The sequence below is a fragment of the Macrobrachium nipponense genome, chromosome 24 (genome assembly GCF_015104395.2).
Source record: "Macrobrachium nipponense isolate FS-2020 chromosome 24, ASM1510439v2, whole genome shotgun sequence".
In the NCBI taxonomy this organism is placed as follows: Eukaryota; Metazoa; Arthropoda; class Malacostraca; order Decapoda; family Palaemonidae; genus Macrobrachium; species Macrobrachium nipponense.
The window spans coordinates 12,855,493-12,927,581 of NC_061091.1; the positions used below are offsets into that span (position 1 = coordinate 12,855,493).

General features: G+C 40.8%; 1 protein-coding gene across 2 annotated transcripts; it reads right to left on the reverse strand.

Moving 5' to 3' along the window:
* Positions 1–26,038: 26,038 nt before the first annotated feature.
* On the reverse strand, positions 26,039–46,403 carry LOC135203753 (uncharacterized). 2 transcript variants are annotated; one of them, XM_064233700.1, is made up of 4 exons: positions 45,369–46,403; positions 33,563–33,713; positions 33,215–33,380; positions 26,039–26,213 (listed from the first exon to the last, which is right to left on the reverse strand). In XM_064233700.1, exons 1-4 carry the CDS (start codon positions 45,684–45,686, stop codon positions 26,072–26,074), a joined length of 777 nt encoding a protein of 258 aa, XP_064089770.1. In that variant the 5' UTR covers positions 45,687–46,403; the 3' UTR covers positions 26,039–26,071. The 2 variants fall into 2 exon arrangements, with proteins under 2 accessions (XP_064089770.1, XP_064089779.1); XM_064233709.1 differs by lacking the exon at positions 26,039–26,213 and adding an exon at positions 26,277–26,439.
* Positions 46,404–72,089: the final 25,686 nt, after the last annotated feature.

The window sequence follows — 72,089 nt, forward strand, 5'->3', positions numbered from 1 at the left end:
TTTAATATGCAAATATTCCAAAAATGAGAAAAGCTACAACCTTTAAATGTTATTGTTTGTATTCTTCATCAATTTGCGCACATTTTCATATATGAAACTATAAAACGCCTAATATGAAAAGGAGCAAATATTAGGAGAATGCAACGTACGCATTTCGGAGATTTGCGGCCACGAATCGGGGCGCAGAGGGAAAGCAAGTTTTTTTTTTAAATTCACCATAAATCTAAATATTGTGCTAGACACTTCGAATTTGTTTCAAAATGAAGATAAATGACTATATATTACTAGATTGTAAGAGTTTTAGCTTACAATTGTGTTTTTCGACTATTTCGGTAGAGTCAAAGTTGACCGAACGTGGTTTTTTTTCTATTTATCTTGATTTATATGCAAATATTTCGAAAGAGAAAAGCTACAACCTTCAATCATTTTTCGTTGTATTCTAAATGAAATTGCGCACATTTTCATATATAAAACTTTATGTAACGGCTAATTTTAAATGGTGCAAACATTTCGACAATCGCACAAAAAAATTTCTTGATTTTTTTCGGAAGAGTTTCCGCGCGGACGTAAGGAAATTTTTTTTTTTTTCATAAATTCACCATAAATCGAAGTATTGTGCTAGAGACTTCTAATTTGTTGCCAAATTAAGGTAAATGATTGAATATTACTGGAATATAAGAGCTTTAGCTTACAATTGCGTTTTTCGACCATTTCGGTAGAATCAAAGTTGACCGAAGGTTGAAATTTTTGCACTTATCGTAATTTATATGAAAATATTTCAAAACTGATAAAAGCTACAACCATGGATTGTTTTTAGTTGTATTGTGCATGAAATTGCGCACATTTCCATATATAAAACTTTATGTAACAACAAATTTAAAATGGTGCAAACATTAGGACAATCGCACAAAAAAATTTATCGGAAGAGTTACCGTGCGGACGTTAGGAAAGTTTTTTCATAAATTCACCATAAATCGAATTGTGCTAGAGACGTCCAATTTGTTGCAAAATGAAGGCAAATGATTGAATATTACTAGAATATAAGAGTTTTAGCTTACAATTGCGTTTTTTGACCATTTCGGTAGAGTCAAAGTTGACCGAAGGTTGAAATTTTGGCACTTATCGTTATTTATATATAAAAATATTTCAAAACTGATAAAAGCTACAATCATGAGTATTTTTTTTGTTGTATTTTACATGAAATTGCGCACATTTTCATATATAATACTCCATGTAACGGATAATTTAAAACGGTGCAAAAATGATGTCAAAGTGAGGAAATAATTTTTGAGATGTGTCACTGATACTTTTTAGTGCGATAAGAAATTAAATTCGTTGCTTGCGCGCCAGCGTAACGATTGTAAACACAACAACGTCTTGATCCGTGAACTCCCCAGCATCCCCCAAGGCGCGTGATTCAAAAGTTTTTTGGCTGGTAGGCCTATAAGTATTTTTCCGCGAATTTTAAAAAAACTTTTTTGAGCCGACGTATAATATGCCCAATCGGCATACGGGAGACATTTTGACTCTACGTTTAATACGTCCAATCGGCGTAAGAGGGTTAATAAATCATGAAATTATGTATTTCATAATCCTTTTTGGGTATTAATAAACCAAAACTATGTTATTTATCATAAATTAAGATCCCTTTGCTCAAAGATCGTAGCCTGGGGGACAGTTTGACGTGGGCTTCAGGCAAGACGGGGGCGTTTACTTACTACGCAACCCTCCTTCTCTCTCTCTTCACTAACTACGCTAATATCGCATAAATATGATATTCTTGTAACTCATATTAGAGCTAATTTCTTCGTCTTTATGTTAGCAAGATGTTTCCTTGTCTTTTCTTCATTGGCATGATGAAATTCTTGCCGAAACATAGATAAACATATGTAAAAAAGCAAGCGAATGTCAGAGGTGAAACTCGAATGTGTAGACTACTTGAAGTCTGTGCTCGCACTGATCATGGTTGAACTTGATACTCCCCTCTGTGACCCACCGAATCTCTACAGATGCCATTTCTCACAATTTCTATGACTATAATTATAAAAATTTACGATAACAAGAAATATTGCACTTTCTTGTACGGATGAATGTTTTAGGCTTATTGAGCTATGTTTACTAATTACCCTATAACTACAAAAGTAAGAGGAATTTTGACGAAATATTTCGTATATGTATTCTCAATTGCCATATGAATCTCCATGAATTTTTTCATGACTGCATTTTTCACTCTATACCATATATAAGGGTTTCCAGCCGGCCCCCTTAACCCTTATTAGACAGGTAAATATATCAATATGCCGCTAATCAAGCTGGGTAAACTTTGAGGTGGGCCAGTTTACAAAACAATGCATCAATGGAAAGAGGGAAGATATGCAGAATAATGGATAACTACTACTAGGGAGTAGCATTGAAGTCTCCATGAATATAGATAACTACTTACTGGAGAGAAGCATTGAAGTCTCGAGGAATATAGATCACTGCATATAGGAGAGAACCATTGAAGTCTTCAGGAATATGGATAACTACTTACAGGAGGCAGCATTGAAGTCTCCATGAATATGGATAACTACTTACTGGAGAGAAGCATTGAAGTCTCAATGAACGTAGATAACTACTTACAGGAAAGAGGCAGTAAAGTCTCCAGGAATATGGATAACTACTTACTGGAGAGAAGCATTGAAGTCTCCAGGAATATGGATATCTGCTTACTGGAGGTAGCATTGAAGTCTCCAGGTATATGGATAACTACTTACTGGAGAGAAGCATTGAAGTCTCCAGGAGTATGGATAACTACTTATTGGAGGGCGGCATTGAGGTCTCCATTAATGTAGATAGCTACTTACAAAAGAGAAACATTGAAGTCTCCAGGAATATGGATAACTACTTACAGGAGAGAAGCATTGAAGTCTCCATTAATGTAAATAACTACTTAGAGGAGAGAAGCATTGAACTCTCCAGGAATATGGATAACTACTTACCAGAGAGAAGCATTGAAGTCTCCAAGGATATGAATAACTATTTACCAGAGGCAGCATTGAAGGCTCCATGAATATGAATAACTACTCACAGGAAGAGAAGCATTGAAGTCTCCATGAAATGTAGATTGTGTACTTGACTGAGAGAAGCATTGAAGTCTCCGCCGGAATATGGATAATCTACCTACTGGAGACAGCATTGAAGTTCCTCCAGAGATATAGATAACTACTTACTGGAGGCAGCATTGAAGTCTCCAGGACACAGATAACTACTTACTGGAGGCAGCATTGGAGTCTTCAGGGATGTAGATAACTACTTACTGGAGGCAGCATTGAAGTCTCCAGGTCACAGATCACTACTTACTGGAGGCAGCATTGAAGTCTCCAGGACACAGATAACTACTTACTGGAGGCAGCATAGGAGTCTTCAGGGATGTAGATAACTACTTACTGGAGGCAGCATTCAAGTTTCTAGGTCACAGATCACTGCTTACTGGAGGCAGCATTGGAGTCCCCAGGGATGTAGATAACTACTTACAGGAGGCAGCATTAAAGTCTCCAGGTCACAGATCACTACTCACTGCAGGGATCATTGGAGTCCCCAGGGATGTAGATAACTACTTACTGGAGGCAGCATTGGAGTATCCAGGGATGTAGATAACTACTTACTGGAGGCAGCATTGGAGTCTCCAGGGATGTAGATAACTACTTACTGGAGGCAGCATTGGAGTCTGCAGGTCACAGATCACTACTCACTGCAGGCAGCATTGGAGTCCCCAGGGATGTAGATAACTACTTACTGGAGGCAGCATTGAAGTCTACAGGTCACAGATCACTACTTACTAGAGGCAGCATTGAAGTCTACAGGTCACAAATCACTACTTACTGAAGGCAGCATTGAAGTCCCCAGGGATGTAGATAACTACTTACTGGAGGCAGCATTGAAGTCTACAGGTCACAGATCACTACTTACTGGAGGCAGCAAAGGAGTCCCTAGGGATGTAGATAACTATTTACTGGAGGCAGCATTGGAGCCTCCAGGGATGTAGATAACTACTTACTGGAGGCAGCATTGGAGTCTCCAGAGATGTAGATAACTACTTACTGGAGGCATCATTGGAGTCTCCAGGGATGTAGATAACTACTTACTGGAGGCAGCATTGAAGTCTACAGGTCACAGATCACTACTTACTGGAGGCAGCAATGGAGTCCCTAGGGATGTAGATAACTATTTACTGGAGGCAGCATTGGAGTCTCCAGGGATGTAGATAACTACTTACTGGAGGCAGCATTGGAGTCTTCAGAGATGTAAATAACTACTTACTGGAGGCATCATTGGAGTCTCCAGGGATGTAGATAACTACTTACTGGAGGCAACATTGGAGTCTCCAGGCATGTAGATAACTACTTACTGGAGGCAGCATTGGAGTCCCTAGGGATGTAGATAACTATTTACTGAGGCAGCATTGGAGTCTCCAGGGATGTAGATAACTACTTACTGGAGGCAGCATTGGAGTCTCCAGGGATGTAGATAACTACTTACTGGAGGCAGCATTGGAGTCTCCAGGGATGTAGATAACTACTTACTGGAGGCAGCATTGGAGTCTCCAGGGATGTAGATAACTACTTACTGGAGGTAGCATTGGAGTCTCCAGGGATGTAGATAACTTCTTACTGGAGGCAGCATTGGAGTCCCCAGGGATGTGGATAACTACTTACTGGAGGCAGCATTAGAGTCTCCAGAGATGTAGATAACTACTTACTGGAGGCAGCATTGGAGTCTCCAGGGATGTAGATAACTACTTACTGGAGGCAGCATTGGAGTCTCCAGGGATGTAGATAACTTCTTACTGGAGGCAGCATTGGAGTCTCCAGGGATGTGGATAACTACTTACTGGAGGCAGCATTAGAGTCTCCAGAGATGTAGATAACTACTTACTGGAGGCAGCATTGAAGTCTATAGGTCACAGATCACTACTTACTGGTGGCAGCATTGGAGTCTCCAGGGATGTGGATAACTACTTACTGGAGGCAGCATTGAAGTCTATAGGTCACAGATCACTACTTACTGGAGGCAGCATTTGAGTCCCCAGGGATGTAGATAACTTCTTACTGGAGGCAGCATTGAAGTTTCCAGGTCACAGATCACTACTTACTGGAGGCAGCATTGGAGTCTCCAGGGATGTAGATAACTACTTACTGGAGGCAGTATTGAAGTCTCCAGGTCACAGATCACTACTTACTGGAGGCAGCATTGGAGTCCCCAGGGATGTAGATAACTTCTTACTGGAGGCAACATTGAAGTTTCCAGGTCACAGATCACTACTTACTGGAGGCAGCATTGGAGTCTCCAGGGATGTAGATCAACTACTTACTGGAGGCAGTATTGAAGTTTGTCAGGTCACAGATCACTACTTACTGGAGGCAGCATTGGACGTCCCCAGGATGTTAGATAACTACTTACTGGAGGCAGCATTGAAGTCTCCAGGTCACAGATCGCTACTTACTATAAGCAGCATTGAAGTCTCCAGGTCACAGATCACTACTTACTGGAGGCAGCATTGGAGTCCCCAGGGATGTAGATAACTACTTACTGGAGGCAGCATTGAAGTCTCCAGGTCACAGATCACTACTTACTGGAGGCAGCATTGGAGTCCCAGGGATTTGTAGATAACTTCTTACTGGAGGCAGTATTGAAGTCTCAGGTCACAGATCACTACTTACTGGAGGCAGCATTGGAGTCCCCCAGGGATGTAGAAACTTCTTACTGGAGGCAGCATTGAAGGTTTCCAGGTCACAGATCACTACTTTAATGGAGGCTGCATTGGAGTCCCCAGGGATGTAGATAACTTCTTACTGGAGGCAGCATTGGAGCTCCAGGGATGTAGATAACTAACTTACTGGGAGGCAGTATTGAAGTCCCTCCACGGTCACAGATCACTAATTACTGGAGGCAGCATTGGAGTCCCCAGAGGATGTAGATAAACTTCTTACTGGAGGCAGCATTGAAGTTTCCAGGTCACAGATCACTACTTAATGGAGGCTGCATTGGGAGTCCCCAGGGATGTAGATAACTTCTTACTGGAGGCAGTATTGAAGTCTCCAGGGATGTAGATAACTTCTTACTGGAGGCAGCATTGAAGTTTCCAGGTCACAGATCACTACTTAATGGAGGCTGCATTGGAGTCCCCAGGGATGTAGATAACTTCTTACTGGAGGCAGCATTGGAGTCTCCAGGGATGTGGATAAACTACTTACTGGAGGCAGTATTGAAGTTTCCAGGTCACAGATCACTACTTACTGGAGGCTGCATGGAGTCCCCAGGGATGTAGAATAACTATTACTGGAGGCAGCATGGAGTCTCCAGGTCACAGATCACTACTTACTGGAGGCAGTATTGAAGTCTCCAGGTCACAGATAAACTACTTACTGGAGGCAGCATTGAGTCTCCAGGTCACAGATAACCTACTACTGGAGGCAGCATTGAAGTCTCCCAGGTCACAGATAACTACTTACTGGAGGCAGCATTGAAGTCTCCAGGTCACAGATCACTACTTCTGGAGTGAAGCATCAAAGTCACCCATTGAGATTCCAATGCTGCCTCCAGTAAGTAGTGATCTACATTAATGGAGGCTTCAATGCGCTCTAGTAAGTATTATTTACATTCTGGTAGTCTTTAATTTTTTCTCTAGTTTTTCAAGAATGGAAAATTTGACAAAAGGCTAATACAAAATTATGATTGTGAAAAACACTGAACATGGCAATTGTGTATTACTCCATAGTTTTTAGATAGGTGCTATAAGTTCATTTATGAAATCAGCTATTTTAATAAAGAAAACTCATAATTGTTTGTTTTACTTTTTAGCAATGATTAAGATCAAGGACCAGCTCAAATGAGGGGAGAAATTTAGCCTTTAATTTAAGTTAAATGTAAAGAAATAAAATCAAAACTTGACGAATACTGAAGCAAAAGCAATTCAACCAAGTTCTTATTTTTATTTATCTACCCATTAAGGTGCATCTGGTTGCAAGGTCAAAAAATTGCTAATTGTATATATATATCATTAGTATTAAAAGTGAAATACCTTACAAAGCACTTAATTACATTACACAGGGTAATTCCATTGTAAAGTGGGTCTTTGACAACCGATGAATTCTCGAACTACCACCATAGTTGTCATGATCTCATATGAACCTCACTATTCTGCGAATGATCATCGTGGAGTTTACTTTCATAAAAATGAAAATACAATTGATGATAATTTCTTGATGTTTTGTTAGGTCACATGTGGAGGGAAATTTTAAATATTGAACGTGATATTTGTAACAGTTAGTTTGACTTCAATAACTTTCTTCACGCCCTCACTAATAAATATTGCAGACGCTATGTCGCCCTCCACGAAGAGACAGCAATATTTGTGAGGGTGTGAAATTGACACTAAATAATGATCTACCATGGACAAAAGTATGATCCCAGCAAATGCCTGCAGCAGCCACACCTGAATGGAACAAAGGTTGACGATTATGGTTAGTAAGCACTGAATATGATTTCAACCATTGCTATTTTCTATTCTGTTATTATACGATTTTTCTATATATTTAACAACTTAATTCAACTGGTAATGTAAACTATTATAAAATTATATCATTAATATCCTTAACACATTGTCTACAGTAGTGATTAGAAAATATGAGCATTGGCATCAATATCTCGACCATTCACATCCGTCGTTACAAGACAAACAGGCTTCACTGCTGCGTTACCAGACCATTTTCATGAAACATAAGGGGATGGGGTAAAGGAACACTTTAAGGCAACTGTATGTGGTACATACGCTCACAATGGTCCAGTTAGAGAGCTAATAAAGAGGAATGAAGTGATCTTGCAGCTTATAAAACTTTCTGAAAAAACCATATCAAATGTTATTATAGGTATGCAACGAATGAAAGTTAAACTTGCCGTGCAACTGCTGTCCAAAAGTACTTAAAAATCTTTTGATCACTTCGACAACCAAGGATATTTGAAGAGAAGGGCTGGAAAATTACAAGCCATTTCATTGGCTCTTGTTGATAGATAGTTTGATCCATTTTATTCCCGACTGCTAACAGGTAGAAAATCATAAAGAAATGCTTACATGACTAAACCTGTAAATTGCAAGACAAAATCTTTCAAATACATGAATAAAACCGCTAGAGAAATGAAAGTGAAAAGAAAATACAATGCTCAATCCTTGATCTAACTTGCTGAAAATAGCAAAATAAAAACTTGGCATGAAGTATGCTCTAAATTGCAGACTAAATCAGGCTGGGTCGGGGCACTTTTTTTTTTCGTTGCACAAGCCAAATGGGAGCGTACGATCAGCACCCATGACCAGTTGCATTTAAACATCTCAGAGCCCACCTTTTAGGAAAGACAGCACACTTGTAAGCTCAGAGCAACGTTTAAAACTACAACAGTGAAAAATGTAAACACGCCTCATTTTTTCCCACGTCACGGACGAGCAAGAAGCATCATCGAAGACGATGGAAATTCCCTTGAGAAAGAACCCAGTATATCAGCAATTTTATTTTGCTTACCCAATATTTAATAAGGATGATTAAAGTGATGACTTCAAAAGACCAGGAAGTTGAAGAACAACATGGGAAGATGCCGTATGTTGGCGGGTTCATTGCTCGCAAGTTTCCACAACTGGAACATTTAGGAACAAAATTTTAAAAACAACAAAGGAATATGACACAAAGATTGGTGCCGTAGCTTTAGTGAAGGGAAACTAATGAAACCTAGTGTTTCTTGATCATTTGAAATGTATGGATAGGATGTTTGATTCTCACCATGGGAGGAAAATGTTTTAACAGCCTTGAAAGGAGCGATAATTAAATTAGCGGATACAATAGCAGTCACATCCAAATAACTTCAGAAGTCGAAATATTTTGTTCCATGCCATACAGTTTTTAGAATTCGAAATTTGAATAGACACATTAGTAGTTCCAGAAAAGCGGTGCATAGATTGAAAAAGTTAGAGACATAGCTATATATGTGCAAAATGTGATTTTATGATCTTAAATGTGTAATTTAGACATTTATATTATTGTTTAGAATGTTCTTTAGAACTCGCTCAAGATTATTTAATATATTAAGATATAGTTTTCATTCTGACTATTATTTTCCTTCGGAAACATAATAGCATTTAATAACGGATAAAAAGAAGAAAGCAAAGGTAGGTTTTCTATAATTTCAATGATATTTGGTGAAAATGTTCTAATGATCTCTCTTTTGATTATTCTTCTTAACAGTAGAATGGAGAACCTACATCTGGCTATTAATTTATTATCGAATAGCTTAGAGTATTTAGAAAAAAAAAAGAGAAAGTAAAGGCAGGATTGCTATAGGTTAAGGGTCCTGACTGCGGTTTTTGTGACGTCACGCACCTAGCCGTTTAATCCTGTGCCCCAGTTTAAGCTGCGCATGACAAGATCTTATATTCTCTAGACATTGGTTCAACTAGACCGTCTCAAGCTGGCCTCACACTAGGCATTTTTTTCTCGAGCAGCGAGCCGTTGCTGCCGAGAATGAAAAACCGGGAGCTTTTAGCTCGAGATTCTTGCTTCCGAACAGGACGGAAAGCAGCCAGCACGAGCCGCGAGCCACAGCATAGTGTAAACAAACAAGATGGCTGCTGCTGATAGGACGTACTCTCCTGAGCCACTCTTGAACCCACAAACGGTTTTTTTGTTACTCTTGCATTCACGTAAGTTTCGAGAAATAAACCACTGCAGTGCATCTTGCAACAGTCCGACAATTTCTGGGCGCCATGATGATATCAGATGATCAGTTTTGTTTACTTTTTCCTACGGCTCCTCGATTGTTTCATATTTTATCATTACGTTCAATTTATTGTGAAATAACATTTTATTTTGTATGTGAATTGGTACTGCTTTTACATACATATAGTAAAGATTTTACTGCCTCTTCTTCTCTCCTCAACAATACCACGACGCATGATAACTTAAAATCATTCATTCATTATTCCTAAAAAATATAAACGCTACCTCAAGTTAGCTGTGTATCACCGCAATGACGAATGATTTTGTTAATCATTTGTGCTAAATTTTACTGTGAAAAGCTTTCATTTACTATTCTCTTTATATTGCTCAACTAGACCGTCTCACTCGGCGCACTGGAAACTGGCTCAATTAAGTTTTTTTTTTTTTTTTTTTAACGGGACCAACGGCTTTACGTGACTTCCGAACCACGTCGAGAGTGAACTTCTATCACCAGAAATACACATCTCTCACTCCTCAATGGGATGGCCGAGAATCGAACCCGCGACCACCGAGGTGGGACGGCTTAATAACATACCAACCACGACGCTGAGGCGCTTTTCGTTTATTGTATTTGATTGTTTTCATACTTTATCATTACGTTAAATTTATTGAGAAATTCCCTTTTTATGGGAATTGTTATTGCTTTTACATACATCCAGTAATGTTTTAATTCACTTTTTCTCTCCCCAACAAATATCACCGCTCCCTCGTTCAATCTCAAGTCAGCTGGCGTGACGTCACCGCGGTACGTACGATTTTATACTTCTTTTATGCTAAATGTTATATTGAAAGCTAAATTTTATATTAAATGCTTTATACTTCAATGTATTTTGTCGAATATTGTTATCATTAAACTATATATTGTAAATGAAAAAATAAATTTATACAGTTTAACTTGTACGACCCAGTAGGCCGTCGAATACAAGTATAAATAGATCACAATCGGTCAGTTCGAAATACGAGCATTTGTTCGACAAACGATACAAAACATACGAAAATTTTGTTCGAAAAACGGAAAGTTCGACACATGGAAACGTTCGACAAACGAGGGTACCATGTATATCATTACTATACAGTAGTTTAAACAAGACTTGCAAGGCAACTAAATGAATTTTCATAACTACAAATTGGAGAAGTTGGACAGTTAAATTAATCTAGGGAAACAATTAGAAAGTTAATTCATATTAATGAAATAGAGTCCAAAGGAACACTGCAAAGAACCTCGAGTATTTCTGATACTTCACTTGGCATACTGAAGTGGCACCCTTAAGAAGTCATGGTGTAGATGGGAGGACAAGATGAATGCAGGGATTTTCATTGTTGACCCTTTTTCTTCATTCATACTTCTTCTGTTGCTTTTATTTTTATGGATGACCATCAGAAAATATCACAAAGGGTTAATCAGCATCATATAGGATTTACTTATTGAAAGTTGACAAATGCAAAGTTCTCTGTCTGCTAAAGAGAATTCTATATTGGTGATGTCTAATGTGTAGAGAAGTACAGGTTTAGTACACGTCTTTTTTTTTTTTTTTTTTTTTTTTTTTTTTGCTAACGATACAGTACCCAGTGGTCCAGTTATTACATAATAATATTGATAGTGAACTACATGCTCATGTATACCATTATTCAAGCAGATTCATTCCATCCATCCAGATGTTATTTTTCTTACTGTCTTTTCAGTATTAGCTTGACCATGTAGTAAGTCGTAAAGGTAACAAAAATGTATTGTTGCCATCAATGTCTGTCTGCCCTTCCAATGTAAGGGGGTCTTACCCCCTTTCTTTGGCCTTTGGAAATTCTTTTGAAATAGGCAACATTATTCGGAGGAAATTTTACCAACTCCAGCTTAAAACTCAAAGAATATTTTCATGCAATAAAAGCTAAAACTGAATCAAACCCACTAAAGTTTGATATGACAGAGATATACATTGCTATAGGAAATTTATAATGGAAGAATTGGGTTATTTCTTTGCAAATTGTAACAAACATGCTCATTGGAGAGATGAATTTTTTTAGCTGATCAAGCACCTACTGCTTTGAGCTAAATTACATATTTTAGTTTTATAGTAATTTTTGGCTCGGAAAATAGTTTCCTTAAGAATGAGTAAAGCCATAATTAGTGCTCCTATCTCCAAACCAGAGAAAGAATCATGTAATATAAACAGTCACATAGGAATTTCCCTAAAGTTGCTAATGCAAATTGTTATAGAAAACAGTAAGTATGCAACTTATATGGCGTACACATTGAAAGAATATACTGACGCCTACCTAGTTTTGGATCGAACAATAGATACATTTTAGATTCACTATCCCATATGAAGATCACATCTGTATAGGATTTGAAAGGAGACAAATAACAATAGCTATTAAAATAAGAAAGTTTATGATACCATGTAAAGATACTCAATATTTAAAAACATTTTACAAAAATAATAATAACACATACATGGTCACTTAACCAATTTTATTTTCGTCAACTTCTAACCAGACTACCACATTCTAACAGACTATCTTTGCAAGTGCAATTTATGATCTATATTCAAGGACTTTCCCCACTTGAAATCAGTTCTGCACAGGTTGTTCTAACCAGTTGGTATAAAGAAATAAAATGTATATAAACAAATTATTTTTCTATATGCTACACATTGTACAGCTTTAAAAAGTTTAGATCCAGTTCCAAATTAGAGACCTGGAATATGCACTGGAGTTTTTAAAATTATCTCCAAACTTTTTATTTCCAAATCAGAAGTCGTAATAATGCATAGAGCCAATATACTGTTTGAGTCAACACATCAATACAAAGATTTTGCCTAGTATTAAAAAACTACTTCTCCTGGAACATGCAAGAGTTAGTCTTGCATGTACTTAGAAATATCTAAAACATGCATATACCCCAGAACATCATTACATGCAGTAGAATTTATAAGACATGAAGGTTCTTTATCAGGTGTGGGATTTGCAATCATGTCACCAACGAAATTCATGCATCTATGTTTCACTCGCAAAATATATCGGTGCAGACTTTCATGATTTGTACTTAAAGTAAAAATATGTGTTGAAAAGTTGATTACTATGGTGAAAGTATCACTGTTCGTGAGCAATCTTGAGCTCAGAAATTCTGAGATGTTTGGTTAAATAAAGTTTGTTGTAAATATATGTACTGTACCTGAAATTCAGAATAGCCAGTTAAACTATTGCAAATCATTGTTACTCTCATCTATTAAAATTTCCTTTTCTGAATTTTTGTAAGTTGATGAGGCCATGCTTCAAGAAGAGTAATTGCACTTGCATGTGTACTTCAGAATAAGAAGTCATTGTTAATGGAGTGTATAAAAAAAGTTCCACAACAAAATAAGAAGTCATGTTAACGGACGGTGTATAAGAAAAGTTCCACATGCCATTTTTAAAGCAACTGCACCAACTCTTTGTCTCATGGTTAAAAAAGAACAATGCCTAAGCCTACCTCCATTACACCCCATGAGTTTGAAACTTCATTTAATCCATTAAATACCAATAGAATTTGGCAATTCACTTAGACTAAAATGTCCAGTCCACTACAGCCACATGGGTCCTATCTGTCGGTACAGTATGTATGACATTTATTTAATGCAGTACTGTATATAATATAGTAGTGTAGTGTTACACATATTTTTAATTTTAAGATATACTCATATTGTGCACATCTGTGTCCTCCATCCCTCTCTCTCTTTGCTCCAGTATTTTTATTGACATTAACGCAGTACAGTATGGAAAAAGAAACCCATAAAATTACTGTGTACAACTTGTTTACTTGTAAATGTTTACAATTAAACATGTTATACACAGTATGATCATTTTCTGGGTTTCTTTTTCTATCTTCAGAAGAAAACAACGAAGTTTTTGTTTGGTTCAACAGTACAGTAATATAGTATTTCTTACAGTAATATCTGAGAGAGACAGAGAAAGGCAAGCGATGTATCAGTAAGTGCTTAGTATACCTTAAAGCGGTCCATGCTTGTATGCATATACAGTACCTGTAAATATACACAGACTGAAAAATATATATGTAAATATATTGTACTGAGTTGCATTCGAGATGCATGACAACAAAAATACTACATGGGGAGAGGGTAAGTAATAGTGTAGCGTATTGTAAATTCAAAGCAGAAAATATAAAAAAAAAACTAGGTAGAACAACTGCAGTTGCAGTCGGCTATATTTTTGTTAGCCATACTGTACAATAATTGAATTGTATTTGGAAGCAATTTATTTTGCGGATATAGCTGAAATTAAGTCGTAAGTGAACTGTTAGTTTAAACTAAATGATAAATACTTATTTGAGTAAGATATTAATTACTTTATATGAAAATGGCTCCCAGGTATGTATTGTGTAAAACTATTGTAAATCTTTGTTATTACTATTTTGTCACGTGTCTGGAGATTGAACAACTGCCAACTGCCATGAAGGTCTTTTTACCATTCACTTTGCACCTTTTAATTCTGCATCCTAGGTATTTATTATAGTGTAAGGCCACCCTAGGTCTTTTATTACAGTAAAAGATCATCACTTGCTCAATGTCTTAAGTACCCTCTGTCCTTGCCATGCCAGTCATATTGTTTTGTTATTCTTAATTTGTTAAAGGCTAAAATTCCTTGGTACATTTATGTAGTTGTCTTATTCTAAAAGTGGTCTGTATGGTCAATTTTCTTGTGACAAAGCCAAATTGACAATTATAGATAAATTTATTGAGACCTTTTCATCAGCACATCTTCCCATCGTAACGATTTTATGCTTTCAGCAATGTTATTTAAGGCTTTTCACAATGAAGCGCATAAATTTCTTTGTTATTATTAGATTTTCTTCTGGTTCCATCACTTCCTTTATTACATTGTTATATATTTTGGTTGGTCATCTGTGTTGACTGATTTTAGAGAATCATTGTGTGTATATGGAAGGAAGTTTTTTGCTTCTGCAGATGTCACTTATTGGTCCTCCTTTAGTATATCCTCAAATTCATATTCATTTTGTAAATTTTAAAATGTTTACATCATTCCATATTTCTTTTCTGTTTTTAAAGTCCTTTCTCATTCTATATGGTACAAGATGTTCAGTCTTGCCTGTAAGACAGAAACAGCAGCAAGTAATCTAATTACATGCACAACCCTTGGGTCTTCAACTCTTGTACTAGACAGTAGCAAGACTTTGTTCATTTATTGCTGTCAATATCTCTGCCCTTGCATTTTAATACATTTCACCTATTAATTTTTTCTTTTTTAATAAGTGGGATCTCTTTATGTATTTCCCTTTACCTCTTACTTCATCCTGATGAACACCATATTCTTTGAAAGCTTGAATTTCAAGTCACTGGCCCCTGTGGGCTTATTCAGTATGAATAGGTTTCATCCTTTGAATAATAATGATAACATCGTGAGTTCCCATTACCATGAAGAAGAGGACTCATAAAGATTATACGTGAAAATTAAACCTGATCGGCGACACCAAGAAAACAGACTTAATTATATACTACTACCAAAATCGGAGGATGCAAACATAATTATGAAGAATAACCCCTTCATGGCAGTTATGAGACACCCTGAAGCAGATGTATGTGGTATACCAGTACACATGTCCAGTCCACGGTTGCAGCGGTGTGTATGTCGGTATGAGCAGCATGTACCTGTCGAAGATGATCTGCCACGCCCAGGAGGGGCTATAAAAAACCACGCCTACACTGGACACCAAGAAAATATCTCTCAGGATATTATCATCCAGAAAACTAAGATCATCAGGAAGGGCTCTGACAGCCGCTGATTGTACCTGCTGGAGGCCCTTCTCATCCAGCAAATAAAACCAACGCTGAAAACGACACAGGAAGTATTTCTCCTCCCCACGAGTATGAGAAGACCTGCACCCAATAATGACACTGCCAGTTGTGACAACTCCACAGATGACAACGACCCCGAACAAGATACTCCCAAGCAATCAATGAAAATCCTGACTTGCCGCCATCAACCAATAAGAGATCGGCATGGGTCAGAACCCCCTGCTGATGACCCCGAATATAAGAAGGGACACCACGCCAGAAGCAGTCCACCCTCAGCTTCCTAGCCTAAAGGATGTTTGGCAGCTCGATACAAAAGCTCGCTAAAAGAAAAAGAGAGGGGGAGAGAGAGAGAGGAGAGAGAGAGAGAGAGTAGCGAGAGGGGGGGGGGGGGGGGAGAGAGAGAAGAGAGCGAGAGAGAGAGAGAGAGAGAGAGAGAGAGAGAGAGAGAGAGAGAGAGAGAGAGAGAATCATTATTGACTTTGATAACCATGATATCATAGTTTACACGTAAGAAAATTCTAATAGAAATATATACACCAATCTTGGCCCTGCATTTGAGAAGGACCTCCATAGGCACTCAACTAGCCTGTTTAAGTAGCATGGGAAATAGAGAAGAATCTCTATAAGCTATGCTGCTTTAGTAGCCAATACTTTTAATAAAATAATACTAATAATAATATCTCGCAGCTTTTGTAAGCACAGCTTGAAGTAATTGCACAAACCAGCAGCCAAGATTAGGATAATTTTTGGTGTTTTCTTGATATTTTTTTATTTACTTATGTAACATTTATGTTGCTGTGTTTTGTATAAGTTTAATTTTAATCCCAAAAATGATATTGTTATGATACAATAGTTTCATACATACTTACCTGGCAGATATATACATAGCTAAGACTCCGTCGTCCCCGACAGAAATTCAAATTTCGCGGCACACGCTGCAGGTAGGTCAGGTGATCTACCGTCCTGCCCTGGGTGGCAGGATTAGGAACCATTCCTGTTTTCTATCATATTTTTCTCTTCCACCTGTCTCCTTGCGGGAGGCTGGGTGGGGCCCACTAACGTATATATCTGGCAGGTAAGTATGTATGAAACTTTATTGTATCATAACAATATCATTTTCATACAATCAACTTACCTGTCAGATATATACATAGCTGATTGGCACCCTCGGTGGAGGGTAAGAGACAGCTACTATATGGAATAGACAGGTAAACAACATATGTTGTAGGTATAATTAAAACCTTGGTTCCTACCTGATAGGTGGTAGACTTCGTGGGTGTTTGCCCAGTAGTCTGCATCACCTCAAGAAACTTTAGCGAGATATGTGATCTATGGCCAAGAGTTCTTGTGGGTCTGCCGAAGGGGTCTTATCCACTACTCGGCAGAGCCTGAAAGGACTTTGTCAATGGGTACTGATCCACTTATATGACAATACACCTTATGAAGGAGCGCAACACCGATCCCGATCACCTGGATCCTAAAACGAGGGGTTCGCGCTCAAATTGGAAAGAGTTATCCCCACACTCCTTTCAAAAACCCCAATAATTTCACTAAGTTAAAAAACTTTAACTCAAAGTTAAGGATCAGTGTCGGCTCCTTATCCCAGTAACGTATCCGCAGAAACGTATAAACAAAAGAGAAGGATCTCCGTAGGTTAACTTGACATCCTTTGTGTAATGAGAAGTCAACACAGAGTTGCTCTACCGTACAACACAGCTAAATAGGTCTTATATGACATATTGTTATGTAAAGAACAAGAATTTGCAAAAGCGCGCACTTCCTGCGCTTTTAATTCTCAGCTGTTTGAAGGAATCGAGTCACTAATGAAGGTGCTTAGGAGATTCTCCATGTTTCAAAGAAGACCAGGGCTTTCTTGAAATGGATCTCACCCAACTGAAGCCTGAAGCCTGGCAGGAACCTCGCGCATGGCTGGTGCTTCGCTCTTGGTTGGCGCCTAGCGCTTGTCTGGTAACCTTTCGCTTGACTGGCGCCTCGCATCTGGATGACTCTCGCGTCTTAGCTGGAGATTCGCGCCTAGAGCCTGGCTGGCTGCTCGCGCCTGGCTGGCGCTTTGTGCCTGCCTGGCGCCTCGCGCCTGCCTGGAAGCTCGCGCCTGACTGGCGTCTAGCTCCTGGTTGGAGTGGCGCCTTGCGCCTGCCTGGAGCTTCGCGGCTGGCTGGCACCTCGCGCCTGGCTGGCGTCTCGCACCAGGTTGGCGCTTTGTGCCTGCCTGGCGCCTCGTGCCTGGCTGGTGTCTCGCGCCAGGTTGGCGCTTTGTGCCTGCCTGGCGCCTTGCGCCTGCCTGGAGCTTCGCGCCTGGCTGGCGTCTCGCGCCCGTTGGAGTGGCGCCTTGCGCCTGCCTGGAGCTTCGCCGTTGGCTGGTACCTCGCTCCTGCCTGGCGCCTCGCGCCTGGGTGGTCCTCCTCCACTTGCCGGAGCTTCGAGCTTGGTAGAGTCTCGAGGATGTCTGGCAATGTCCACATCGGACACTGATCTGTCCTATATGTTCGCATCTAGCGCATCTGTGTCAGGTTGTAGGCCCGGTCTTTCTCCTCATCAGACAACGACAGTGTTCTTGGGGCTGTCTGCAGGTTTCTTCTTCCTTACTGACTGTGTCAGAAGGTCTTGAGTCGCCTTCTCAGTTAATGAACGAGAAATGTCCTTCACTACTGAGAGGGAACAAAAAGTCAGACAAAGGCGAGTACAGAAGCGCTGCCCTCTGAGCGTGGGAGACCGCTTTGGTTAAAAAGACACTATATACTGTCCTCTAATTTTTTTAAGAAGACCTGTCCAAACAAAGAGGAGATCTCAACCGAGCCATCCTGAACCGCTTTGTCTATACAAGACAAAATACACAGAAGGACTTCTGGTTCGAGTCCTTCAGAATCATGGGCTTTCTTGGACATCACCCCAAGGACCAATCTAAGAAGTTGAAAACTTCCAAATACATGAAAGAGTCCCTTGAGGAGATGGTCCAGTTCTGAAATGCCCCAGTTATACGGGCAGAGTTCAAACCTGTCTACGTGAAGCGTCAACTAAGGTCGAAAAGTCCGCTTCTGACGTAGACGGAAGAGAAATACCCATATTCTCTCCCGTCTGATATCAAATGCCTCTTTTACCAGCTAGTCTCGCTGGAGGCATGCAGAAGACCGTTCTAACTAACTCCTTCTTCAACTTCATCCAAGAGTCTAAAGACTGAAGAGCCCTCTTCATCGAAATGGCGGGCTTCATTCTAAGAAAAAACGAAGATTTCTTCGTCTTTGCACTCGAGAAAAGAGAGCGCGGAGAAGGAGGAGAGGCAGGAGTCAAGTCGTCTCCATACTCCTATAGAAGCAAGGCTGTCAAAACATTATAGTCGACAGTCCTTCTCTTCCTTGACTCCTCCTCCTCCTCCGAGTTTACTTCTAACTCGGGGTCTAGATGAGTCTCCGCTGCTAATTCAGTACGTCTTTCCTCTGGAGGAGACAAACTCCTAATAGGAGAGGGGCTAAGGGAATGATATTCCTTCCTCTTCCCCGCTTTAATAGTCCTGGAAGGCGCCAACAGCCCAGGCTTCTCTCCATAAATGGATGACGCTTCCCGCTTGGATGACGCTTCTAGTCAGCCAAGCGTCCTGGCTGACGCCTCCGTTTGTGTGGCTGCTGACGTCTGGATGACGCCTCGCGCATGGAAGACGCTTCGCTCTCAAAAGGCGTCCTAACTGGCGCCAAAATTTTGGTTGGAGCCTCGCGTCTAAAAGAAAGCAGCTTTAAATGACTATTCATGTCTTGACGACGTCTCACGTCTCTCTGGCGTTACGTGACTTCCGTAAGATTCTCCCGATCTCGCTCTCGAAACCGAAGCCTCTGCGATATGTTTGGAAGCTTCACGTCTGCATGACGCCTCTCGCTTCGCAGGGGAGAGAGGACGAGACTTCTTGATTGGAAGCGCAACGTCCTCCTACGAGGCGCTAACACTCCCCCCACCAAAGAGGCCAATTGCTCTTGTACTGGCAAGATAATCTTCCTTGAAGCTTTTCCCACGTCATCTTCAATCGGGGGAGAAAAGTAGGAAAAGGAAGCAGGTCTATAGGAAGCCTGTTCGTCTTCTACAACTCTTTCCAATAAATGTTAAACATGTAACAGTTATTATCGTCGATCGAGAAGGATCTCTTTGTTAACGCGAATAGGAGCGAAAAAAAAAGAGATTCTCGATGCTCTATGCGATATGAGAGTGTCGTGGAAATGGCCTAAGTGATTAAATGGGTAACGAAATCAGGAACGAATCTTGCCGTTACCGAGCTTGGTGTCCGAGAGTCTACTGGAACTCTAGGTTAATAACTCGCTAAAACGAGAAAATCTTGGATGGTGCTCTTGGCTCACTGCGCCAGGCTGGCGCTTCTGGCGCAAATTTTGCGCCAGGCTGGCGCTTCTGAGCATTGCGCCAGGGTTGGTACTTCTGGCGCGTTGCGCCAGACTGGCGCTTTCTTCTAATTCTTTTTATGTTATGTGCCAGAACACCTGTGCCTTTATGGTACCCGACATCCTTTCACATGTTAATTCCGTTCTTAGTAGGAAAAAACTTTATATACGTAGTATAGTCCATTCAGGGAAACAAGTTCTGCCCCAAAGAGAATGTTTCCCATCCGACTCATCCATCTTCTTCTGAGCAGGTACTCTAATAAGCTATGCTTTCGTAAGCCTGAGAGCATTACATAATATAATGTTCTGCTGCGATAGAATCCTTTAATAATGTTACCTACGGTAAACCGCATTGAAAGGTTGTATATCTCTCTTATTGAAAGCTTCTTAGCAAAAGGCATACAATATTTATTTATGTTAGCTTAACTATCCCTCAATCCGAGGTTAAGACCGCGATTGTAGGGGAGAGATACGGAAAGTTATTCCATCCCGCAGGAGAGAGAGATTCGCCCGACCGCTCATGACTGACACCTACATGGTACTGACAGTAAGTCAGTAACTGGCATAGGCGTACTGCGTTGGTCTCAGGCTCTCAGCGAAAGCAGTCCCCGCTTACTCGGTCCAGAGTTGCCAGCTAACTCCAATTAATAAAGGAATTTAATAAAATTATTATCGAACTTCAGGAAGTTCTTATTAAGCATATTTAAAGCGAAACAAGACTTCGATAAATCTAGAAGCTAAGTAGGTGTAGTCTTAACAATCCCTTTAAGCGTAGTCCTTCCTAGGAAAGACGTAGAAGGATACTTGTAATTGAGTTGCACAGAAAAGAAGTAACTACGGTATGTGTTTATGAATTAACCGTATCGTATTCTCATACATCAGAAACTCTACTACCTTCTACTATCTTCGTTCTTTTCGTTAATAGAACGATAGAAAGAGTATATATATATATATCCTTAAGGAACGAAGTTAATCAAGGAACTCTTTATATCTTCGTGATTTCTTCATAAATCGCGGAAGAGACAGAATTCCTGTTCATCACTAGGGTTTACGGAAGGAAGTAGATATTTTCTATCCGCCATCATACCCAAACATCGATGAGATCTTATTAAGAAAAACTCCCAAAGCTCTTGCCTCTCAAAACGAGGGAAGAGCATGGATGAAGGAGAGAGTCCGCATTGAGAGGAACTGCCTAACAAAGAAGTCTTCTGAATAATGAAAAGGGGCTTCTCTTAGTATCAGAATCCCTCTGACAAAAGCAACGGCCGCCTGTGCGACATCTTGCACATTTGCCAGGGGAAAGTTGTTCAAGTTAAAAATTCAAAGAGGAGTCTCGCGACTGACCTCTCTCTCTAATGAAGATTTTTGAAATCTTCTGACGCCTGGCGTCTGGATCCTTGCGCCTAGCGTCTGGATAGTTCGCGCCTGGAATGTTCCGCACGCTAGAAAGGAGACTCGCTCCTGGAACGTTCCGCTTGCGTGGAAGGTCCCGTGCGCCCTAATAGATCCGAGCGCCTCTAGTCTTGTTATACGAGCCTCTTGCCAGAAAACGTTCAATGGAAGCATCCTTCTGATTGCCATTCTACTATAAGGCTCCTTAGTTAAGCCGTCTGTTTTCTCTTTGAAGGCGCCTTGCGCCAAGAAAAAGTTCTGGAACGCGGCTCGCGTTTATCTGTATGAACGAGGCTCGCGCTAGTCTGTTGGAACGCGGCTCGCGCTAGTCTGTTGGAACGCGGCTCGCTGCTGGCTGTTGGAACCGTGGGCTCGCGCTAGTTGCTGGCTGGCTCTCAGCCTCTCGCTTAGTGAGTCAGTGTTCTCTTATTCAGAGAACGAGCCAGATCGTCCGAACTTCTAACATGTACATTCTTCGTCTTTTCGGATGTAAGATGAAGAAACAGGAAGAACAGACGCACTTTTTTTAAAGGCTGCCTTTGCAATGGCTATCCCTGGCAGTCTGGGACGTTTTACAGATCCTGCCGAGGGAACGCCCGATCGGTGGGGATTCTCCATAACCTCCGTAAGGCTTTCGACTTTCCTTCTCCTCTGGGCTTGTGAGTTTGGAAGAGGTCTAGGCCTGAGAGCGAGACAGAGCCGAATCGAACGTACCCTCTACTAATTAGGACGCCTTTCCAATGGCGAAACTTGGCAGTCTGGGACGTTCTACAGATCCTGCCGAGGGGACGCCTGATCGGTGGGGATTCTCCATAACCTCCGTAAGGCTTTCGACTTTCCTTCTCCTCTGGGTATGTGAGCTTGGAAGAGGTCTAGGCCTGGGAGCGAAACAGAGCCGAACAGAACGCACCCTCCACTGCACTAACAGTAAAATCACTTCTTACCTTTCAATAGCTCGTATTTTGAGCTACATTCCTTTGTCTTCAAATTGCAATATGAATTTGAAGATTCTGTGAAGTAAGAAGGAGATGAGGATACCACACTACTAGTAATGTTAATGCTCTAACTGCTCGTTAGTACGAGAGCTATATAAACTTCTAAAGGAAGCGTAACTATTCTTTCCTTACATCGTCAAGAAGGAAGTTAGCTCAATCAATTCTAACATTTATTACACGTTAATATGAATAAATATTAAAATTTTCCTTCTTGCAAACTATGTGATTGTCTACCGAAAAAGTTCGGTAGTTACACGTAAACAATTCTTCGAAATTTTCGAAGCCAAAGTTATCAAAACAAATTAATATGCGTATGCCGAACCAAAGATCCAGTACTCCCTGCAAAAGATAGCCAGAAGATCGATGGCGATGAAATCCAAAAATCAAGTCAGGAGAACTGCAACGTTGTTTACATTCCAAGCGACAGAAAAAATATGATAGAAAAACAGGAATGGTTCCTAATCCTGCCACCCAGGGCAGGACGGTAGATCACCTGACCTACCTGCAGCGTGGTTTGTGACCGCGAAATTTGAATTTCTTGTCGGGGACCGACGGAGTCTTAGCTATGTATATATCGACAGGTAAGTTGATTGTATGAAATTACATAATTAACCTGATAAGCTTCACTTATGGGAGATGTCGCCGCTCTGGTATGGTCACATTTTCTCGCTAACAGAGCATTCATTTGGTCTCTGCTAATTTTTATGCCATTTTATATTCTTTTTTACACTGACATGTGTAAAACATTAGAAATATCAAATAAGGTAGAATAAGAAAATTAATATTTTTTCAATTTTATATCCCAAAGATTACAATCATGAAATGTAAAAAAGAAAAAAATTGTTTTGTCTGCCATTCCCTGAAACATACAGCCAGTAGTGATAAATGGTTTAATTTCATTTACATTTGTATTATACCATTTTAGTGCACATGATATTGTAGGCAAACTTTCTGTATATGCTATTGATCTAGAAACTTTGGCAAATCTGTTAGTGTGCTCCATGGCTTCATCATCAAAAAACCTCCATGGGGTTTCCCTCATCCTGAACAGTAAATTTCACACATTAGAGTGAACAATTAGTAAAGGATGCCTCTCTTTATGCTTACTGCTCAGTCACTTGGTAATGTGATGCTAGAATGTAAATCATGGTTTTCTTTCTAGAATCAGATAAATCTTCAGTCTGTTAGAGTCGTCATGAGCTTGCTACTCAGTCTCGTAGTAATCGTCAGGCAAAGATTTTTCCTAGGCAAAAGATTTTTCCTTTGCTTGAGAATGATCATTATGGGGAATAAATTAGATCAAAACAAAAAACAATTATCAATGAAAGCCTAAAGCATACTGGGAAAAGAGGTGGATGTCCTCTGTCAGACTGTCTGTTACAAAAACGATTTGTCATTTATCCCAAAATCAGCTCGATAGTGTTACCAATTTGTATGAATGTAAAGTGCATTTCTAAGCTAGATTAGTACAGTACCATCCTTGAAAGATGGAAAATGTTACTCAATCAAAAGGCGGCGTGATAAGGGTGGGTGGCGACTGAGACATACTGTTAGTGATGCTTAACAGGTTGGGGGTGGTGGCGGGGGGGGGGAATGAACTCTTGACTAACATTATTTACAGCACCTCGGTGGCATGGTCAGTTTGGTCTTGGCCTGGCAGCGAGGGGTCAGGGATGTGTATTTCTGGTTATAGAAGTTCACTCTCGACGTGGTTTGGAAGTCACGTAAAGCCATAGATCCCATTGCTGAATAACCACTGGTTCCATGCAACGTAAAAACACCATACAAACACACACACAATCATTTATTTACGGAAAAACAATAATGCTACTTTGTCATTCATTTTTTTCATATTTCCTTCGTATAGTAATTACAATTTTTGCATTTAAATAATTGGGTAACATATCTGGATATGTTCTAGAACAAAAATGAAGACTATGCAAGTAATTTGTTTACTCATATCTTTGGACAATAAATGAATCCTCTCGGAGATAAAAAAAAATTATGATCTGTGTTATATATTTCTTATACACTGCAAATCATTACAAACAAAATTTAACTTTTAAAGTTCTATTCAGACATTTATAATAATCAAGAAGCAGAAATTTTCAAATACATGTAGACCAAAATAAAGTTTATTTAGTTCTTTGTTTTTATATAGATACAAACTTGAAGGTCTTTACATAAGGATAGTTACTTGCAGCATGAGCTGGGAACAGTGGTTTAACTTTTAAACAAGTTAGCTATCGCTGGTAGGGTTAGGAGCCCCACTCACCCGTCGGTACGCACTCACTTTACTTTTGGCTGCCATCGAGTGTAGATGTCTTCTCTGCCCGACTAACCATTTGACCTTTCCATACTTTTGTTTGGTTGTGATATTGATATATAGGTGTCATGAGAGTGTCTAAATACCTTTGTAAATTCTCTGCAGCTGTGTACCAGGGGAAATGAGCTGTCTTCTTTGGTTGGTGTCATTAATGGGGTACCTACCGTTGAAGCTATCTTCAGCAGGTAGTGGACTTTTTTTCTCTTTCTTTGTCATGAGAAGAAGCTCTCTGTCTTAGCTATTAAGGGCTACAGCTCTGCCTTGTGCCAAGCCTTCAACTGAAAGGCATTGATCTCTCTTTCTTATGGGAGATCTCTATGCTGTTGAGAAGCTTCGAGCAGTCTTGCCCTACCAAGGAACTCGGGGGCCCCCTTAGTGGGACGTGACTCCGTGCACTCCAAGAGCCTTCATGAGAGTCGTCGGACAGGGGTCTTGACCCCTCAAGACTGTGTTCTTGCTTGCCTACCTCAGCCACCCCTCATTCTGATACCTGGGCCAAAAGGCAAGTGAGTGCATACTGATGGGTGGGCGGGCAGGGCTCCCATCCCTACCAGTAGTAGTTAACTACTTGTTTAAAAGTGAATGGCAGTTTCTAGCTCACGCTTCAAATAATACCCTTATGTAAAGACCTTCAGGTTTGTATGTTAGGAAAAATACAAATTACTTTAAAAATTGTACTTTTCCCATTCTCAAAACTTAATTTCATATACAGGCAGTCCCAAGGTTACAGAGGGGTTCCGTTCCCAGTAGGGCACTGAAGCCGAAAGTTGCCATAACCCGAATCATCATAACTATAATGGTAATAAATAGCACTTAACCATGCTGTTACAGCGCCTTAAAGCAGGTTACAGTGCCGTAAAACCTCTTACAGCTCTGAAAACTTGTGGTTAGCAGCGCCAAAGTTCCGGAATGACCTTAACCCGAGCCTGATGGAACCAGGGGACTGCCGTGTACCTATATCATTGATTACAAGATATAGAAACTGACTGATAATACTTCGTTTTGTATACTGGTTACAATTCAAAAGCGTTTTTAAATCCAATATGTAAAATTCACAATGTTTACTGCATCAGTTCACTACTAATATTACCATGAGAATTCAGACATTGTAATACAATCTGTCAAAACTGCACGTCTGCAAAAATGTCAAAACTGTGTAAGTTCTCAATATGGCTACAGCTGTTTGGTTTACATATCTTGTAGCTAAAATACAAATATTCAAAAACCACAGTACAAAGTCTTAAATACACATCATTGTATAAAAGCCTGCTTTATACAATATTTACCCCCAAAAAAAATCTAAAATATTCTGTATATACAATAAAGATTTTTCTTTCAACAAGCTTTGTCAACTAGAAGGAATGGTGATGGGGGATAATGTGTACAATCTTACTTCTCCCACTGTCACAACAGCACAAACAACAGGTGCCTCATCTGGAAACCTTTTGGTAACTTCCTGAATCTGTTTTAATGAGGGAACTGCACCATTTCTGAAATGAAAATGTCCAAATTTCTGTAAAAATTTAATTCACAAAAAAAAACTTGTAAACACAGTGTTTATAAGTAATACCCCACATTCATGGTTCATTAATTGCTAACAGCACCAAAGTCCCTGTAAAGAAAATGTTAGTAAGCAGGTAGGTAACTGCATGTGCCCCTGGATCCCCAAATGCTCAGCAGACAGCTTGCCACCTTTCTTGTATTATGAGTAACTGCCTGTGAAAGAAGAAGGGAGCTAAAAAAAATGATATTGTTATGATACAATAAAGTTTCATACATACTTACCTGGCAGATATATACATAGCTAAGACTCCGTCGTCCCCTCCCGACAGAAATTCAAATTTCGCGGCACACGCTGCAGGTAGGTCAGGTGATCTACCGCCCTGCCCTGGGCGGCAGGACTAGGAACCATTCCCGTTTTCTATCATATTTTCTCTCTTCCACCTGTCTCCTGCGGGGAGGCTGGGTGGGCCATTAATCGTATATATCTGCCAGGTAAGTATGTATGAAGCTTTATTGTATCATAACAATATCATTTTCATACAATCAACTTACCTGTCAGATATATACATAGCTGATTGACACCCTTTGGTGGAGGGTAAGAGACAGCTAACATGGAATAGACAGGTAAACAACATATGTTGTAGGTATAAATAAACCTTGGTTCCTATCTGATAGGTGGTAGACTTCTATGGCTGTTGCCAAGGAGTCTGCATCACCTCAAGAAACTTTAGCGAGATATGTGATCTGTGGCCAAGAGTTCTTGTGGGTCTGCCGATGGGGTCTTATCCACTTACTCGGCAGAGCCTAAAAGGTACTTGTCAATGGTGCTAATCCACTTATATGACAATAACACCTATGCCTATTGTCATAACTAAGGAGCGCAACACCGATCCCGATCACCTGATCCTAACACGAGGGTTCGCGCTCAAATTGAAAAGTTATTCCCACACTCCTTTCAAAAACCCCAATAATTTCATTAAGTTAAATAACTTTAACTCAAAGTTAAGGATCAGTGTCGGCCTTCCTATCCCAGTAACGTATCCGCAGAAACGTATAAACCAAAAGAGAAGGATCTCTCGTAGGTTAACTTGACATCCTTTGTGTAATGAGAAGTCAACACAGAGTGCCTCTACCGTACAACATAGCTAATATGTCTTATATGACATATTGTTATGTAAAGAACAAGAATTTGCAAAAGCGCTCACTTCCTGCGCCTTTAATTCTCAGCTGTTTGAAGGAATCAAGTCACTATGAAGTGCTTAGGAGATCTCCATGTTTCAAAGAAGACCAGGGCTTTCTTGAAATGGATCTCTCCCGTCTGAAGCCTGAAGCCTGGCAGGAACCTCGCTCCTGGCTGGTGCTTCGCTCTTGGTTGGAGCCTAGCGCTTGTCTGGTACCTCTCACTTGACTGGCGCCTCTCAGCTGGTTGATGCCTCGCGCCTTAGCTGGAGATTCGCACCTGTCTGGCGCCTCGCGCCTGGCTTGAGCTTCGCACCTAGCTGGTGCCTCACGCCTGGTTGGCTCCTCGCGCTTCGTTGGCGCCTCGCGCCTGGCTGGTGCCTTGCACCTGTTGGCGTTTCGAGTTTGCCTGATGTCTGGCTGACTCCTCGCTCCTGGTTCCAGGTTGGCTCTTTTTTAGCCTCTGGAGCCTATCTGGATCCCTCCCACTTGCTTGAGCTTCTAGCTTGGTAGAGTCTCGAGGTTGCCTGGCGATGTACACATCGGACATTCTTATCTGTCCAATTTGTTCGCCTCTAGCGCATATGCGCCAGGTTGGAGGCCCGCTCTGTCTCTTCATCAGACAATGACATTACGGCACTTGGCGTCTGTCTTGCGTTACATTGTCTGAAAGTCCCGAAGAATCACAATGGTTCATCGGGACAGGAGAAGAACGGAAGAAATTCTTCCACTCTGAGCTTTAGGCCTCTCCGGCAATGGGAGGTGATTGTATCCAGCTACATCTAGTAGACGATAGGAATCTAACAGTGCGAGAGATAAGAGTCTTTATCCGATGAGGATCCTTCGTGATTATTTCCTTTGCTAACGAGATCTCTTCTGAAATGATGATGAGGTTTCTCGTTGCCAAATCTTCCCTATCCTTGCTCTAAGGAAGGGAAGGAGCCTGGAAGCCGAAGGTAACTACGAGCTGAAATTGGGAGGACCCCTGATTTCTAGCTCTAAAGTATCTCTCTCAATGTCTTCTGGGATCTATTTCGAGTCCTCCTTGTATTCAAAAAAGACTGTAGGAAAAATGTTTTAACCATTTCTTCTTTCGTAGAAAAAAACATAAGTACCCTGTCTGGATAACGAAACTTCTCTCCGAAATCATTGAGTCAGGAATAGAGGGTTAAATTTATTTTAACAGACATATGCTGATAAAAAATCGTTGCCAAGTCTCCACTGAATAAGATGCGAGATTCCAATGCTCAAAAACTTCAATATTTTCTTGGCAGTTTAGGGCCAAGAAAAACCAAGAATTCTCCTAAAATTTTTATGAGGAGCAGTTCCATCTTGTCAGAACACGGAATCTGAGGCCCAAAATAGGATCCCATTCTAAGTATAAGATCTCCTACCTTTATCGTATAGAGGTATTGTATAAGATCCCGAAGATCTTAATTCTCTTCTATCTCTAATACTCTTTGTCAAGAGAATATATCATTTTACTGAATTCATTGAAAGCAGAAAATACAAAGGTGACACTTCCCCCTGAAAGGGAAGAAAACCACTATGTGGTTCACGGAGGTATCGGAAGAGGACAGTTTCCCCCTTCCATTTAGCACGATCATCAGCCACTCTATGTCTTTAGCCTGTTTGAAGGAATTATCAAGCTTCTCTTGAAAATCCTCTCATTCATGTTTACTTCTGGTCAGTCTGCACACAGACAGACTCAGATCGGATAGGTTTTTTCAGGTCCATTATAATAGATTCCGATAAAATCTCTAATCTCTTAGAAAAACCCTTCCGACCCATGCTGAGAGAATAACGTGGCCTCTGTGAATCCAACCTCTCTATGGCCAAAATGAGGCATTCATCTTCTTCCTTTGACGCCCATTTATCTTAATATCTGTTAAGAATATATATAACTAGGGGAAAAAAGACTAAAGTTTATTCCCCTTAACAGTAAAGATGGCGTATTGTTACCTTTTGTTCGAGAATAAGGCAGCAGTTTGTAGGAAGAAAGTCCTTATTACACTTCGCGAAGAGATCTATAAAGAAGGTTCTCTCAGACTTCACAACTCTTCAATAAATGTTATACTGATGTTTAACAGTTATCGTTGATCGAGAAGGTTGTCTCGGAAGTGCAAACTGATACCACGAACCTCTTGATATCGTTTCGTTCCGTGTTCTTGTTCTCAATAGCTTCTATTTATAAACGGAACAGTGGAGTAAAAAGAGAAATTCTCGATGTTCTTAGAGATAGATAGAGATTGATGGACTTATAGGTTAATAAATCGCTAAATCGAGAAAACAGATCCTGTTAGGTGAATCTTACGCTTCTGGCGCTTCTAGCTTGCGCCGGGATGGAGTATATTAAAAAACGTATTATAGTCCATCCAGGGACATCCTTCTGACACGAAAAGGATGTTTCCCATCGAACTCATCCATATCTTCTCCTGAGCAAAATTCGATTTTCTAAAAGATTATGCTGTCTTCATGCGTTTCTAAAAAGCATGAGATAATTATCTCATATCGTGCTCTGCCGTATAAGAATCCATTATAAAGCTGCACATTTCAGGTAAAACATCTTAATCTAGGAAACCTAAGTAAGGATGTTAAGAAACTGTAGTCTACTTCGGTGTGTGCATATGACTTGACCATACCGATAGTCTAAAGGATGATTTTCTTTTACATTCTTTCTTTCCTCCGAGGCCGAGGGAGGATGGAAAAATTTCTATCTTTGTAATACAATTTAGTGTTAGACGAAGGAGATCCTGACAAGAAGCAAGGTGGATCGAAGAGAATCATTCCAGTTTTTCCTATTACATGGACATAAAGCTGTAATGAAACGGGTTGCTAAGGTCTTGTAATCTGAAAGACCTGCACCCTCCTTGACTTCCTAGTCTATTATGTCTTCCATCTCTTGTTCCAAATGTTGGTAGAAGAGAGGGAGTCACTAAGGAGAGAGCCTCTCTTCACAAAGAGAGGGACTATTTCTCCAAAACAACCCTCATGACAGAGATGAAGTCGCTTAGGCGAACATTAATTCCCTGTCATGAGAAGATTGTTCTAGTTAGAAAACTTCCCACTGTCACAGTCCCTCCTGACATGGGCTACGGTCGCTGTGCGACATCTTGTGTCCCTGTCAGGAAAACCAACCAAAATGAATCTTGTGACAAATCTCAAAATAGGAGAGTCTTTGTGAAAGCTATCTCCAAACACAAAGAAGCTTGAGATCCTGGCGCCTGGCGTCTGGCTGACGCTTGGTTGGAGACCTTGGCTCCTCGCATCTGGAGACGCCTCGCGCCTGTATGACTCTCGTCCGCTGAGCGTCCTGGCTGACGCTTCGCGCTTGGCTGACTGCTCACATTCTGGAAGACGCCTCGCGCCTGGAAGACGTCTCCGCACTCAACTGGCGTCCTGGCTGGCGCCAAAAACTTGGCTGGTGCCATCGTGCTTCGATGAAGCTTCACGTCCCCGGAATAAGTCCTGGCTATAGTCTCGCGTCTGGCTGATTCCACGCCTCTGTATGACGCCTCGCGCTGGAAGACGCCTCACGTTTAGCTGGTGTCTTCTGTGCGACATCTTGTCTGGGTATAAGCCTCTCTCGCTCTCGAACTAGACCGAAAATCTTCCTCTACTTGTTTAGAAGACGAAGCTCATGTCTGAAAGACGCCTCGTTTTTTGGCAGGAGAGAGAGAGTACGAGACTTCTTGATCGGAAGAGAAACGTCCTTCTTACGAGGAGGATGTTTAGCCATAACTCCTACCAAGGAGGCTAGCTTCTCTTGAACAGCCAGTAGGATACTCTTAGAAGCTTCTCCCGCGTCCTCAATTCAAGGGAGGGGAGGGAGACCTCGTAGGAGTACGATCCGCTACGTCCTATAGGGGACGTCGACACAACTTCAACTTCTTGATCGAGGAGGGAGCTTCATCAGTGAAGCGCTCTGGCTCGAGTTCAAAGAAGATTCTTCCAAAGCCTTTTCAGGGGCTTGGAAAGATCCGAGTCTTTCCACCCTCATATATGTGAAGGAGAAGCAGAAGAAGAGAAACACTTTCGCAGGACGCTTTTTCTGAAGCGGTCCTGAGCAGTCTGTTGCAAGAAAGATAATATCTTGCATCTTCAAGAAAATTCTTCGTATATGAAACTTCTTTCTCCTTATCCACCAAGACTCTTGATAGGTGCCTCGTCCGAGTTCTCAGAGACTTCTAGTGGACGGGATTCCAGAAGGAAGAGGTCCTCTTTCCGAGAAGGACCCTCCTTAGTACTCCAATCAACGAAGATATCTGCTGTAGTAACTTTCCAGGATCTTCGCTCTTACTTCTCCGTATCCGATTTAGGGGAAGGAGGATATACTTCCGTAATACTTTCCGGGATATAATCCAGTTACTTAGAGATTTCTAATAACTTTAGAAGGTCTCGAAAATTTGTCAGAACTTCCCCCTTTCCGATGAGGAATCGGATAACGAAATCACTATTATGGGATACCTTTCCAACGGTTATCCTTGGCAGTCTGGGACGTACTACAGATCCTGCCAGAGGGGACGCCCGACCGGAGGTGATTCTCTGAAACTCCTTACAGCTTTCGGACATTCCTTCTCCTCTGGTTTGTGAGCTTGGAAGAGGTCTCGGCCTGAGAGCGAGACAGAGCCGATCGGGCGCACCTCATTATTAGAGGACGACCTTTCCAATGGCGAACTTGGCAGTTCTGGGACGTGCTACAGAACCTGCCGAGGGGACGCCTGACCGGAGGTGATTCTCTGAAACCTCCTTACAGCTTTCGACTTTCCTTCTCCTCTGGGCATGGGAGCTTGGAAGAGGTCTAGGCCTGGGAGCGAGACAGAGCCGATCAGACGCACCCTCCACTGCAAAGGGGAACACTAAAATCACTTCTTACCTTTCAATAGCTCATATTTAGCTACATTCCTTTGTCTTCAAATTGCAATATGAATTTGAAGATTCTGTGAAGTAAGAAGGAGATGAGGATACAACACTACTAGAATTGTTAATGCTCTAATGCTTGTTAGTACGAGAGCTATAAAAACTTCTAAAGGAAGCGAAACTAATTTCTATTTATTCTGACTTCCTCAAGAAGGAAGTTAGCTTAAACTTCCTCAATCAATTTTAACATTTACTACACGTTATTAATGAATAAATATTAAACTTTTCCTTTTGCAAACTATGTGAGTGTCTACCGATAAGTTCGGTAGTTACACGTAAACAATTCTTCAAAATTTTCGAAGCCAAAGTTATTAAAACAAATTAATATGCGTATGCCGAACCAAAGACCCAGTACTTCCCTGCAAAAGATAGCCAGAAGATCAATGGCGATGAAATCCAAAAATCAAGTCAGGAGGAACTGCAACGTGTTTACATTCCAAGCGACAGAGAAAATATGATAGAAAACGGGAATGGTTCCTAGTCCTGCCACCCAGGGCAGGGCGGTAGATCACCTGACCTACCTGCAGCGTGTGCCGCGAAATTTGAATTTCTGTCAGGGACGACGGAGTCTTAGCTATGTATATATCTGCCAGGTAAGTTGATTGTATGAAAATAATTTGTAGGAATGTTTTTGGAGAGCTTTATTTCACATCAAACTCACTATTTGTAATAGTACTGATCATAATTTAAGAAGAACTGATTTGTTCAAATCTGCCTTTTCTAAAACCACTTTATGCTTATGAACTTCTTTCTCCAGCCTAGAATTCTCACACTGATTATTTTCATTACAATAATCGCCATGATTTTTTATTCCCTAGTTTGCAAAACAGATTTGCTAGTATATTAGGTTGTAATTTTACATAGTTTAGTCAAATTACCTACTACTCACCTTATCACAGTAATTCTTTTACCAGGGATGGATGGACTTGATTTTCTATAGACCATATTAGGAAGATACACATCATAATGCAACACCAAGTAACCCTCCATTGGATGTCCCTCACCTGGGTTGGCATCCTCCTCTGCCTTGATACAACAATTATTCAAAATATTTTCTGAAAGCAAGTAAAAAAATAAATTCTAACTATAATGTATGCCACATAATTATTAACATTAATGGTTTTGGCAGCATATATCTTCATCATGTACACAGTAAAAAGGTCAAAAATAGTTTACAATAAGTTTGTTGTACCCAAAGTAAATGACATGAGAGTTTGCAACAAAGTTGATATCTTACCTAAAGTAGATGCCATGGAAGGTTTGATGAGTGGTACTGAAGGCGGTCCTCTCCACAAAACTTTACCAAGACCTTGATTTAGAATTTTTCCTTCAGACATGGAATTAACAATATCCTTGTACTCCTTCCATGAATTAACTTTCACCGACAGCTATAAAGAAGATTTGAAATTAAAAAAGTTTTTGAGATAAATGAACAGCTTATCAATACTTTATCTGTGCGCCATTATCTCTGTATGGTGAGACTTTCCAAATAAAGCAATTTTTATACAAACTCACTCACTCATAAAATAGCATGAAGACAGTCACATGAAGATCATAATTTAAGAAACTGATTTGTTCAAAATAAAACCTGCCTTTTCTGCTAGAAACTTATGGTGAGGAAAGCAGCTGCAGCAAGAGGGTGAAACACTGATGAAGTCGGGATGACAAGACCTGAGAAGCTGCAGAAGTATGCCAAAAAGTTTTGAAAAACTGAGGATTTATCATGTAATGGCAATGGACCAGTAAGCTGGAATGGTCAGACATCGAGAGCAACCTGAAGATAACAAAACAACTGGGAACATGGGGACTGCCAAGCCTATAGCAAGTGAATGCCAAAGCACAAACAGATAAAAACTGCATACAAACAGATGCACAGTGACAAAAAACAGGCCAATGTTGCCAAATTTGCAGACATGACTGAAGAGGTTTCGAACATGAAAGGCAGCAACAGGGCTGAAAGAATAATTTACAAGAATGGAGGTAGAGCAATAGGCTAGAAAGTGGATACAGCTATGGATGGAAGGGGTACTGCAAAAACCCCCTTAGTAATGACTAGAGTGCACATGAGCTGCACTGACAGCAAAGTCCCCTGAAATTGTAGAATGAAGCCTCAGTAAGTAAATTAAGAAAAAGGGAATTGGCTAAGGGAAAAAAAAAAAAAATTCAAGAGCACTGACTAGACCAATGTTGCTAACTTTGCAGACCTAACTAAGAGGTGTTCCAAACATGAAAGGCTGAAAGAATAATTCTGAAAAATAATTTACAAGAATGGAAGTATAGGAATAGGCTAAAAAGTGGATAAAGCTATGGGCTAAAGGGGCACTACAACCACCCTTTAGTAAATGCCTACAGTGCAGTGAGCTGCACTGACAGCAATGCCCACTTGCAGTGATAGAATGAAGCTTAATTGAGTAAATTAACCCTCTTACGCCGACTGGACATATTTTTTTTAAGTCGACATTTTTGTCTCCCGTGTGCCGATGCCGTGGACGTATTTTACGTCGACTTGCAAAAGTTTTTTCTAAAATTCGCGGAAAAATACTTATAGGCCTACCAGCCTAAAACTTTTGAATTACGCGCCTTGGGGGATGCTGGGAGTTCACGGATCAAGGTGTTGTTTTGTTTTACAATCGTTACGCGAGGCGCGCAAGCGCGAATTTCTTTCTTGCCGCACTAAAAAGTATCTGTGACACATCTCGGAAATTATTTCGTCACTTTGACATAATTTTTGTACCATTGTAAATTAGCCGTACATGAAATATTATATTATGAAAATGTGCGTATTTTTTATGTGAGAATGCAACAATAAAATACTCATGATTGTAGCTTTTATAACTTTTGAGATATTTTCATATAAATAACGATAATTGCCAAAATTTCAACCTTCGGTCAACTTTGACTCTACCGAAATGGTCGAAAAACGCAATTGTAAGCTAAAACTCTTATATTTTAGTAATATTCAATCATTTACCTTAATTTTGCAACTAATTGGAAGTCTCTAGCACAATATTTCGATTTATGGTGAATTTATGAAAAAACATTTTCCTTCCGTCCGCGTGGTAACTCTTCCGAAAAAAATCATACATGCGATTGTGGTAATGTTTGCACATTTTAAAATTAGCCATTATATAAAGTTTTATGTATGGAAATGTGCGCAATTTCATGCACAATACAACTAAAACAACCCATGGTTGTATCTTTTATCAGTTTTGAGATATTTTCATATAAATAACGATAATTGCCAAAATTTCAACCTTCGGTCAACTTTGATTCTACCGAAATGGTCGAAAAACACAATTGTAAGCTAAAACGCTTATATTCTAGTAATATTCAAGCATTTACCTTCATTTTGCAACTAATTGGAAGTCTAGCACAATATTTTGATTTGTGGTGAATTTATGAAAAAAATAACATTTTCTTTACGTCCTCACGGTAACTCTTCCGAAAAAATCATACGTGCGATTGTGGTAATGTTTGTACCATTTTAAATTAGCCTTGTTACATAAGTTTTATATGTGAAAATGAAATGCGCAATTTTCATGTAGAATACAAAAAAAAAAATAATTGAAGGTTGTAGCTTTTCTCATTTTGAAATATTGCATATAAATCATGATAATAGAAAAAAACAACGTTCGGTCAACTTTGACTCTACTGAAATGGTCGAAAAAACGCAATTGTAAGCTAAAACTCTTACAGTCTATAATATTCAGTCATTTATCTTCATCTTGAAACAAATTCGAAGTCTCTAGCAAAATATTTAGATTTATGGTGAATTAAAAAGAAAATCTTTCCTTCCCTCCGCGCACGGATTCTCCGCCACAAATCTCCGAAATGCGTACCGTACCATTCTCGGAATATTTGCTCCATTTCATATTAGGCATTTCATAGAGTTTTATATATGGAAATGTGTGCAATTTTCATGTAGAATAAAACTAAAAATATTTGAAGGTTGTAGCTTTTCTTATTTTTTAAAAATAATTGCATATAAAAAAAATATATAAAAAAATTTCGACATTCGGTCAACTTTAACTCGTCAGATATGGTCGAAAACTGCAATTGTAAGCTAATACTCTTACAGTATAGTAATATTCAATCATTTTTCTTCATTTTGAAAGAATTGGAAGTCTCTAGGACAATATTTTAGATTTATGGTGAATTTTTGAAAAAAAAAAATATTTGTTTTACGTCCGCGCGTTACGAAATTCAGCATTATTGTGATAATATTTTCTCTGTGCTTTTGCTTTATCATTTTACAATGTGTTATATACCAAAATGATTGCAATTTGGAGTGTACATTACAACGAAAAAAAAAGTAACTTGTTACCTTTAACCGTTTTGCCCACAGCGCGATTTGAATACAATTATATATGAAATTTCATTTTTGCGCTATCATATATCGCATTATTTATATTTGATAATGATAATTTTTTTCATTCTGATGGTTGCATACTAAACTTCAGCCAATGACAAAAAAAGGAGCCAAAAATGAACTCTTAATCTTGAAAACCTAAGCGCGCTGTGATTTTTTGAAAAAAATATTTTTCCGCTTCCGCGCCTCACTCTGAAACACCTCCGGCACACGGGAGACAATTTTTTTTTACCGCTTCGGCGTAAGAGGGTTAAGAAATAAGAGTTGGCTGAGAATGTCTTGAAAATCTTCTCGGAACTTTTTGCTATGTTCCCCCACATGTGGCCCACAGTCCTAAAGGCTATCTGATGATGGCATTCAAGGTAATAAAAAAATAAACCATGAAATAAAATTTTTCTTGTACAAAACAATTTATCATAAAATACAAATCACTACCTTATTAGCATATGAATTCAGCAAAAGAGGCGATTCTCGGTGGAGTTAGGATTGCTGCTCAAGTACAGAATACCCTCACCTTATTACCTTGGGACTCAAGGTTTGTCTAATAACTGGGAAATGTTGAAAACCAAAACTAGTTTTGTAGCATTTCAAGGGATATACATTTTTTTCTTTAATTTAATAATGAATTTTTTCTTTAATAGACCAACTGGGAAATGTTGAAAACCAAAACTAGCTTAGTAGCATTTCATGGGATAACATTGTTTTTTTTTTATTCTAATAATGGAATGGAATATGTGATTTAGGCATAAAGCCTAGCACTGGGACCCTAAGAGTCATTCAGCACTATGATGACAATGACTGAAAATGGAAATATAAAGAGTTTAATGGAAACCATAAATAAGGAGTTTAATGTAAGTTATATAAATAATAATGAGTTTAAAATAGATACCCTAATGATTGGTGTTTAAAATGGTAAAATGTTATTGTCATGATACAATAAAGTTTTATGCATACTTACCTGGCAGATATATACTTAGCTATAGACTCCGTCGTCCCCGATAGAAATTCGAATTTCGTGGCACACTCTACAGGTAGGTCAGGTGATCTACCGCCCCGCCGCTGGTGGCGGGAATAGGAATCATTCCTGTTTTCTAAGACAGATTTTCTCTTCCACCTGTCTCCTGAGGGAGGTCGGGTGGGCCATACACCGGTATAATCTGCCCAGGTAAGTATGCATAAAACTTTATTGTATCATGACAATAACATTTTTATGCATTCAACTTACCTGTCAGATATATACTTAGCTGATTGGCACCTTTGGCGGAGGTAAGAGACAGCTAATCTACTGAAATAGACAGGAAACAACATATGTTGTAGGTAATAAAATTAAAAATTCCAAAACCTTGATTCCTACCTGTGTTAGCGAAAGACTTCATGGCTACTGCCTAGGAGCCCGTATCGCTTCAAGAGCCTCAGCGAGGTAGTGACCTCATGCTAAGAGTTCTTGATGGTCTGTTACAGGGGTCTTTACCCACTTACGCTTCAGAACTTAGGATCTTTGTCAATGGGGGGCCTCCTCCACTTACATGACAAAAAACACCTTGCCTATTGGGCATGATCATAGAGCACGACACTAATCCCGATCACCTGATCCTCATTGGGGTTTTAGTACTACGATTGAAAGGAGTCATCCCCGAACATCCTTTCAAGCAACCCACAACTCAACAACAATATTAAAACTAATTATTAAAAATATTAAAAACAAATTTAAGGATCAGCGTCTGCTCCATATTTCCCAGCATAGTATCCGCTGATACATAAGGTCCAAGAGCGAAACATTTATCGTATGTTATTCTAACATCTTAAATAGTGGGATGCAATACTGAATTGCACCTCCAATAAGTTGCTGCTAAAATGTTTCTCATGGACATATTCTTCGTAAAAGAAAGGGAAGTTGCCACAGCCCGGACTTTCGTGAGCTTTCACTCTCAGCAGCTTTAAAGAGTTCTCTTGGCAATTCCTATGAGCTTCGGTAATTACATTTCTGACAAAGAATGCGAGTGCGTTCTTTGACATCGGTCTCTTGGGGTTTCTTACCGAACACCAAAGACCTTGTCGACATCCCTGAAGCTGTGTCTTCTTTTCTAAATAAAATTTTAAGGTCCTGACTGGGCAAAGGGACCGATCCAACTCTCTTCCTACCAGAGAAGAGAGTCCCTTGACTTCGAAACAAAACTTCTAGGCCAAGGTTTAGAAGGGTTCTCATTCTTTGCTAGGAAAAGATCCTGGAAAGAAATGACAGCCGAGTCTTTTCTAAATCCCACCCGAGAGTCCAAAGCATGCAATTCACTGATCCTCTTATCAGTTTGCTAGAGCCAACAGGAATATGCATTTGCTAGTAAGATCTCTGAATGAGATTTTATCTATAGGTTCGAACCTGTCCGACATCAAGAACTTTAGGACAACGTCCAGGTTCCAACTCGGGGGAATCGACGATCTCAATTTCTTAGTCTCGAAAGACCTGATGAGATCATGAAGATCGTTATTATCTCGAGATTCAGCCTCTGTTTCTAAAAACAGCTGAGAGCATGCTCCTATATCCCTTGATAGTTGATACGGCCAATTTGGATTCTTCTCTTAAGAAGAGGAGAAAATCCGCGATTTCGGTTACAGAGGTATTGGAAGAGGACAGCTTCTTCGACCTACACCATCTACGGAAAAACTTCCCACTTCGATTGGTAGACCCGCAGGGTAGAGGCTCTGCGGGCTCTAGCAATTGAAGTTGCCACTTTCTTTGAAAAGCCTCTCGCTCTGACCAGTTTTTCGATAGTCGAAAGGCAGTCAGGGAGAGACTTTGGATGTTTCTGTGGAACCTCTCGAAGTGGGGTTGTCTGAGCAGATCTGTCCTGTCTGGTAGAGATCTGGGGAAGTCCACCGTCCATTCCAGTACCTCTGTGAACCAGATTCGGGAAGGCCAAAAGGGAGCAATTAGAGTCATTCTCATTCCTTCCGATGCCACAAATTTCCTTACTACTTCCCCCAGCAATTTGAATGGGGAAAGGCGTATGCATCTATGCCTGACCAATCCATGAGGAAGGCATCGACGCTGGCTCTGGGATCTTGCTTCTAGCAAGCAGAAGTTGTCTATTTTCCTGGAGAGGAACGTGGCAAAACAGGTCGATCTGGTGTTCTCCCCCAGAGTGACCATATTTGTCTGCAAAACTCCTGAGCATCCACTCTGTCGGGAGAACCTGGTTCTTTCTGCTCAACCTGTCTGCCCTTAGGTTTTTTACTCCTTGGCTAACCTTGTACGCAGAATAATGCCCCGTTCCTCTGTCCAGGTTAATAGAGCTCTCGCTATTTCGTTCAGAGAGAAAGAGTGAGTGCCCCTTGATTCCGGATGTAAGCCAGAGCTGTGGTGTTGTCGGAATTGACTTGAACTAACACCCCTCTGACTTCCGCTTCAAAGTATTCCAGGGCTAGGATGAATTGCCAGGAGTTTCCTTCGCATTGATGTGCAGAGTAGTTTGTTGTCTGGTCCAAATACCTGCTACTTCCTTTGGACCCAGTGTTGCTCCCCAACCTGTTTCCGAGGCATCGGAAAACAACACTCGGTGAGGGTTCCGAATCAAGAGGGACACCCCTTCGTTCCTTGTTAATGGGGTTAACCACCACTTTAGGTCGGATTTTATCCCCTGTTGGATGGGAAAACGTCTGACAAGTCTCCTGTCTTTTGACTCCACATCCTCTTTAGATAAAATTGCAGAGGTCTGAGATTTAATCTTCCCAGGGAAATGAACTGCTCTAACGAGGAAAGGGTGCCCAGCAGACTGAGCCATTCCCTCGCCGAGGTCCGTTCTTTCCCTAAGAAGTTCGAGATCTTTTCTAAGCCTCGAGTAATTCTGTCTTGAGATGGAAACGCCCGAAAACCCCGAGAATCCATCTGTATCCCCAGATAGACTATGTTCTGTCTGGGGATCAATGTGATTTTCTCGAGGTTCACGAGCAGTCCAGAGATTTTGTCAAGTTCAAATCTTCTCCAAGTCCTTCAAGCACTGAATTTCCGATTTTGCTCTTATTAGCCAATCGTCCAGATAAAGGGATATATTTATCCCTCTAGATGTAGCCATCTCGCAACATTCATCATTAGCCTCGTGAACACTTGAGGGGCCGTTGAAAGGCCGAAGCATAGGGCTCTGAATTGGTATACTTTCCCCTACATCATGAATCGGAGATATTTCTTCGATGATGGATGCAGGGGACATGAAATTATGCATCTTGTAGATCTAAGGAGACCATCCAATCTCCTGACGAAGAGCCGCAAGAACCGATTTTGATGTTTCCATAGAGAACTTTGTGTTCTCCACAAATCGGTTCAATGCGCTCACATCCAGGACCGGTCTCCACCCTCCCGAGGATTTCGGAACCAGAAAAAGACGGTTGTAGAATCCTCGGGAATGCGGATCCCGAACCACTTCGATGGCCTCCTTTTGCAACATCTGTTCTACAGTTGCAATAATGCTTCTTTCTTGGCAGGGTCCCTGTATTGGGCTGACAGTTCCCTCGGGTTGTTCGTAGGTCAAGGGAGGTCTGTCTCGGAAGGGGATCATATATCCCTTTGTTACCACGGAAAGGCAAATTTCTGCCTGTCATCCGAAGCCATTCTTCGGCGAAAATTTCCGAAGCCTGGCTCCTACCGGTGGGCTTGAAGGCTGCTGTCTCATTTCGCTCTCTTGATAGGTCTGAAGGAAGACCTACCTCTCTTCTGCACTCCTCTCTTCTTAAAAGAGGGTCTGGCCGAGGTACTCCCTCGAAAGGGCTGTGAGGAGCCCGAGTCTCTCTCTTAATAGGACCCGAAGTCCTCGATTTTTTTGCCAGATTGGGCCAAGAGATCTTGTGTGGCCTTTTCTGTCAAAGAATGAGAAATATCTTTTACTAGATTTGAAGGAAACAATGGTCCGATCGACAGAGGAGCATACAGAAGAGATGACCTCTGAGTAGGAGTAACTGCTTTCGTCAGAAAAGAGCTAAATAAGACTCTCTTCTTCAGAATACCAGTTCCAAACAGAGAGGCCACCTCTCCTGATCCATCCTGAACCGCCTTGTCCATACAGGAAAGAACACTATGAAGGACTTCTGGACTAAGAGATTCCTTCTCTTGTGTTCTTTTTGGCCAACACCCCAAGGGACCAGTCTAACAAGTTAAAAACTTCTAAGACATTAAAAAACAATCCTTGAGGAGATGGTCCATCTCAGAAGTCCCCCATGTGATCTTTGCTGATGACAAGGCTTGTCTCCTAGACGAATCTACCAGATTCGAAAAGTCTGCTTCGGCAGTGGACGGGAGAGCTAGACCCGTGGTTTGCCCGTCTCGTACCAAATTCCCTTCTTTCCTGATAGTCTGGAAGGAGGGCAGGTAAAGACTGTCTTCCCCGCCTTCTCCTTGGATTCCAACCAATTTCCTACGAATCGGAGAGCCTTGTTCATGGAAATGGTTGGCTTCATTTTAATAAAAGATGATTGTTTCGGGACCTTCGTGCTTGTAAATAAGGACCTTAGGAGAGGAGGAGAAGTCGGGGCTTAAAGAGTCCCCAAACTCTTGAAGTAAGAGGGCTGCCAGCGTCTTGTAATCTGACATAACCGGAGCCGATTGATCTTCAGAGTCCGAAATCTCTTCCAATCCATTCCAAGAGGATTGTTTATTTCCAGCAGGAGACTGGCCTCTTGCAACATCCCCCCACCCCCACTCTCGCAAGAACGACGACCGCCTGTGCGATAACTTGCGTCCCTACGAGAGATAGGTTGATCCTGCAAAACGACCTTATCCTTCTCCTGGCAAGAGCGATGGCGCTTGTGCGACACCTTTCTCTCCTGTCAGACGAAGGATGTCCTCTCCTATCACTTTCTCCGGAACCACCTATGTCCTGACAAGGAATATGGGCCGCTTGTGCGACAACTAGAGTCCTTGTCAGGTAAAGGTTTATCCTTCCGAAAGCTAAAACAAATCCTCTGGCTTAATTGTCTTTGGAAGAAGTCCGTCTCTTATTTGTCACTTGTGGGGATCATTGCGCCGGGTTGGGCGCTCGTGATTTCTTGCGCCAAGCTGCCGCTTCTGGAACATTTTGGGGTGGCGCTTCTGGCGCATTTCGGCAGGGTGGCGCTTCTGGCGCATCTGGCGCCTCTGGCGCATTTCGCCAGGCTGGCGCTTCTGGCGCATCTGACGCTTCTGGCTCTTCTGACTCGTATGGAGTCTCAAACGCATCTGGCGCATTGCGCCAGGTTGGCGTTTTTGGCGCATTCTTCATACTCCTCTGAGTATAAGCCGAAACTTCCGTTTCTTCTTTCCTTCCCTTCGTCTTCTTTATAGGAAGGAAAGAGTCCTTTCTCCTGGGAGTTTCCTTAGTAAAAACTCCTACTAAGGCCGAAAGTTGCTCCTGCACATTTAGGATAATTTTCACAGCCGCACTCTCTTTTTCCCTCCCTGATTCAGGTGAGGGATGTCTAGAAGCGGAAGGAAACTCCGATTTCCGTTTAGGAACCAATCTCCTTTTCTTCTTCTCACAAGGTGATAGATCGGAGAAAAGCTCAGGGCTTGAATCCAAAGTTGGAGCCTTCCAACTTCTCTTTAAGGGGCGTGACAGTTCATCAGAACTCCATCCCTTTACATTCGGTGAAGAATCTGATGAAGAAAAACACTTCTTTAGGATGCTTTTTCGATAGCGATCCTTGGCAGTTCGGGTCGTCACAGAATCTGCCGAGGCGACGCCTGATCGGTGGGGATTCTCCGTAACCTCCGTAAGGCTTTCGACATTCCTTCTCCTCTGGGCCTGTGAGCTTGGAAGAGGTCTAGGCCTCCGGGAGCGAGACAGAGCCGATCAGACGCACCCTCCACTGCACTAGGGACACTTAATTCACTATCACTGTGCTTACCTTTCAACGTCAGCATTTGACGTTCCATCCTTTGTAGCGCAACTTTAAGATCTGCAATTTCCGTTGTCGGATTTGCAGTCTTAGTACTAGAGGAAGAAGATAGAGGTTTAGGGTTAGGTGTTAATTTAATAGGCTCGTTAGGGCGAGACCTACTTACGCTTCTGGAGGAAGCCTTCTAGCCCTATCCATATCTAACTTCCTTAAATATGAATTAAATTCTTCCATTCTTCCTCATTCATATTTACACATTCATCACAGGTGTTAGAATTAAATTGAACATTCATTCCTTCTACACCCCTTACAAACTGTGTGAGGGTCTACCGAAGCTTTCGGTAGCCTCACCATGCATCCCTCATTTACACTGTCTTCTAACCGTAAAGCTAGAATCCGACATCATGAAAATATCCAAAACCAAGCCAAAAAACTGTCCACGTCCCCCCAAAGAGTATGCCAAACCAAAGATCCAATACGTCACCAAAATAACCGGCTTAGAAGATCAATAGTGATGAAAAAAACACGAAAATCAAATCAGGAGTAACAACAACAATGTTGCTGTCACGGCCGATAGAGAAAATCTATCTTAGAAAACGGGAATGATTCCTCCCTATTCCCGCCACCAGCGGCGGGGGGCGGTAGATCACCTGACCTACCTGTAGAGTGTGCCGCAAAATTCGAATTTCTATCGGGGACGACGGAGTCTATAGCTAAGTATATATCTGCCAGGTAAGTTGAATGCATAAAAACAAAATTAGATTTCTAATGAAATTAAAAGCTGCCATAAATAAGATAAAAAAAATTATTATCTATATAAAATTACAGGTCTTTCTTGAAACAGAAAAGGGAGCAGAAGGCAGAGCTACAGAAGAAGTCTCAATACTAGCATTATCAAAAATGCCTAGCCTGAGTAGGGCATAGCTGCAAATGAAGGGCACTAGGTAGGGAAGAACTGAAAAGGCTTTAGTCCTGACCTAACTAATTGCTTTCACAATCTATCAGCTTCCCTTCTTCCCTATATCTAACATATTTAAGCATAAAGTCCTCAGACCAATCCCCTACATTCTTCACATCTAGTTTCAATATCAACTGCATACCTCTGCAGCCAGTACAAACCAAATGTTGAACTACAAATTCCAACATCCTGCTTACACAAAAATCATTCCTACATAGCCTGGTGTTATTGGTTTTGCTTTCAATGGCAGACATCCTAGGAAAATGAAATTACAATTGGTACTGTAAACGGGTTCAAAACTGCCAAACTTCACAGAATACTAACAATCGCCTATGCACAATGGCGACGGAGAATTCTGACATGAGCTCAAACATTTGAAACACACCTGGTGGAGAACAGGTGAACTAGACAGTCATCTGGGCAGCCATTTGATCTTTTGTTTGATACTGACTTGCCTAATCGGCATGGAGATATAAGCTAACTTTAACAGTAGGTAAAATTCATCATAAATAAGAGATTTCCAGTTACTTGCACTGTAGGCTGAACTGAGAGAAATTGTAAAGGAAAGTGAGTAAAGGCTTCATGGTTGATAAGACTGACGACAAGTACAGTGGGAATTTACCAGTGAATAAGACTCCCAAAAATAATTTTTTTGGTGAACAACTTTAACTACATCTTTCCATATAGTAACCATAAACGAAATAAGAGGTGTATATTTCATGAATGTACACTAATGTAGTTACAACAGTGACTAAAGTATATGTCATAGAAAAACAGCAAATAAAGTGACATATCATTATTACTACCTTAACTCATAAAATTTTAATTTAAAAAAATTAAAAGGCATTAACTTACTTTAACCAAGTAACTTGGATAGGTGTCATAACCACCCTTTTTATTTCTTCTTCTTCTTTTATTTTTCCATTCTGGTCTGACTGTCAAGTCCACTTCAGGCTCATAAGGTGTTTGATTTGAATATGATGAGTCACCAGGGTTGGGAACAGATGATTTCCCTGACAACTGATGACAATCAGGAGAATCTCTAAAGGTATGTGGTGAGCCCCAATTTTCATGAGGGTCCTGACCTCTGATTCGAAAACTTTCTTCAGAATAATCTGATCTGCCTTCACCACTGGAACAAACCCTATCACTTGTGAGTTCTGATCTGACCATCTATCATCATGCTGATGCCAGTCAGGTTTTCTTGTACCACTTGAGTAAGTTCTGTTTTCATGACTTTGGAATCTGTTTGCACTTCCTTGGTATTCACTTGATCTCCTGCCACAAGAATCCATTCTTTCACTTTGATGAGCATTATAAATATTTCTATCATTTCTTTTGTCATAACCCCATGGAGATTTTCTCCAGTACTGATATCTTTCATCAGCCCTTCTTTCCTCATCTATCTCATCTTGTTGCATACATTTATCCCTTTGCCTATCACTTACTTCCTTGATTACACTCAGGGTTCCTCACATCACCCCTCCACTCTCTTAAAGATTCATTTACATCTATTTTTGCATGCCGAAATTCGTTTCTTTGCCACTCTGCTCCTGGCTCACTATACCCAGCCCTTCTACAGTCCAAATCTTGTCTACCTTCAGGCCACCTTGCCCACCTTTCCCCTCTATTATCAAAGTCCATGCTGGTTCCATCCCACCTTTTTTCATGTGGTCTTTCCTGTCTATCCCAACTGACATCATAACTCTGCTCAGCTCTGGCCCTTAAATTTTCTGACAGACTACTCTGACTTTCCTGTCTATCAACGTCGTTCACCCCAGTTCTACTCCAATTCTCTTCTGAGACCTTTTCTGGTCTTTCCCATTCATCATTCCTATGATTAGTCCTGTCCCAACTCTCTCTCTCTAAAATTTCCTGTCTCCCCTTGGAACTTCACATACTCATTCTTGCCCTTTTCTCACTCTCATATTCATCTTGCCATCTGCTGCTACTTTCCCTTCGAATTGCTTGCCTCATATTATCAATACTTTCCCTCTCTCTACCATAAATATTTTGATCAATAATGCTTCTGCTATGAATATTCCTCTTATATCATTAGGCCAATTAACCCTCCTTTCCTCTGAATTACCATCCCTTGTATTTTTACTTTGTCTTCCAGAATATTTCCCATTTTCAGCCCATCTGTTTTCCAGTGGTATGTTGTCTCCTCTATTAGGAGAACCCTCAGGTACACGACTGTAATGCAATGACCCTCTTTCTAAAACTCTACTGCTCTGCAAAGTATCATCATCATTACTAAATCTATACCTCTCTCTTGGATCCTTCTCTCTCATTTCTATTATCATCCTAGTACTGCTGGCATCATCACCATGATCTGTTACATACACCACTATTATACTCTGCTTCAAAGTGTCTCATTTCTTACAGTGGACAAAAATTTGTCAACACTTATATCTTCATTTTCCCCCCTAACAATCTGGTCCCTGGTCATATACATTCCAGTGCCTCTACCACTAAGTCTACTCTCCCTGTTAGCCGCTGTTTCCCCCCGCCCCCACCTCTAAGCCAGTTACCATCATTGGTAAGACCTACCGTTGCGCATCATTAAAACCTTGAAATCTACTTCTATTATTTCTCTGCTGCCTTGAAGCATTCCATTGGCCTCTGTTCCAATTATTTCTCTTTCAAATTTCCAATTATTATTTTGATTGCCATCATCTAAATACCTACTGTAATAATTGAGAATTTCAAGAGAAATTTTATAGACTTCTTTAACTGCTTAGAATTTTCAGGGAGAAGGTCAGGATCTTCAGCATAAATAATCTGAGAGGTCATCCCTAACATACAAGAAACCAATATTCAAATACTCATGTCTTTTTTTTCGTTCATAATCACTCATATCCTCTGACAAATTAACAACTTCATACCCTTCTGAAACTTTCTCACTATACAATCTGGTTAGTAATCTCTAAAACTTCGTATTGTCTGTTTCAGTCAAAGAAGGTATATCATCTCCAATAACAGAGTAAAAATCCTTGAGAGCTGCATCCAAGTTTGGCTTCTCTAATTCTACCACTTCCTCATCCTTTTCTAATTTCTCTGGTAACACTTGTACATCTCTTACATTTTCTTGTGATGTCTCCTTTGAAGATTCAACTTTCAACTTATGCTTTTTTCTTTTTATTTTCTTCACCTGATGCTGATCGAGGCGAATCTGTTTTTCATACTCTAGAAAAATCAAAATAAGAGTTTAAGAATAATAATGACCCTAATATACTGTATACTTAAACAATAAGAACCATTTATTGGTACCTCATTTCATCTACAAACAACAAGCTAGACAACTTTCAGCAATTGTGGATTAAATTTTGACTAGTTCCATCTAAAATAGTGTAAAATATGAGTTTTTATATGGAAATACTAATTTTGTCCAAAAACCATTCAACCATATGTATGTCCACCACATTCATGGTCTTCAAACATTAAGAGCTTGTCAGGCACTTAATATTGCAGATGTTATATTAGATCCTGATCCCAAGAAGTTAAATGAAATGCTGATGGAAAAGATATATTCCTTGAAAGGTCATCAAATTTAGGACAAACAATCAGCCATAGTTTGATGATACATGTAGAGAAGCCTACCATGACAAACAGACCAAATTCAAGGAACTAAACTGGATCAAAGCCACTTTCACTGAACAAATACAGAAGTTGCTCAGCTCAATATGGAAGAGATTGCTGGATGAGGTTTCTACATGATCCTGCAATGATGAGGTTGTCTCTGAAAAACTACTACATAAATGTGTCCATACAACTCCCATTCCATGACATGATTATTGCACAATTATTACACAATCTTCCCCCAACATAAAAACACAAACTTTATTATAAATTAAAATCTGCTGATACAACATGTAATGCAGGTAGATTCCCATAGCTTAATAGTTGGTGATAATGTGAAAAGGTGAACAATAATGCTTGTAAAAGTGACATACACCTTACATAGACATGAGACTGCCAACAACATGAGTGAAAACACTGCAGATTGATTTTCCTGTGCATCATTATCTACCATAAATGGAATTATGCATCTGGCCTCCACAGAAGACTATTGGAAACAGAAACCAGAACTCCCAGACTGCACATATGTATCATTGAAGCAGTTTCGCCTGATGAACACCCACATCCACTTCAGTGATAAGCAGCAGATCACTGGCATACAAGACCATTTACCACCATCAATAAGAATTTTGCAATGATTTCTGACACTTCCACAGAGTATTGAAGTCATGGTAGCCAACAAAGAAGTGGAGCTGGTACCCCTGAGACAGGCATATTTGTAACAAGCCTGTTAACCCTTAGTGGGCAGGTAAACAAATCGATATGTAGCTCCTCAGGCCGGGTAAACTTTGAGGTCGGCCAAATTACAAAAACACACACACACACATCAACAGAAAGAACATATGTAAATGCACATGATGAAAGAAGAAAATTCTAAAAAATTTTTCCCCTATCTTCCCACGAGACGTTGAAAATGACTATTTATAACCCCTTGTGGGGCCTCTTTTACAAGACAATTGTAAATTTGACTAACTTATATGTTTTTTCTTATAAATAATTTTATTTTGTAAAATTATAATTACAGCTCACACAATATCAAAACAGATAATAAATAAAACTAGTAACAAATTCTTAGTATATTTGTTGAATAATATTTATGTAAATTTACTGACAGCAAAGATCCGGTAACTTTTTATATTTTTTATGTTTTTTCTAATATTTCTTTGCACTGTTCTTTGAAAAATTACATTTACAACTGATATACTATCATAAAAGACAAGAACTAAAACCAACATCAGCCCTTTGGTATATTTATGAGCAAATTTATAAAAAGACGTCACATGAGAGCGAAGCAGTACTTTCCCCTCGAAGTCCAAAATCACTACTAAGCTTGCACGAAATGATGTCCCTTTTTTTTTTTTTTTTTTTTTTTTTTTTTTTTAGCCAGTGTAAAAGTTGCCATTAGTGAATTATGGGCTATAGAAGTATTGGCACCTCTTTCCTGTCTGATTCTTTCCGAATCAATGGCACTTAATATTGCTTATCTACAGGATCAATCTGTCCATCACCCTAAACCTGTTACGCTACTCCTGAGAAGCTATCTGTCCATTAAGGGTTAAATGGGCAACAATTTCTTTTGTAGGCCCATCTGGGTCAACTCCCTCCCCCCAAAAAAATGCAGAATGAATATAAGCTCCACTCCAAAGATATCATCACCCTGGTGAAGACAATAAAGAACTTAACCGTCTTACGCCGATTGGACGTATTAAATGTTGAGTCAAAATGTCTCCCGTATGCCAACTGGACGTATTATACGTCGACTCAAAAAAGTTTTTTTTTAAATTAGTGGAAAAATACTTATAGGCCTACCAGCCGAAAACTTTTGAATCATGGATCAAGGCGTTGTTTTGTTTACAATCGTTACGCAGGCGCGCAAGCGTGAATTTCTTTCTTATCGCACTAAAAAGTATCAGTGACACATCTCAAAAATTATTTCCTCACTTTGACATCATTTTTGCACAGTTTTAAATGTTTAAATTATCCGTTACATGGAGTATTATATACGAAAATGTGTGCAATTTCATGTAGAATACAACAATAAAATACTCATGAGTGTAGCTTTTATCAGTTTTGAAATATTTTCATATAAATAACGATAAGTGCAAAAATTTCAACCTTCGGTCAACTTCGACTCTACTGAAATGGTCGAAAAATGCAATTGTAAGCTAAAACTCTTATATTCTAGTAATATTCAATCATTTGCCTTTATTTTGCAACAAATTGGACGTCTCTAGCACAATATTTCGATTTATGGTGAATTTATGAAAAACTTTTTCCTTACGTCCGCACGGTAACTCTTCCGATAAATTTTTTCGTGCGATTGTCCTAATGTTTGCACCATTTTAAATTTGCTGTTTTATATATGGAAATGAGCGCAATTTCATGCAAAATACAACTAAAAACAACCCATGGTTGTAGCTTTTATCAGTTTTGAAATATTTTCATATAAACAACGATAAGTGCAAAAATTTCCATCTTCGGTCAACTTTGACTCTACCGAAATGGTAAAAAAACGCAATTGTAAGCTAAAACTCTTACAATCTAGTAATATACAGTCATTTATCTTCATTTTGAAACAAATTTGAAGAGTCTAGCACAATATTTAGACTTATGGTGAATTTAAAAAAAAAACTTTCTTTCCCTCCCCGCTCCGATTCGCGGCCGCAAATCTCCGAAATGCGTACGTCGCATTCTCCTAATATTTGCTCCTTTTCATATTAGGCGTTTTATAGAGTTTCATATATGAAAATGTGTGCAAATTCATGAAGAATACAAACAAAAATATTTGAAGGTTGTAGCTCTTCTCATTTTTGCAATATTTGCATATAAAAAAAATATATATAAAAATTTTGACATTCGGTCAACTTTAACTCGTCCGAAATGGTAAAAAAATGCAATTCTAAGCTATAACTCTTACAGTATCGTAATATTCAATCATTTGTCTTCATTTTGAAACAAATTGGAAGTCTCTATAACAATATTTAGATTTATGGTGAATTTTTGAAAAAAACATTTTTTTACATCCGTGCGTTACGAATTCATGCATCATTTTGTGATAATATGTTTTCTGTGTTTCTTTGATCGTTTTACAATGTGTTATATATCAAAATGATCACAATTTAGTGTACAACACAATGATAAAAAGTAACTCGTTAGCTTTAACCGTTTTTTGCACAGCTCGATTTGGATACAATTATGTATGAATTTTTTTTTTGTCGCTACCATATATAGCCTTACTTATATATGATAATAATATTTCTTTTTTAATTTCTGATGGTTGCATACTAAACTTCAGGCAATGACAAAAAAAAGGAGCCAAAAATGAACTCTTAATCTTGAAAACTAAACGTGCTGTGATTTTTTGAAAAAATTATTTTTTCCGCTTCCGTGCTCACTCCAAACCCGCCTCGGCAACGGGAGACATTTTGGTTTTTAGGCTTAGGCGTAAGAGGTGGGTTAAGAGAGTCTACAGTTCATGTAGACAACTTCCTCACCAGCATTGTACTTTTAGTATGGAAAATAGTGAATGTAAGAATTTTTATTTGGTTTTATGGTACTGTCACACAAAATTCTCATTAGAAATGAGTCAAGACATTTTTAGATACTCGTCTAGTTTTAGATGTCACCTGAAAAAAAAAATCATCTTTCAAAACCAGTGTACACACAGTTATCTTTCAAAACTAGTGTACACAAAGCTACATACAAATTCCTACATTCACTATTATTCACATCTTAATTTTAACATAAATGATATTGTTATGATACAATAAAGTTTGTTCATACTTACCTGGCAGATATATATATAGCTGTATTCTCCGAAGTCCGACAGAATTTCAAAACTCCCGACACACGCAGTGGTCAGCCAGGTGGTTAGTATCCATTCCCGCCGCTGGGAGGCAGGTATCAGGAACCATTCCCATTTTTCTATTCAGATTTTCTAGTGCCACTTGTCCCCTGCAGGGGGGGGTGGGTGACGGTACCTTGATTATATATATCTGCCAGGTAAGTATGAACAACTTTATTGTATATTAACAATATCATTTTGTTCACGAAACTTACCTGTCATATATATAGCTGAATCCCACCATTGGAGGTGGGAAGGGGACAGAAGAGGATGATTTTGGAAACAAATTGCATGCAGATGATTGACATCTTGGTTCCTTACCTGTTAGCATAGCTGACTTCGTGATTACTGTCACCCAAGTCTACTTTTGCTTTACTAGTGTCTCCAGTATAGCTGGCGAGTTCTAGATGATCTGTCAACGGGGGCGTGACCACAATGCGACTAGACCATATTGACCATACTCTGTGGGCAACGAAGCAAAAAACCACCACCTGACCTAGCCTATCAAAAGTTAACCCCACATAACTTTTAGGCTAAAGAAAGGGAAGTCCGCCTCAGGCGGCCGACCCCACAACCATAAATCAACACAACAAAATTAAAAGCACACCTAACCATTTTCTAAAGGATAGGATTCGTGCTGATTCCTGCCCCCAAGAATGTGTCTGCGGAAATGTATGGCCCTAGCGAGTATCAGTTCTCATATGCCGTCTTCACATCCCGCAGGTAGTGTGAAGCGAACACAGAGTTGCTTCGCCAAAATGTGGCACTCAGGATATCACTGAGTGCCACATTCTTTTGAAATGCCACCGAGGTCGCGACAGCTCTTACCTCGTGAGCATTAACTTTCAAAAGTTTAAGATCACCATCTGGACAGGAAAAATGGGCCTCCTTGATGGTGCTTCTCAAAAAGAACGCACTGGCGTTCTTTGACATTGGTAAGTCTGGTCTCTTGACGGAACACCACAGATTGTCCGAAGGACCTCGACATTGTTTAGTTCTTTCCAAATAAAACTTGAGAGCCCTGACAGGGCACAGGACTCTCTCTGGTTCTTGTCCAATGATCTCTGCTAACCCCTTGATGTCAAAGCTCTTGGGCCAGGGGTTGGACGGATTTTTCATTCTTCGCTAAGAGGAAGGGCTCAGGGAACACACTGCATTGTGTCCTCTAAAGCCCACATGCTTACTGATGGCTTGAATCTCACTAACCCTCTTTGCTGTAGCTAGAGTGGTTAGGAAAATAGCCTTTCTTGTCACGTCCTTTAAAGAGGCAGCATGCAAAGGTTCGAAAAGACTCGACATCAGGAACCTTAGAACTATATCTAAGTTCCATGACGGAATCTTAGGCTGCGGTACTTTTGAGGTTTCAAAAGACCTCAAAAGATCGTGAAGGTCTTATTGTTCGTCAGGTCTAAGCCTCTGTCGGAAGACAGCCGACAACATACTCTTGTAACCTCTAATCGTGGGAACTGCGAGCCTGTCAACATTCCTCAGATGGAGGAGGAAATCAGCGATCTGATTCACAGAGGTTGTGGAGGAGGAAATACCTTTCTTCCTACACCATCTCCTGAAGACAGCCCACTTAGATTGGTAGACTGCTCAAGAGGAAGCTCTTCTTGTGTTGGCAATAGCTCTTGCCACCGGTTTTGAAAAACCTCTCGCTCTGGCCAACTTCTCGATAGTCTGAACGCAGTCAGACTCAGAGCGGAGAGGTTTCCGTGGACCTCTCGAATGTGGGGCTGTCTGAGTAGATCGACTCTCTCTGGCAGGGTCATTGGGAAGTCCACTAGGAAGGACATGACCTCTGTGAAACCAGTCGCTTGAAGGCCAAAACGGTGGCGATTAGCGTCATTCTCGCTCCCTGTGACGCCGCAAACTTCCTGATCACTTCTCCCAGGAGTCTGAACAGGGGAAAGGCGTAAACGTCCATCCCCGTCCAATCCCATAGGATAACGTCTATTGCTACTGCTCCCGGGTCGAGAACAGGGGAGCAGCAAACAGGAAGTCTCTTCGTCTTCGATGTTGCGAAGAGATCTACTAATGGATGTCCCCATAGTCTCCACAACTCTTGGCAGACCTCTAGATGAAGAGTCCATTCGGTCGCAAGCAGTTGATGTCGACGGCTGAGAAGATCCGCCCGGACATTTTGAACTCCTGAAACGAACCTTTGTCAGGATTATTATGTTCCGTGCTTTTGCCCAAAGAAGGATCTCTCACGCTATCTCGAACAGGGACCGAGAGTGTGTCCCCCCATGTTTCTTGATATATGCAAGAGCCATGGTACTGTCCAAGTTGATCTGGACAGCTCAGCCAACAACTCGTCCCTCAAAGAACTGGAGAGCCAACCGAATTGCTTCCAACTCTTTGAGGTTTATGTGCCAAGACCTCTGTTCCCCTTTCCAGAGGCCTGACACTTCCTCCTTCCCCAGTGTTGCTCCCCAGCCAGCCATGGACGCGTCTGAGGACAACACTAGCCGGGCTCAGAAGGGTGAGGGACAATCCTTCTGAAAGCTTGACGGGATCGTGCCACCACTTCAGGTGATCCTTAACCAACTGAGAGATTCTCAAAGTCGTGTCTAGGTCTTCCTTGTCTTTCCAGTTCTCCGCTAGGAAAAACTGGAGCGGCCTGAGGTGCAGCCTCCCTAGGGAAACAAACTTCTCCAGCGAGGAAATGGTCCCCAGCAGACTCATCCATTCCTTCGCCGAGCATGTCTCCTTCCCTAAGAGGACTGACACTTTTTCTAAGCAGTTCTGCTGACGTTCCAGGGATGGAAAAGCTCGAAAAGCCGCTGAATCCATCTGAATCCCCAGATATACGATGGACTGCGTAGGGATCAGATGGGACTTTTCGAAGTTGACTAGTAGGCCTAGGGCCTTCGTCAGCTGCAACATCGTATGAAGGTCCTCCAGACACCTCGACTCCGACGACGATCGGATGAGCCAGTCATCTAGGTAAAGTGAGACCCTTATCTTTGAGAGGTGAAGCCATTTCGCAACATTTTGCATGAGAAGCGTGGAGACCATAGGTGCTGTACAGTGGACCCCCAGTATTCACGTTCTCCAGATTCGCGGACTCACACATTCGCGGATTTCTCTAGGGAATGTTTCCCTGCATTATTCGCGGAAAATTCGCGCATTCACGGTATTTTTCTATGGTAAATATCCACAAATTCCTGTTTTTATTGATGAATTTCATCATAAATGCACTTTTTGTGATAAAACTATTAAAAAAACCATGTATGAAAATTTTCAGTGGCTTTTTCTTGAGTTTTAACTAACAAAATAGGCTGTTTTTAGCATTTTTATAGGGGTTCCAAACATTCGCGGGTTCTAACTATTCACGGGGGGGTCTGGTACGCATCCCCCGCGAATACGGGGGGACCACTGTACTTAGCCCGAAGCAGAGAGCTCTGAATTGGAAAACCTGTCCCTTCAAGACGAACCTCAGGAACTTCCTTGATTGAGGATGGATCGGGATTAGGAAGTAGGCGTCTTGGAGGTCCAAGAACACCCTCCAGTCCTCTGGTCTTAAAGCTCTAGAACGACAGAGACGTTTCCATCTTGAACTTTTTCTTTTCTTATAAAAGGTTCAAGCCTGCTGACGTCCAGGACAGGTCTCCATCCCCCAGACTGCTTCGGAACCAGGAACAACCTGTTGTAGAAGCCTGGGGAATCTAACGTTAAAACCTGTTCTATGGCTCTCTTCTCTATCATTTGCTCGAGAAAGATCGAGCAGTATCTGTTGCTTCGTCGGCTGGTATGAGGGCGACAGGTCTATGGGCTTTGTGCTCAATGGAGTTGTTGAGAGGAAAAGTATCTTGTAACCTCTCTCGATTATCTCGAGGGACCAGGCGTCCGTCCCTCTTACTCTCCATGCCTCTGCAAAGAATGAGAGTCTCGCTCCGACCGTGTCTGAGGGGCAGAGACGTCACTTCTTCCCTTTGGGTTTTGAGGAGGTCCTGCCTCTAGAGAAGCCCCTTCCTCGAGGAGAAGCTCTCGAGGAAGCTCCACCATGAAAGGGCTTAAACTTCTTCTTGGGGGCTTGTGCGACTAGGGTAGAAGACTGGGCCATAGGACGTCTAGAAGACTGGGTCAAGAGGTCCTGCGTCGCCTTTTTCCTGAAGGTTAATGGACAGATCCTTCACCATGGACTGCGGGAAGAGATGTGAAGAAAAAGGGGTGAACAACAACTCTGCCCTCTGCGCAGGAGACACTGACTTGCTGTAAAGCTGCAGTATAGCGCACGTTTCTTCAGGAGGCCGGTTAGCGAAGATGGGGATGCCAAGTCATCGGAACCATCCCTGACTGCCTTATCCATGCATGCTAATACACTGGATAACTCTTCTAAAGAAATCGAGTTAGGGCTTCTGGACTGCAGGTCCAGGGCCCCCAAACACCAATCCAGGAAGTTAAAAACTTCCAACGTCCTGAAGATTCCTTTGAGCTGGTGATCGATTTCCGACATCGTCCAGGAAACTTTAGCCGAGGGAAGGTAAGATTCTCCTCGAAGCATCTACCAGGTTGGTAAAATCGCCTTGGGAAGAAGAAGGAATTCTCAACCCCACTTCCTCTCCCGTCTCATACCAAATTCCAGCTCTTCCGCTTAGCCTCGCTGGAGGAAGAGCAAAGGATGTCTTGCCCCGCGCCTTCCTGGAGTCCATCCAGTCATGGATCCTCTTGAATGCTCTCTTTGTAGAGCGAAGTGGCCATCTTAATGAAGCCAGGCGCCTTCCTCGTCTTCGATGAGGCCAACTGTGAAGGCGGAGAGCGAGGAACTGGGGTCTGAAACTTGTCAGTAAACAAGTCTTTCAGGAGGTGGGTTAACGTCTTATAATCCGAAGAAGATGACGCCGTAGGCTCTTCATCATCAGCAGGACGAGAGTCACTCGAAGACTCTCCTTCCTCTAGGGGAATAGCAGAAGGGTCCTTAACAGACCGTGAAGTAATCAAGCCCTGAGGTCCCGTTCGTAAAAGGGGGCCTCTATCTGAAGGAGGGTTCGAAGAAGAAATTTGGGTATGTTTCACCGCCAATTCCGAAGCTTTAAGTTCCTGTAAAGGAACGTCCTGCGGAGCGTCCTGAAAAGCGTCCTCTTGAAGAGCGTCATTGCAGGAATCCTGCCGAACGTCTTGACGTGTAGGGCGTCCATCGTTCTGAAGAGCATCTTGGCAAGTGCTCTGCCAAGCGCCATGACGTGTAGGACGTCGAGCATCTTCAAAAGCGTCCTGGTGAACATCTCGATGTGTAGGACGTCAAGCGTCTTCGAAAGCGTCCTCGCGAGCCTCTAGATGTGCAGGACGTCGAGTGTGCATAGAACGTCCTGCGTCCCGGAAGGCGTTTTTACGAGGGTCTTGTTGAGTGTCTTGATGTTTAGAACTCTCTTGAGGCACGTCCCGAAAAGGAGAGAGACCCACGTCCAGAGAAGTGTCTTGGAAAGCTTCCTGACGTGACATTTAAGACACAAAAGCGACCACCCGATCAACTTGAGAGGCGTCTTGGCGAGTCTCGCGCCGCTCCTGAAGCACGCGAGTGTCATACTCAGATGTTCGGTGGTCGTCGTCAGCATGAGTCTTCTGGACGTTCCCGACCTCCTGACAAAGGCGACGGCCGCCTGTGCGACATCTTGCGCCTCGGTCACGTTCATCGATACTCCTAGAAGCTCTCTCAAAAGGAACGCTTGCGCGTTCTCGAATGAGTAGGCGGGATCTAGAAGGCGACGAAGCTGGGGAGGTCGATGAACGAGGAGAAGGAGCAGGGGACTGCCTGGTTCTCTTGACAGGCAGCCATAGATCCTTCCTACGATGACGGGGTTCTGCCTCTCTCTTTGCGAAGTATGAAGCCAACTGTTGTTGCATTGCTACAAGGATCTCCCTAGAAGGAGAAGATCCATGGCCAGGAGAAGGACTGATCCTGTGAGAAGATGATGGGCGAGGGGACACCTTCGCCTTTCTCTCAGGAACAAATTTAGAGTGATCGGAGCGCTCAAAAGCGTCCTCTTCCGATGACGTCCTGGTCCTCTTCTGCAGGGGAATGTCCTCAAAGCATTCATGAGATGACTGAAACATAGGTCGAGAAGGAGGACGTGAAGCGTCCTCTTCTCTAAAGAGGGCGGCAAAGACGACGGCCACCTGTGCGACATCTTGCGTCTTTGCCACTCTCATCGTGAGAGGCCCTCCGAGAGCTCCAACCCCAGTGAGGGGAGGACGCCTCAGAGGACGAGAAACACTCATTAAGGATTCGTGCACGTGCACGATCCTTGGCAGCCTGGGAAGCGTCAACAGGTTCTGCTGAAGGGACGCCAGACCGGTGGATAGTCCCCGTAACCCTCCTTCGGCTTTCGACTTGCCCACTCCCTATGTCCTGGGAGTCCGACAGAGGTCTAGACCTAGAGGTGTTATGGGACCCCTCCACAACACTAGGGGCAGCAACACTATCACTACACTTCAACACATTGGATTGGAGCGAGAGCACTTTTGACTCCAGGGCACGAATAGACTCCATAATCGTAGAAAGGGCATTTCCTTCTGTAGACACCACCTCATTGCCCGAAGGCAATACTACGGGGTTAGGTGTAATAAAATCTACAGGGGGGTTCGCAGGAGACAAATTACTACCCTGACTTCTAATAATTGAAGCACTCCTGGAGGAAGACCTCCTGATTCTATCACGCTCAAGCTTGCGTATATAAGAATCATACGTCTTCCACTCAAGATCAGTCAAATTCTCACACTCCTTACATCTATCATTCAACAAACAAACATGCCCCCTACACCTCATGCATACCGAGTGAGGGTCTACCGAAGCTTTCGGTAGCCTCACCTTACACTCTTGTACACAACCCACCCTGAACTAGTAGAACTAGATCCAGACATCTTATTTCAAGAACCGTTCAAAGCCAAAAATCAAAATCAAATCACGATAGCGTATGCCTAGCCACAAATCCAAATTCAATAAAACAAAAGACAATCAGGATACTCAAGCGGCAATGAAGTTTTCAAAATCCTAAGACGGAGGTACTGGAAACGGTGGTTTACAGTACTAAAGACAGAGAAAATCTGAATAGAAAATGGGAATGGTTCCTGATACCCGCCTCCCAGCGGCGGGAATGGGTACTAACCACCTGGCCGACCACTGCGTGTTGTAAGTTTTGAAATTCTGTCGGACTTCGGAGAATACAGCTATATATATATTATATATATATATATATATATATATATATATATATATATATATATATATATATATATATATATATATCTGACAGGTAAGTTTCATGAACAAAAAAAGGAGTAGCAATAGGTCTTCTCCTAACAGCCCATAGGCTTGGTGACCTTTATTTACATGATAAGAGATAAAAATACATAACTTTGTTTCATGATTTAGCCTATCCTGCCTAGTTTCTTGCTTGAAGAAAAATGTTATTGTTATAATACAATTAAGTTTGTTCATACTTACCTGGCAGATATATAGCTGTATTTTCTGAAGTCCGACAGAATTCAAAAATTCGCGGCACACGCAGTGGGGCGGCCAGGTGGTAGTACCCATTCCCGCCGTGGGAGGCGGATATCAGGAACTATTCCCATTTTCTATTCATATTTTATCAGTGCCACTGTCTCCTGAGGGGAGGTGGGTGGGCACTTTAATTATATATATCTGCCAGGTAAGTATGAACAAACTTAATTGTATTATAACAATAACATTTTGTTATGAAACTTACCTGACAGATATATATATAGCTGAATCCCACCTTCGGATGGTGGGAAGAGACAGAATAGGATTTTTTGGGAAACTAAATTAAGTAGATGATATACATCTTGGTTCTCACCTGTTAGCATAGCCGACTTCGTGATTACTGTCACCAAAGTCTGCTTCTGCGTTACTAGAGTTGCCAGCGAGGTAGAGACCTGTAATGCTGGTGCGCTCTAGATGATCTGTCAACGGGGGCGTGACCACAATGTGACTAGACCATATGACCATACTTCTGAGGGCACCGAAGCTAAACCACCACCTGACCTAACCTATCAAAGTTAGTTCCATAACTTCTAGGCTAAAGAAAAGGAACGCGCCTCAAGCGACCAACCCTTCAAAGTTAAAAGCACACCTATCCCTTTTCTATAGGATAGGATTCGTGTTGCTTCCTGCCCCCAATAATATATCTACTGGATATGTATGGTCCTAGCGACTTACAGATCTCAAATGTCGTCTTCACATCCCGTCGGGAGTGTGAAGCGAACACAGAGTTGCTTCGCTAAAGCGTGGCACTCAGGATGTTACTGAGTGTCATGCTCTGTTGAAATGCTTCCGAGGCCGCGCCCTCACCTCTTGAGCATTCATATTAAGAAAAAATCTCAAATCTTTATGCAAACATAAGAATGAGACCTCTTAAAAGGACTCCTTGGCTATAATGCCAGGGTGTTCTTGGACATGAACCAGTCTTTGGTCTTTTTACGGAACACCGCATGATTAGCCGGGTAGTGTGAAGGCGAACCACCCCAAGAGTTGCTTCGCTAAAAGCATGGTATGCAGGATGGTTACTGAGGTGTCAGGCTCTGGTGAAAATGCTTCCGAGGCCGCTGCCCTCACTCTTGGAGCATTCATATTAAGAAAAAATCTCAAATCTTTATGCCAACATAATGAATGAGACCTCTTAAAAGAACTCCTTGGCTATAATGCCAGGGTGTTCTTGGTTTTACGGAACACCGCAGATTGTCCGTTGACCTTGACTTTCTATAGTTTTATCAAGATAAAACTTGAGAGACCCTACAGGGCACAGGACTCTCTAATGCCCTTGCCCAATAATTTGTGCCATACCCTTGGTCTCCAAGCTTCGGGTCAAGGGTTAGACAGGTTTTTTCGTTCTTATCAAGAACGGAAGGCTTAGAGGACAGACCGCATTATGTCCTTTAAAGCCAAAACCTCTGATGATGGCTAAAAAACCTCACTAACCCTCCTTTGCCGTGGCTAGAGCGGTTAGAATATTAGCCTTTCTGGTCCACGTGTATTAAGTTTGCAGAAAGGATAGGTTCGAAATGCTTTTGGCATCAGAAACTCTGACTACGTCTAAGTTCCATGCCGGAACCTTTGATCCAGAGAATTTCAAGATCTCCACAGACCTCAAAGATCGTGAAGCTTTGTTGTTTGATAGAACCGAATCTCTGAGCCTAGAGGCCGTCAACAACATATTTGCATATTCTACAATAGTTAGGACTTCTAGCTTATCTCATACTTCAGACGGAAAGATAGAACCATAAAGAAATTCACAAAGGTCGAGTTGGAGGAATAGTCATTTCCCTTCACTATCTCCAGAAACGGCCTCCTCCGATTGAACACTGAAAATAGGCAGCACTGCTTTGCCTTGGCCAAGAGACTGCCATTACTCTTGAAGATCTTATCGCTATGTACCGTTGAAGACGAAGGTAGATATTGAATGCAACCTACGTCTTCACAGACGAATCGAGAGAAGGATTCTCAAGATTCTGAACCTGTGCTTACAAATGACCGAAAACGCTAACCGCTATTTCATTGCTGTCCGGTGAAAAGTCGTAGTTGCAATGAAAGCGGGGCGTTCTTCAGTAATGAAAACACAGGGGAAAGCCGCCTGAAGAACTGCTTCTCATGGGCTGAACATTTGGAAGTAGAGCTGTCAGGTCGGAGAGTAGGCGATGTCTTTATGACATATCTGTTAATTCGGGTTGAACAATGAACAATTGTACACCTACGAATATGAGATATTTTAAAGACAAACTCAGATGTCTGCAAAATCATTCGCATTATCGCAGTGCGATGCAGCGGGAGACTTGTACAGACTTCTGTTACCGTGCGGTAAACAGTAAAATGAAAGCGGGGCGTTCTTCAGTAATGAAAACACAGGGGAAAGCCGCCTGAAGAACTGCTTCTCATGGGCTGAACATTTGGAAGTAGAGCTGTCAGGTCGGAGAGTAGGCGATGTCTTTATGACATATCTGTTAATTCGGGTTGAACAATGAACAATTGTACACCTACGAATATGAGATATTTTAAAGACAAACTCAGATGTCTGCAAAATCATTCGCATTATCGCAGTGCGATGCAGCGGGAGACTTGTACAGACTTCTGTTACCGTGCGGTAAACAGTAAAATGAAAGAGTCTAAGAGATATCTCTGTTGAAAATTCTCGCAATATCGAAGGCGATGGAATCTATCGTCACAGCAGTAGATGGTCCTTCATAATTGCGAGAATCCCCGTTAATCAGAGACCTAAGTCCATGATTGTTGGGCAGAGATACGGTTCGGTAGTCAATCAAAGCAGGGGAGAGAGAGAGACATAAAGAACCGTGCATCTCGGAGGGCCCAGCTGATACTGAGCTGCTATCAGGCAGTCAATACGCAGTAGCAGAGCCTGAGCTCCCGCTGACTCGTCATCCTGAGTTGCCAGGTAATCCATATTCCACAAAGGAATGCGTTCGGCTAGAACCACCGAGCATAAAAGATATGCTCGAGCAATTATATTTAGGCGAAACAAATTTCGGTAAATATAAAAGTTGAAATGGTGTTGTCGTGACAAAACCATAAGTATATAAAATTGAAACAGACTCCTGGAGGTTGCAGGCAACCCCGAGTTGCAGTTCAATTAGAATACTTCTCGTCTAAGTCGCAATCCGTAGAAAAACTAGGATATGCGCCTACCCCTCGGACAATTCAACTGCTTAGTAGAATCATGTCGCGAGGTTAATATACGTAGTATATTTATAGGATTCTGAACAACGATCTCCATCCCTAAATTCTTTCCTTCAAGAAAACAAAAATAAGGATTGGAGACGACCACCTTCGATCTCTATCAAAGAGAGTGAAGAAGTCTTCCTCGAAGGAAAGCTTCAATGGTGAACAGAATACTATCTGCCTGAGTTGCCAGCTACTCCCTTTACGAAGGAATAGGTATGATATTATCGAGCAAAAGGAAAATCTCAAGCAGGCCTATTTAAACGAAACAGAATTCGCTAATACAGAAGCTGAGTGGTGGTTGTCGTAACAATACTCGAAGAGTTGTTCTTACTCCGAAAACTCTTGGAAGGTTGAAGGGAGTGTCAAATAAATACATTAGAACAACAGTTCTTTCGGCTTCCATCCGCAGAGGTAAATACGATATGCGTAAATGACTTGACCCATGCGTTAGCAAAATGACGCAAAGGTAAACTACGTAAGTATTGGTAGTAATTGAACATCAAATTCTCTACTACATCTTTCCTCGACGAGGAAGAGAGAAAGAAAGGAAAAAAGACTGTTCACGTTCTAATGAATGAGACTTTTTGAAAAAGAACTCCTTGACTCTTTGTGCCCAAGACTCTTTGCCAAGAAAAGGGAGTAATAGTCGAATAGAGATCATCAAGAGAACCGAGGATCCCGAAAAAGGGACCGTTCAATGTTCTTATGATATTGGACATAAGACTTCCTGGATCTAGTCTACAAGTCTTTTTCTTACTCCCCGGATGAGCCTCTGAAAATGAATGAGAGCTCTTCCGAAATTTGTTAATGAGTTTATCCGCTTAAACGATAAAAACGTTAAAATCTATGTCAATGAGAACTACCCCATTTATGAGGGGTCCCCCACTTAAATGACAAAACGTTTAGTATCTTGACAATGGGGAAAACGTCCTGACTTGACAAAACTATTAGCACTTTGCTAATAGGGGAAAACCCTTTAACATGACTGAAAGTCACCCAGGAATCCGAGTATATAATCTTCCCGATTCTCAAAGAAATCGATGAAGAAGAAAGAGGGATCGAAGAAAAAATTCGGGTATGTCCTCTCCGCTAACTCCGAATCCTTTTTAAAATTTCTGTAAGAAATGTCCTGTGAGAGTCCTGAAAAAACCTCCTCTTGACGAGCATTTAGAAAGCGTCAAGCGTCCTAAGAAAACGTCCTGAACAGCAAATAAGACGCCTTCAACAAGTCTTTTCTCTCGCAAAGCGTCCTGCCGAGCTTCCACCGAAGCGTCCTGGCGAATGTCCACAAAAGCGTCCTCATAAGCGTCCTGCTGAGCGTCCTGGAAAGCGTCCTGCTGAGCGTCCTCAAAAGCGTCCTCATAAGCGTCCTGCCGAGCGTCCTCAAAAGCGTCCTGCTTAGCGTCCTGCTGAGCGTCCTAAAAAAACGTCCTGCTTAGCCTACGAGCGTCTGAGCAGAGAACACAAGTCTTTCTGAACGACGTTTTTCAGAGAGGAACTCGTTGAGCGCCTTGATGCATGCAAGGCCCGCCAAGAGGCGTCCTGGCGAGCAACCCTTGCCAACATCTCAATGTTATGACGAACCGCGTTTTGCGTATGACGTTGAATATTTTTTAAGGGACGTCCTCATGCGAGTCTCCATGGAGAGCCGCAACGCTGCTCCTGAAGTGTGTGAACCATAAAGGAAGACGTATGGCTTTCGTCTTCAAGACAGGCCTTAAAGACCTTCATACCTTCTTACAAAGACAGTGGCCGCTGTGCGACAACTTGCGTCTTAGTATGCAAAAGAACACTCTCCAGAAACGCACTCAACAAAAGAACGCCTAGCGTCCGAAAACCAAAGACACCCTCGCAAGGTGCTTGCCGAGCGTCCTGGAGAATGTCTCTACTTATAGGACGTCGAGCACCTCCAAAAGCTTCCTCACGTCTAAATTGCCCTTCTTATGCCGACCAGAGACATAAGTTGTTTGACTGTGCAAAGCAGCTTGCCGGCCGTCAAACTTATCAGCTTGCTTTTTCGAAGTAAAGCGAACGTTACATAACGTATACGGAGCGCCATGAGGAGAGGAGACGAATACTGAGTTGCTCCTCCAAAAGGTGGAATCAAGAATGTCCTTGATTACCAATTCTTTTGGAATGCTAGCGAGGTTGAAACAGCTCTAACTTCATGAGCGTTCACTCGTCGCAGGAGGCTCAAATCACTCTTCTGGCAAGATGAATGAGCCTCCTTAATATGTCCCTTAGGAAAAGAGCCAGTGCATTCTTCGAAAAGGGTAAATGTGGTCTCTTCCTGAGCACCATAAATTACCCGAAGGAGCTCTTACTTCCTTCGTTTATGTAAATAAAATTCGAGAGCCCTGACAGGGCATAGGACTCTTTCATCCTCTCGTGACGAGAGAGAGGACGTGAAGCGTCCCTCTTCTCTAAAGCTTCTTTAGGGGGCGCGAGTCCTTCCGAGAGCTCCAACCCCTGTGTGGGGAGGACGCCTCGGAGGACGAGAAGCAATCCTTCAAGATTCGTGCACGTGCTCGATCTTCGGCAAGCCTGGGAAGCGACAACAGGACCTGCCGAAAGGAAGCCAGATCAGCATGAAAAACCCGTAACCCCCCTTCGGCTTTTGACATGCCCTCTCCCTGGTTTCCTGGGAGTCCGACAGAGGTCTAGGTCTAGAGGGCGTTATGGGGCCGATCTGACGTTCCCTCCTGACGAGAGAGAGGACGTGAAGCGTCCCCTTCTCTAAAGCTTCTTAGAGGGCGCGAGTCCTTCCGAAGAGCTCCAACCCTTGCGCGGGGAGGGACGCCTCGGAGGACGAGAAGCAATCCTTCAAGATTCGTGCACGTGCACGATCTTTAGCAGCCTGGGAAGCGTCAACAGGGCCTGCCGAAGGGATGCCAGATTGGTGGGGAGCCCCCGTAACCCTCTTGCGGCTTTCGACATGCCCTCTCCCTGAGTCCTGGGAGTCCGACAGAGGTCCAGGCCTAGAGGCATTATGGGGCCGATCTGACGCCCCCTCCACAACACAAGGGGCACTACACTTCACAACACTGATTGGAGAGCGAGCACTTTAGTCTAAGATTACTTGATGTAATCCTCTAGCAGACACTTCTTCTAGGTCCGTAAGCCATACCACAGGGTTAGGCAAAATAAAATCTACAGGAGTTAGAATGTTCATTATTTCTAACTTCTGTTTACTGTGGAGGAAAACTCCTGATTCTAACACGCTCTAAAATGCGTACATGAATCCTCCTTCTTCCGTAATCAGTCACACATTACACTAATTACATTGAACTTATGCAAAGAAAACATGTAAACGTCATATATACTAAGCGAGTGTCTACCGAAAGTTCCGGTAGCCTCACCTTACCATGCAGACAACAAAGTCTGAAACTAGGCTAACTAGCTTCAGACATCAAATGCAATGAAAAAATTTACGATAGCGTATGCCTAGCCACAAATCCAAGTTAATAATCGAAAGAATAATTAGGATACTTAAGCGGCTAATGAAGTTTTCAAAATCCTAGGCGGAGGTCTGTAAACAGTTGTTTACCGACCGGCGACAGAAAAAAATATGAATAGAAAATGGGAATAGTTCCTGATATCCGCCTCCCACGGCGGGAATGGGTACTACCACCTGGCCGCCCACTGCGTGTGCCGCGAATTTTTGAATTCTGTCGGACTTCAGAAAATACAGCTATACAGTGGGGCCTCGTTATCCACGGGGGATAGGGCCCAGAACCCCCCCGTGATAAGTAAATTACCCGTGTTATCCTGACCCCCCATAACCCCCTCAAAAATTGCTTAAAACTGCCTACTTTAATAGTTAACCCACCCAAGACCACTATTCCAATGTTTATAACTGCCTACTTTAGTTCAAACACCAAATATGTTTTCAACTATCACCTAAAACTAAATTCAAGACAGTTTTAAAGTTATTGTACAAAATTAGCCTTAAAAAATAAATGTAGTATATGTACTACTGTACATATGTAGCCTACTAGCCTAGGGATTACAGCTAGAAGCCTACATACGCATGGTGGGCCTCTTTTTTTTTTTACAAGGAAAGAGAGGATGAGTGGTAAGAGAACTATCAAAATTATGTAAATCATATGGGTACTCACCAACATCTATGTTGATAAAAGATGGCGACGATTTTGCAGTGCAATCCAGTAATATAATAACGATAATGCTACCAACAGTATGCAGCGAAACATCTCTTCCCTTCGTCACAACACGTTAATAGTATATTCCACGTAAAAACCTTCATCTGACCTTTAGGCGTCTTTCCATAAGAGTAAAAGAATCAGGGCTTTTGGATGCCACATAATTAACTCGTTTATATGGGTACAATTTAAAGAACGCGCCGCACACCACATTTCATAACAACAACAAACAACCGTGAGTAGGCCAGTGTTGCCAACTGGGAATGGCAATTTCTTGCTAGATTTTGTTCCATAAAAGGCTAAAAAAAATCACATACCGTATATACTCGAATAACGTGCAATCTCCCATATCGTGCAACCCCCAAATTTTCACCAATAAACAGTGGTTTTGTGTTTTGTCATGTATCTCATGTATCATGCAAGTTCATAAGGTTGGTGGTTTAGCCTGCTAATGGCCGAGTCATTCAGATGTGTGCTGATGCTAGTCAATTTACGGTAATTTTCTTATTAATCTCGAGAATTGAATAGAAAATCTCAAGATTAAAAAAAATCCCAAGATAATAAAATAATTGTAAAAATAACACGCCTTGGAGTCGTAGACATTGTGTGCGTTTAAAAAAATGTGCAGTAAACACACATTCCGATGTTTCGGTTTTTGGAATTTTTCAGATTTCGGAAATGTGAGGTCAGATGCATAATCAAACAAACACCACTACTGCAGCAAAAACATTTTTTCCCTTTATGTTTTTCATTATTGTTATTTATAATTACAGTTTGTTTTATTTTAAATAAATATTAATATAATACTGTTAAATGAATGTGATAATTAAGATCACCTATAATAAAATAGTGGAACAATTATACCATATGTTCACTATAGGTATTATTTTCAAAACAAACATTCCGTAAAACAAAAAATATATGTACATAACAATCAAAATATAATGTTTTGCAGTTCAACTTGTGAATTTTAACAATAAGTATGACTATATAATATATTTTACCATATCGATCTTGAAGTTGAAGAGTCGTAAAATTCTGAGGATGGTCCGGGAAAAGGATTTGTACTTTGTGATTACGTATCGCTACAACACACTGGTGTTTTTCATACCACTATACGTTAAAGTTAAAAAACATGACATAGAATCGACTTTGCGACTTCGTTCACTTTGATATTTTTAACGATACAATAACTATCATTTGTACTACTAAAAACCATCTTCACATAAGTTAATTTTTCGTAAGATATGTGTTGTTGCAAAAGCTAGCTTATACATAAAAGGCTTTATAATTTAAGTCATCTTAGATATCACTATGCACCCAAACTCATTGTGGGGAAATTTACTAGTTTCCTCGGATATTGAAATACTTTAGCATCATTCAAACACTTTAATAATATAAGCATAAATACTAGGCTATACATATTTACATTGTATACAAATACTACATACAGTTATATACACATACATACTTTTATATACAAAGTTAACAGTTATATACACATACTTTTATATACAAAGTTAATCATATGAGTAGTGATCAGACGACAGCTGTGCACTGGACTACGTACGTACTACTTGGAAGATAAAACGAACAAAAATTTTGTTGTTGTTAGTCGCTGGGATAGATTAACATTTTTCCAGAGATTAAAAAGCTGAATTTTGTTTTGAAGGTATGTCAAACCGCATTATTATATTATTGTTTTCACGAAGGAATAATTATATAAAGAAAAGTTATTGAGTAATTTTTGCCGTCAGCAGTCGAAAATCACAAACATGGTAACGTTCAAACCTAGTGCCATCCATGGCATATGTCTATAAATAGAACAGAAGCAGAGGGCAGTCATTGGATAACAGATCTCCATGGCTACCAACCAACCAATCAGGTGTTAGTTATACTACTCTGTAATTTCTTAGAATGAACGTTTACACACACGAAGCTAACGATGATGTATGTGTTTTGCATACAGTACGTAGTTTTTAGTTTTTATTATTAGTGTAAGTATTTTACTGATTTCATGAAGAATAGAATGATTCCTTCTCATTACTTTGAATGCAAAATGGCTTGAAGATTCTTCCGCAAAAAGAAGAGAAAAAAAAAATTCCTTAGAAGATGATACCTATTTACTAACGCGGTTGACATACCTTCAAAACAAAATTCAGCTCTTTAATCTCTGGAAAAATGTTAATCTATCCCGGCGACTAACAACAACAAATTTTTGTTTTTGTTTTTGTTTTATCTTCAAGTAGTACGTACGTAGTCCAGTGCACAGCTGTCGTCTGATCACTACTCATATGATTAATTTTGTATATAAAAGTATGTGTATATAACTGTTAACTTTGTATATAAAAGTATGTGTATATAACTGTATGTAGTATTTGTATACGATGTAAATATGTATAGCCTAGTATTTATGCATTATATTATAAAGTGTTTGAATGATGCTAAAGTATTTCAATATCCGAGGAAACAGTAGTAAATTTCCCCATAATGAGTTTGGGTACATATGTATATCTAAGATGACTTAAATTATAAAAGCCTTTAATGTATAAGCTAGCTTTTGTAACAACACATATCTTACGAAAAATTACTTGTGAAGATGGTTTTAGTAGTAGACAAATGATAGTTATTGTATCGTTAAAAAATATCAAAGTGAACGAAGTCGCAAAGTCGATTCTATGTCATGTTTTTCCTAAACGCGTTGACTTAAAGGAGAACGTTATTTTGGTTGTTTTATCACTGCCAGAAACCCATAACAATGCAGTGTATGTATGATAATTCTAAACTATTATTCACTACCAAAATAACGATGATATTTTGTATTGAAAATTAATGTTACATATATTCCAAACATTATACTACGTAGCATGAATAGTACTATAAATATTTCGAAAGATAATCTTGCTGTGAACGCTACCATAATTTGATTTTTCATATACGTACTTACATTTTGTCAGCTGGCTGGCCTCGCATAGATAAAATTGATTTCACTGATATGGGAATTACTTCACGAATAGCCTTTTTATTATGAAGATATGGACGACTTAAAGGAGAACGTTATTTTGGTTATCACTGCCACAAACCCATAACAATGCAGTGTATGTATGATAATTCTAAAACTATTATTCACTACATAAATAACGATGATATTTTGTATTGAAAATTAATATTACGTATATTCCAAACATTACTACGACGTAGCATGAATAGTACTATAAAAATTTCGAAAGATAATCTTGCTGTGAACGCTACCATAATTTGATTTTCATATACGTACGTACATTTGTCAGCTGGCTGGCCTCGCATAGATAAAATTGATTTCACTGATATGGAATTACTCCACGAATAGCCTTTTTATTATGAAGATATGACGATAATATATAAGGTAAAAAATGCTTTTATGTATTTCGTTTACGCTTCGTCGCCAATAACAAACAGCAATACTTACGATAATCTATGACAAATAGCGTTTGTATGACTTCAGTTGTTCAGAGAAAGTTATATACGGAATACGCCTTTAAAATAATAATGAAGTTCGAATTAATTTTAGCCTTAATTTGTTATACTACTGTAATTACACTACCACTACTATTAAAATTTCTAAAAGTTTGTTTATCAAACAAAAAATGTCGCTTTGAACGCACCGTATACATAACCCATTTTCGTAACGTGAAGGTATATGCTTACATTTTGTGGCTGGCCACTCCGACGATAAGTTGAGTGCAATGATGTGGAATTATTCTTCGAAATAGGCTATTTATTATAAGAATATGACTATAATATATATGGTAAGAATGGTTTTATTACCTTTATTGTCAGTTAATATCATAATGTGAATGTTTGTGTACGTTGGTGGTATCACACTGCAACTACGCTTAGCCTACCAATGAACGTCGTACATAAACCTTGAATAGGCTATTTATTTCGAAGATAGGACAATAATATATTAGGTGAGAATGGTTTTATTACCTTTATTGTCAGTTAATATCATTATATGAGTCTTTAAATGAATGTGGTAGTTATCGGACCACGGCCGAGGGTTAGCCTACCGAAAAACATCGCATACGCAGCACAACAAACCTGTGATGCAGTGATTCATACCAGTGATGTAACATGAGAAACGGTCCAAGAAAAAACCCGTGATTAACTGGATCCGTGAATACTGATCCGTGAATAAGCGATGCCCCACTGTATATATATCTGTCAGGTAAGTTTCATGAACAAAAGAGAAAACAACTAAGTTATCCTACTCCACTAAATCTGACAAAGCCACTACAAATCTTACTGATAAACAACACAAATTTGTGTTTTTATTTTACCAGTATACTATCTGTAAATCCCTTAGCAATAACAGTTATAACTGCAGTTTGGCTTACATGAGGGAAAAGAAGAATTCTTGACAGATGCATCAGGGAGTACAAAAGACCTGATAATGTGAATATAAGAAACAAGATAACATCCCCACATTGCTGGGATTTCAACCAGAGCACCTACGCTCTTCAGATCTGTCAGGACAAACTGATAATCAATTTATTCCTTAGACTAAATAAATGTAATAAACAGTACTTTATCTTCATAACCCATACCTAGGACTAATAGCTCCCAATGAGCAGCAGATGGGCAGCATAACTGCAAAATGAAAGATCAGGTAGTCCAAAGATCAACCAGGAACCTAGTATAAATAATCTGTCCTTATAGAAATTTTACTCGTTTCATTCCCTCTGGCAATGACAGTGGTCCTTGTAAAGCTTTGAGTTTTCAGTATATTTCTAGTAACATATTAAAATTTAAAACATACACTTGAAAAGAGTCTTGTTCTATCACTTTCAAAAATGCAATTTCTTCATAATTTTTAAAGACTATCAAGAAAAAGGAAATACTGTGAAAAACAAAAACAATTTTAACATTCAAAAACAAAAAAAAGCTGCACAAAAAATTGTGCATTGTAAGGGCAGTCTCAACATGTATCTGAACCTCTCAGATATAGATCATGACTGGAAAATGTTGAACACTGGAATATAGTCCATAACGAGGAAAATGAGGAATGGGTGAAAATCCAATCTTCGTGTTTATGGCAAAATATTATATGATGACTATAATAACAACTTAAACCAAGTATCAGAATTTTAACAAGCAACAGGTGAATTATTGTTCTTATTATTGTTTGTTTGTTTGTTTGTTTGTTTGTTTGTATGGTGCTTTAACGTTGCATGGAACCAGTGGTTATTCAGCAACGGGACCAACGGCTTTACGTGACTTTCAAACCATGTCGAGAGTGAACTTCTATCACCAGA

Coding starts and splice junctions, on each gene's coding strand:
- LOC135203753 (XM_064233700.1), bottom strand. CDS start 45,686: ATGGTCAGATCAGAACTCACAAGTGATAGGGTTTGTTCCAGTGGTGAA. Junction 33,381..33,562: donor TTCCATGGCATCTACTTTAG/GTAAGATATCAA, acceptor ACTTGCTTTCAG/AAAATATTTTGAATAATTGT. Junction 26,214..33,214: donor AAAAGAATTACTGTGATAAG/GTGAGTAGTAGG, acceptor TTTTCATTTCAG/AAATGGTGCAGTTCCCTCAT.